Here is a 72089-nt window from a genome sequence, read left to right as displayed (position 1 = left end):
ATTGAGAATCCAGAAATAAACTCATACTTTTATAATTTATGTTTTCACAAGTGTGCCAAGATAATTCAATGGGGGAAAGAGGAATCTTTGAGCAAACAGTACTGGAACAACTGGATGGATATCCGCATGCAAAAAAATGAAGTTGTACTGCTATCTCACATCATCTACAAAAATTAACTCAAAGTTAATTTAGGTTTTTACTATAATAGCTAAACTTTAAAACTTTTATTAGATAGAACCCCAGATGTAAATATTTATGACCTTGAAATATGCGATGGCTTGTTAGATATGACACTGATAGCACAATCAACAACATCAACAACAACGACAAATAGGTAAATTCTATTTGGTCAAAATTGAAAATTTGTGCTTCAAAGAATACCATCAAGAAAGTGACAAAAGACAATGGACAGAATTAAAGAAAATATTAGTAAATAACATATCCATTAAGGGAATTGTATCAAGAATATATAAAGAACTGGGGCGCCTGTGTGGCTCAGTTGGTTAAGCGTCCAACTTCGGCTCAGGTCATGATCTCATGGTCCATGGGTTTGAGCCCACATCAGGCTCTGTTCTGACAGCTCAGAGCCTGGAACCTGCTTTGGATTTTGTGTCTCCCTCTTTCTCTGACCCTCCCCCATTCATGCTCTGTCTCAAAAATAAATAAACGTTAAAAGAATGTTCATTAAGAATATATAAAGAACTTTTACAATTCAAGAATAAAAATACAAATAATAGAAATGGGCCAAGGATTTGAGTAGACATTTTTGTGAAGAAGATATACAAATGGCCAGTAATCACATGAAAAGATGCTTAACATCACTGGTCATTAAGGAAGTACAAATCATAATCACAATGAGATACCACTTCACACCTACTAGAATGGCTATAATAAAAAGATGGAAAATCATGTGTGGGCAAGGGTGGAGACATTTGAATCCTACATATCTAGTGAGAACGTAAAATGTTGTGTTCACTTTTGAAAATAGTTTGACAGTTGTTCAACATTTTACATAGAGTTATCATATGACCCAGCAGTTTCACTTCTAGGTATATACTCAAGATAATTGAAAACATATGTCCATGCAAAAACCTGTATATGGATAGTCACAGCAGTGTTAATCATAATAGCACAGATTTGAGAAGATCCAAATGTTCATCAGCTGATGAATGAACCAGCACAATTTGGTATATTCACAAATGTTGTTTGGCCATTAAAAGGAATAAAGTACTGACACACCCTACAATATGGATCAATATTGGAAATATTATGCTATGGGAAGGAAGCCAGTCATAACTCCACATATTGTGTGATTTAATTTATATCAAATGTCTAGAATAGGCAAGTCTATAGAGACACAAAGTAGGTTAGTGGCAGGAGGGATCGGAAATTGGGGAGTGACTGCTTTGGGGGGTGATGGAAATGCTCTAAAATTAGATAGTGGTGATGGTTGCACAACCTTGTAAATATATTTAACACCACTGAATTATAGAGGTTAAATTAAAAAAATAAAACGAACACACTGGGTCATATCATAGAACTTTGGGACCTTTTGGCCCATTTGCTCAAATTTGGAGAATATCCAATATGTGGCCATCCATTGAGAAATGAGTGATCTTCATGATGTGATATCTATCTCAAAGCCATGTAGGCAACTACTAAAGCTTATGAGTTTGTTCTTAATTGATAACCTGGAAAATCTTTACCCTAGTTGGTAATCAGAAAGCACAGTTTTAATTTGTGTTGCTTGCTTATATCTTATCTAAAGCTGAGTTGTGAGGGGAAAAAAGGATGCATATGAAAACTTAAAGGAAATATGTTACATTCTCTTCTCTCTTCTCTAGGCTTGTATTTGGTAATCAAACCAAATCATCAGAGAGATATATATTTAGACCACATTATTTTGTCTTTTTGTAGAATTATTTTAATGAGATTGCCTTTTGACAATGCTATTAGCCTGTATTGAGGTATATCATCAAGAGTTCTATGAAACTAGATACTTACTGTACTTTACTTCCAGGATGCTTTTGAGGATATTATTCTCTATAATGTATTTTCCAATTTTATAAAAACCCCATAGTACAAATTTTTCTCTGGATTTGATACCAAGAAAAATGTTTCTCACAGTGATTTTTTATTTTTTATTTATTTAAAAAAATTTTAATGTCTATTTATTTTTGAAGGAGAGACGGAATGCGAGAGGGGGAGGGACAGAGAGAAAAGGAGACACAGAATCTGAAGCAGGGTCCAGGCTCTGAGCTGTCAGCACAGAGCCCGATGCAGGGCTCGAACTCACAAGCTATGAGACCATGACCTGAGCCAAAATCGTCTGCTTAACCAACTAAGCCACCCAGGCACCCCTCTCACAATGATTTTTTTAAAAAAAATTTTTTAACATTTATTTTTGAGGGGGTGCGGGGCAGAGAGAGATGGACACACAGAACCTGAAGCAGATTTCAGGCTCTGGGCTGTCAGCACAGACCCCGAGGTGGGGCTCCAACTCACGAGCCACAAGATCATGATCTGAGCCAAAGTCGGATGCTTAACCGGTTGAACCACTCAGACACCCCACAATGGTTTTGTTTTATAACATTCTTATAAATACTCTTGTCACTGAGTGTATTTCACCCTTTGCTTCTGGTACTGTGTTGGTCTGAGCCAAATGTGTGGGTCATTTCTTAGCACATTACAGAGATTATTACATACACTTTACACATTAACCTTATTCATGGCTTCATATGTATCTTGTATTTTGTTTAGTTTTGTAATCTGCCTCAAATCATTCTTTTCCAATGATAGAATAATAAATTGCTGGACAAGTTTAGATAGAGAAAGATAGACAAACAGTTCCTGGCCCTGACTACAGATTCATCATGTCAACCACAAACTTACTCTAAATCCATAAAAATCATTACACAACTGCATACCATTACCCAACAGGAATGAGAGTAAGGGATCATGACTTGCTCAGTGCAACACAGCTACATGATAGGAGTTACAATTCACATATATGTCCTATAACCATCAGTTTCATATCATATCTTATTAGGGAGGGGAAACCGGGTTCTCATGCTGAAAGTTAGTCTGTTATTGCTGGTCTGATTTCCATTACTATAATGAGCTTGAAATATGAAGGCAACTTAAATTGCCCAAAGGTGTATAGTGATGTGGAGTTTGGAGAACATTTATCAACCCATTTCAGCAACATTAGCATTTTTATTTGAGATATCCAGTTAAGTAGGAAACTTGAAAGGCAATTGTTTGCCTCAACTACTTTTATCATCATACTAAAAGTTGCTGTAAAAATTCTGGTCATCCCCAAAACAGATGAACATAAGGGAAGGGAAACAAAAATAATATAAAAACAGGGAGGGGGACAAAACATAAGAGACTCTTAAATATGGAGAACAAACAGAAGGTTACTGGAGGGGTTGTGGGAGGGGGGATGGGCTAAATGGGTAAGGGACATTAAGGAATCTACTCCTGAAATCATTGTTGCACTATATGCTAACTAATTTGGATGTAAATTTAAAAAAATAAAAGCATAAACTTTGATTCCAAAAAAAAAGTTCTGGTCATCCCTTCAAGATATTAAAAGAATAGGTCACATTATACCCAGCAAGTTGTTTGATCCTTCTGGAAATGGAAGGATTGACTGATTGATTGATTGAATTTTCTACTTTTTATTAAATTGTTTGGCGTCATGGCAACCTAGGCCTTGTCTCTTGCTTAAGAAGGAATCACACCATGACATTTTTATGACATGTCTTAAAGAATGACAGCCTTGACGAATCTTCTCTTGACATGGAAAAGTGTAAAAATATGCCCAGATGCTTGAGGTTGTGGCACTTGCAACATTGGTGAGGCAGGTGGTCAAATAATAGTGATCCTTTGCTATATGAGAATTCCAGAAAGAAACCTTTTTTCTGCTAAGTGGTCTTTAGAATGACCACATAATGCTTATCTTTTCTTGGCATGCTCAAAATATGGTCCATAAGATGAAATATCTGGATCAGAAAAGAAAAAATATCTCAAACATCTCTCTCTATATATCTGATTTACACATCTGTGTTTTTAAAAATAAAATTATGTATATTAAAGGTGATGTTTTAAGATTATAAATTCACACAGTGAAAATGATTACTAAAGTTAAGATAATTAGGGTATCTATCTCTTCACACTTACCATTTTGTGTGTGTGTGTGTCTGTGTGTGTGTGTGTGTCTGTGTGTGTTGTGAAGCCACCTGGAATCTACTCTCTCAGCAAATTTTTAGTATTGAATACAATATAATATAATACAGTATTATTAACTGTATCTGTCATGTTATACATTACATCTCTAGACTTAGTCACCTACATAACTGCAACTTTATATACTTTTATTTATTTTTTTTAATTTTATTTTTTATTTTTTTTAAATTTACATCCAAATTAGTTAGCATATAGTGCAACAATGATTTCAGGAGTAGATTCCTTAGTGGCCCTTACCCATTTAGCCCATCCCCCCTCCCACAACCCCTCCAGTAACCCTCAGTTGGTTCTCCATATTTATGAGTCTCTTTGTTTTGTCCCCCTTCCTGTTTTTATATTATTTTTGTTTCCCTTCCCTTATGTTCATCTGTTTTGTCTCTTAAAGTCCTCATATGAGTGAAGTCATATGGTTTTTGTCTTTCTCTGACTGACTGATTTCACTTAGCATAATACCCTCCAGTTCCATCCATGTAGTTGCAAATGGCAAGATTTCATTCTTTTTGATTGCCGAGTAATACTCCATCGTATATATATACCACATCTTCTTTATCCATTCATCCGTCGATGGACATTTGGGCTCTTTCCATATTTTGGCTATTGTTGATAGTGCTGCTATAAACATGGGGGTGCATGTGTCCCTTCAAAACAGCACACCAGTATCCCGTGGATAAATGCCTAGTAGTGCAATTGCTGGGTCGTAGGGTAGTTCTATTTTTAGTTTTTTGAGGAACCTCCATACTGTTTTCCAGAGTGGCTGCACCAGCTTGCATTCCCACAACTTAATATACTTTGACCAATAGCTCCCTATTTTCTCCACCTCTCCATGCCTAGTAACCATTCTACTCCCAGCATCTATGTACTTGACTGTTTTTTAGAATCCATGCTAAGCTGGTTTTAACCAGATGGGTTTTCCTGGTAGATATGATTTATGAGTGGAGGAATATGGTCAGGCTAGTTGCTTGATGAAACTCTTAGTTTTTCACCCCAAAACCTGTTTACAAGCATAGTCTTCTCTATTTCCAAAAATGAAACTTGCGTAAAGTTGGTTATTCAAGCCAGAAAACTGGGAGTCACATTTATACCATCCTTTCCTTTTGGCCCTTATTTGATAGTATGAGAAAAGAACATGGAGAGACAGGTCTGTATATAAGACAAATTTTGGGAATGGAATACACAGTATTTGCTGTGCAGCTCTAATTTTTCTCCTGCCTTATCTGTGAATCGATTTTCCACGCTGAACAAGAACGATCTTTTTTTTTAAATTTTTTTTAACGTTTATTTATTTTTGAGACAGAAAGAGACAGAGCATGAACAGGGGAGGGGCAGAGAGAGAGAGGGAGAAACAGAATCTGAAACAGGCTCCAGGCTCTGAGCAGTCAGCACAGAGCCCGATGCAGGGCTCGAACTCACAGACCGTGAGATCATGACCTGAGCCGAAGTTGGACGCTTAAGCGACCAAGCCACCCAGGCGCCCCAAGAACGATCTTTTAAAAAAACATCTAGATCAGGATATATCTCTGCTAGGCTTATAACCATGACAGTGGATTTTCATTGACCTGTGGTAATTGAGTACTTTTATAAGTTTAGATTCACACATATGCTACCATATTTCCAACAATTCTCAACGAAATGGTGTTTTAAAAAAATTTATTTGAGTATAGTTGACACACAATTTTGCATTAGTTTCAGTTGTACAACATAGTGATTCAACTTCTCTATGGTTTATGCTGTGCTCACCAAAAGTGTAGCTACCATCTGTCACCTTGCAACACTGTTATAATATCATTGATTATATTCCCTATGCTGTACCTTTCATCCCCATGAATTATTTTTTTTTTTTTAAATTTTTTTTTTTCAACGTTTATTTATTTTTGGGACAGAGAGAGACACAGCATGAACGGGGGAGGGGCAGAGAGAGGAGACACAGAATCGGAAACAGGCTCCAGGCTCTGAGCCATCAGCCCAGAGCCTGACGCGGGGCTCGAACTCACGGACCGCGAGATCGTGACCTGGCTGAAGTCGGACGCTTAACCGACTGCGCCACCCAGGCGCCCCCCCATGAATTATTCATTCTAGAACTGGAAGGCCTGGAACTCTCACTTCCCTTCACTCATTTTTCTCATTCCCTCTGCCCCTCCTCCCCTCTGGCAACAATCAGTTTGTTCTCTGTATTTACAGGTATGATTCTCCTTTTTGTTCATTAGTTTGTTCATTTATTTTGTGGAGTCATATTTTCTTGGTCTTCCACAAAGCATTCTTTTGGAATACATTCCATCTAGCATTCCTTTTTTAATTTTTATTTTTTATTGCAATATAGTCAACATATAATATTATATTAGTTTCAGATATATAACACAGTGATCCAACAATTATATACATTATGAAATGCTCACTGTGATAATAAGTGTAGTCACTATCTGTCACCATACAAAGTTAGGACAATATTATTAACAATATTCCCTATACTGTACTTTGGTTTTAATAGAATTGTGAGTGAATCTCATCAGTATGGATATAGGTAATTATTTTAATACCATCATCACTAATATGTAGTTTTTACATTGTGACTTAAGCACATACAGGTTGTTTTCTTTTTCTACTTGAGCTAGCATATTCTCTAGATGGTCTCCTTATCTTGCCATCTTTGAGATGGCTGTCTAAACAGTGGTACGGTTTTGTGGGTTACACAGACTTTCTCTTGTATGCGAGGATCATGCCCCAGTGAAATTATGGATACTCTAGGAAGATTTGCATTAAATTATCCTGGATTCAGATTTCAAATGCCTGCTCTTTGGTTTATGAAGGGTGAAGAGAGAAAAATGTTCTTGCCTATACACATTCAAAACTTTGAACTAATTTCATTCTGTAGACCTTTCCTTTCTTGTGATAAGAAAGAAAAAGCTGTAAAGCCGAGGTAATTGCCTGATGGTATAATTTCTTTAAATAAAGTTTGGCATCTTGTTAGAATTTCTACATTACTCTCAAAGGAATATTAAAAACAGTATATAACATAATGTTCAAAGAACTGCGATTACCTGAACTCACAAACTCTTCCGAAGAGATCTTTGTTATAAACATTACAAACTAATATTAAGCATTAGTATTAGGCAACATTTTTATCAAGTCATTAAAAGAGAATCATAGAATGTAGCAACCTTTGAAGACATCTGGTTTAATATCATTTGTTAATGAGGAATCTTGAGAACAAAGATACCCATGGAGACAGTGGCAGAGTTCAAACCATTGCTCCATGACAACAGGTAATTGGTCTTGTTTATATACTTACTAATTCAGCTCATGCTAGCAAGCCCTATTATGGAGCTTATGACTGAGCCTATTAAAATGTATCCTTAACCCCAGACTTCATTCCCTTTCCACGCTGTAATTTCATACTGCTAAGTAATGTGCTTTGGTACCTGGATGACTTCTCACTGAGGCGGAATTTTTTTAAAACATTGGTTGGGGGATTGATCTGAGAGATAGATGCGTCACTTGGCTATGTACTAATTGACACATAATAGGTTTTCAAAATGTAGCTAAATGAAAATTTCAATTTTCATCCAATAATTTTGCATGGCCCTTAGTTTTGAACCACAGGAATTTTATAAGGATGATTTTTCAAATCATAATTTAAATAAACATATACTTCTAGAAACCAAACCCTTTGGTTTATATTCAGTTCATGCTGCTCATCCTTGACTCTGTCCTGTATGGAAACTACTAGATCAGGGGTTGCCAACATTGTCCCTCAGAATCACTTGTGGAAACTTTAAAAAGCGATGTTATGGGTACTGTAGGAATTCACTTAGATGAAATTCTAGGACAGACAAACTAATATGTAGCCAGAGGAAAAAGATCAGTGATTGCATGCCAACAACAGGACAAATTGACTGGAATGAGGCAGGAAGGAACTCTCTGGAGTGAAGTAAATGTACTTTATTTTGAGGTGGTAATTACACTGGTATATGCATTTGTTTCCACTCTTTGAACTGTATACTTAAGTTGGGTGCATTTGGGGATGGCAATTGTACCCCAGTAAAATTCATGACCCTCCAAACAAAAACTGTGATGAGGACCCACATGCAAAGATTCTGACCAAGTATATCCAGTATGGGGTCTTGATATCAGCACATGAGATTCTTATGATCGGCCATGATGGAGAACTTCTCTTCTAGATACTAGAGTCTAAGGTACGCTTTCTCTGATTGGCCTGTGAGATTTCAAATCAAGAGTTCTTCTCCATTTAAAGTAACAACATAGAGGCATGTTTAAATTAGTTGACCTCTGTGATGGTATTGTTAGCAAAGAGTTCTTTGACCTCTGTGAAAGGCAAAGTGCACATACATATTTTTTTCCTCTTAGCACTGTGCTCCATCACCTCTCAGGAATATAGACTATTTCCCTGTCTTGGGCTATTGGTTCACCCCACTGTTTTGTGTATACACTGTTTCTGTCATACAAATGCAGTTAAGTAGCTTGAGGGGCACTTTCTTTGGGTGTGCCAGAACTGCCTAACATGCATGTTTGGCAAGTGCAAATTTTGCGCAGAAGCAAGTAGGGTACTGTGTATGAAAGCACAGTGTGACATGGTCTTCGAGGACACGGAGGATTTCAGTTCCATGGTTATACTGGATTAGCAGATCATTTGCCTCAGAATGGTACCAGTCCAAAACAATGAGAATCCTACTTTGAGCTCTTCAGGAGTCTTAAGCCTCTGTATCCCAAAGTCCCACACAGGAGCAATAGATGTAGTCACTACTTTCTTGGACTCAGTGCTCAGATGGTTCCCTACATCACTTTTTATCTTGTATTGTAACTGCCTCCACCTCTGTGAGCTTCTTTTGGGCAGGAAGTGTACATTTCATATCTGTTACCAGAATGTAAAGTCAATGAACTTCAGAAATCAAGCACTTGTAACTAACTGCATATAGGAGTATAAATATACAAGTGAGTTTGAAAATGTAGTGACCTTCAGAATTAATGACTTTGTACTAAACATTGTTTCCCTCTTTTGAATTATTTTGGGGTTACTTTCCCCAAAGAGTATGAAAGTTTCTCAAAGCATCTGCTGCATACACAGCATTAAGCTATGTTCTCTGTAGGAGATGTGAGAGGCTATGGAGCTAATATACTGGGACAATGGACTGATCTGCTTGCCATTGCATACTAACTTAATCAATGTTTTCTAGGTGAGATCTAAAGGTGATCTCTGCTTCGGGCTCCCAGAAATTGCATTGAATCTGTAAATTGCTTGGGTATCATGGAAAATTTAACAATACCATGTGTTTCAATCTGTGATTGAATATCTTTCCATTTATTTGTAACTTCAATTTCTTTCATTAATGTCTTGTAGTTCTCAGTGTCCAGGTCTTTCACCTCCTTGATTAAGTTTATTCCTAGTTATTTTACTCTTTTGATGCAATTGTAAATGGGATTGTTTTCTTTCTCTTTCTGATAGTTCATTATTGGTGTATAGGAGGTTAACAGATTTTTGTCTATTGATTTTGGGTCCTGCAACTTTACGGAATCAAGTTATTAGTTTGGACAGTTTTTTGATGGAGTTTTTAGGGTAGTCTATACATATTATGTCATCTGCAAACAGTGGCAGTTTTGCTTCTTTTTCCCCAACTTGGATGCCTCTTATTTCTTTTTTTCGCTTAATTCCTCTAGCTAGAACTTCCAATACTATGTTGAATAAAAGTGGCAGGAGTGGGGATCCTTGTCTTGTTCCTCATCTTAGAGGAAAAGCTTCCAGCTTTTCATTGTTGAATATGGTGTTAACTCCGGGTTTGTCATATATGGCCTTTATCATGTTGAGGTACATTCCTTCTCTATCCACTTTGTTGAGGTTTTTCTCATAAGCGGATTTTGTACTTTGTCGAATGCTCTTATACATCTATTGAGATGATCAGATGCTCTAATACATCTATTGAGATGATCATATGATTTTTATCCTTCATTTTGTTAATGTGGTATATTACATTGACTGATTTGCAGATGTTGAACCATCTCTAGAATAAATCCCACTTTATCATGGTGTATGATCTTTTTAATGTATTGTTCAATTCAGCTTGTTAATATTTTGTGGAGGATTTTTGTATTTTTCCGCTGATTCTTTATACCACTCTTCTCTTTCTTCCATGTCTATTTTTATTTTCAAATTATCTTTTTTACTTTTGAAAAGTTCTTTAAGTCCCTATCATCTTTGATGTAAACTTCCATAAGACTTGGAACAAAGTTCATGTTCTTTTGGACCCTCAGGGTCTAGACATGTAGGAAGGAAGAGAGGATATTCACATTTACTAAGTAAGCATGTATCATGTGCCACTTTATATCCAATATTTGATTTAATCCCTGAAAGAAATTGCAGAGATAGGTATTATTAACCTCATTTTTTAATTTTCTTAAGGTAGATAGATTGATTGATTGATTTAGAAAAAGCATGAGTCAGGGAGGAACAGAGAGAGAGGGGAGAGAGGGAGAGAGAGAGAATCCCAAGCAGGCTTCACACTGTCAGCACAGAGCCTGATGCAGGGCTCGAATACCTGACCATAAGATCATGACCTGATCTGAAGTCGGACACTTAACCAACTGAGACACCCAGGTGCCCCTAACCTCACTTTAGCATGAAGAAATTCGAGGACTAAATAAGTGAAGTGACTTAATCAAGATCACATAGATAACAATTGGAGGAACTAAGACTCAAAGCTAGGTCTGTTTGATTCTGTGACCACTAATGTACTCTCAAAGAAAAGCTCTCCACCATAATTTTCAGTAGGTATCTCTTTCTTTGCTGACTTAGAGTGTAAAGGCATCATTCATTTATCAGTGTATTTTATGAATGTGTTTTTTCTTTTGTTGAGTGGTCTGCATCAAGATAGTCTGTCCCAGACTACTATAAGCTACCAGTATTATAGGAAACATTTTCCCAATCTGGCATTGAAAACATCATGATCAGATATATATGTCATAAAAGTGGTGGGCTTTCTCATTTCTTCATACACAGTCCCATAAGTATGTCACATATGCCTTTTCCTTTTTGTCTTTAAATTTTGTTTTCATTTTATTTATTTTAGAGAGCATGCAAGTAGTGGAGAGGGGCAAAGGGGGAGAGAGAGAGAGAGAGAGAGAGAGAGAGAGAGAGAGAGAGAGTATCTTAAGTAGGCTTCACACTCAGCACGTAGCCAGACACGAAGCTCAATTCCATGACCCTGGGATCATGACCTGAGCCGAATCAAGAGTCAGAAGCTCAACTGACTGAGCCACCCAGGCACCATTCTTTTTTGTATTTTTGAAACGTCTCAAGTCATACTCCATAAGTCACTACCTATCTTATTTACAAATAAATTTGTTCTGGCCGTAGAATATGCCATCAGATCTGCTGAAGCTTCAGATGTTTCTGGGTAGTTTGATTGATTTATCTCAAAACCCAGACTCAGGTAAAATTCTGCCCCAAATCTTGGGCCTATATGCAAATGTTTGCTCATTTATTTCAGAGGTAGTTTTAGCTCTTGCTCTATGAAAGGCACCAAAGTGGAGAGTAGGGCCTCAGAGATGAATAAGATATAGTTCCTGCCTATAGAAGTCACATATTCCAAAGAGCTCCCTTTTCTCCAAAGTAGTAAAATCAGCAGCATACAGTCGGAGCCTTCTCTTAGATAGTCCCACTTGCAATTCAGGCATTACAAAAGCTTTTCTGTCATCTCATCAACAACTTAAGCTAAACATTATCTAATTTGGCTTCTTCTGGCCTCAAGGTGTGACCTGGGACCTGACATCTAATTTTGTTTGTATGTCAATGGTTCCATCCCATTACTTTCTGTTCTGTATACTATTTTTGCTTATCCCTCATCAACTTGGTGAGTGTGTTTTGGGGGTGGGGAGCAATTATATATATATTCATCTTGCAACAACAATCTTAGGTAGTTTAAAAAAGACAAAGGAGGAAAAAAATATTTCTCAGAGCATGGGCACCCTATAGTAAGCTGCTGGTATCCATTCTTGCTTCCAATTAGAGACCAAGTTTCTACAGATGAGCCAAAGATAAGGTGAGGAGCAGACTGAAAGGGCAGGCTCTCAGGTCCCCTGCCTCAGCTTTAACCATACCAGCTTTTATCTTTTGAAAACAATGACCTCTCTCTTAACTGATCTTGACATAAATAACTCAAGATTAGAGACACTCTGTGTTCTCTGCACAAATCATTCTGGATAATGTCCATACCCTGATAAATACCTGTAGCTAGTCAGCTACTCTCTATATGCCCACAGAGTTATAGTTTTGTCCCACCAATTCTGTGTTACCTTACCAAGAGTCAGCTTTGTTTTTCCAAAATCTATTTGTGTTAGTGGCACTTGTTTTTGCAAGTCTAATTTTTAGTAAAATTTAATAAAATCACATAAGCCAACACAATGTGAAGGCAAAAGAAAGTTGTTTCTATAAAAACTAAGTTACATGCATTAAGAAGACTAATTAAGGTAAGTCACTAAAAACATTGTTATTGATTATTTAGATATAAAAAATTGGAAACAAAATTAAAAACTATCCAGGGAAGATTATGCACTTAGTTTGCTTTGCAAGTGTCTTCAAGTTCTTGCTTTATTTATTTTTTAAACTATTTTTTGCTTCACTTTAAAGAAACTGAAGCTAGAAGTCAAAGAAGATGCATTAAGGATAAGGTTTATGCAAGAATGATTGCACAGAACTCAGTCAACCTGCAGTCAAAGAAAAGGTCTTGGCCTTAAATCAAAAGATTAACTAAGGAATATATAGTTCATGGAGTAAGTGAAAATAGAGTATCCTGAAAAATAAGGTCTTAAGGGTGTGTGTGTGTGTGTGTGTGTGTGTGTGTGTGTAATGACTCTGCTTTGACTGAATTTTAAATTAACCAATATCAGATTCTGATTGCATTGGCTAAAAAGTACTCATCATACAGAGCCCTGCTTAAGATTTTATGTTGAAGAAGACAAAGGAGAACAAGGAGGGGAAGGAAAATGAAGAGGAAGAGGAGGAGAATGAGAAGAAGAATCTAATGCTTCTAGTTTTTTTTTTAATTTCCAAATTTTTGTAGACTGATACTCTTGTAAAATAAAAAATTTCATGGCAATGTGAAATTGATCTACATTTTAAATATTCATCTCATTTTATAAATTTAGCTCAATCTCTCTGCTGACCAGTAGTAACAAAATAGTGTTGTGATTAGCACAAGTTTGCAAATTACTGACTAGACTATTGCAGTGCTTGTGTAGCCCACAAAATCACAAACCCAGCCCTGAAAGTGTCATTCAACCCAGATGGTGTAATGCAATGGGATACATTTTAGCAGTACTAGATGCATGAAAAGCCTGCAGTCTCCTCTGTGATCAAGTGTTAAGATAATGCACAGATACACCATAAAAGGGACCAGGTATCATGTTTTAGCTTCCATACCCACACAAAAATGCTTATTACCTCAAGCTCTCATATTCTTGTATACCTTTAATACTTGATTTTCTTTATATTTCTCTGGATTTATTTTGGACTCCTGGCACCTACCCAGTATGGCATTTTCAACAGCCTTCTGTCTCAGAATGATTTAATCTCAAACAGGTCCTGATATTATTAGTTGATTCCTCTAATATTACTCAACAAGTCAGCACGAGATAAACTAAAACTAAATTTTCTCTTTTGAAAGACTTTTTTTTTTTATAATTTTGCTTACTGAGTACCTACTCTGTTCCAGGAATTATACCAGGCTAGAGCTACAAATATTAATAAAAAATAGTTCCTACACACCACAAAGAGCTCAGATCATCTTGGATAGCATCAACAAATGTCCTGATCATTATAATTTATTGTGATAAATGATACAATGACAAAATAAAGTGCTGCAGGGGCCTAGAGGAGAAAAGGGAATAATTTTACCTAAAGAGATGGGAGAATTATGAAAGAATTCACACAGAATGTAAGACTTGAGGTGGAGTCTTTTAAAAAGTGTCAAATGTCTATAGGAAGAAAGTGGAACTGATAATCCAGAGAAGATGTAACATGTACAAAGACAAGAGTCATGCAAACCCATAGACTGCTCAAAGAATGATAAGGTGTTCAATGTAGCTGGAATGTAGGGTGTTCTGAAAGTGGTGGGGTAGGGGTTAATGAATGATGGTTCACACTCCTGAAAATATAAGTATATCCAGGTGGTAAAAGTTCTTAAATGCTTAAAAGATGTTTATCTTTGGCGGGGAGCATCTGTAGGGTTCAGAGCAGGACAAGTGACATGATTGTGTTCCTCTTAGCTTGCTTTTCTTCTGCTGGCACATCTTTTTTCTTGCCTAGTACATAAGAATGATATGGTATTTACTTCAAAGAGTTATTGTGAGAATCAAGTTATTTGGGAGTTGTGAACTTTAATATGGTATTGTCTATAAGATATTGGGCTATTACCAATTCTTCCCTCCCTTCCTTCCTTCCTCCCTTCCTTCCTTCCTTCCTTCCTTCCTTCCTTCCCTCCTTCCCTCCTTCCCTCCTTCATCCCTTCCTATCAATGATCTAACATATAGGGTTTGGTAGAGATGAGAGGGAAACACAAACCAAAAATTAGAGAATAAATAGTAAGTACTGACTATACAGCCATGAGCTTATTCAGGGAGAGCTCTATGTAACTGGTAAAAAATTGTGGAATAAAGGCACATTTTTGTTCTGTTTAATTATTGTTGTTTTTGATGGAGAGATGAACCTGATCTAGAATCTTGGACCTGGATTGGGGGCAGGAAATGAATGAGCAACTACCATAGTAACACAATAGCCTGAGGCTTTGGACCCTCTGTGTGCTAATCCAAGTCTAGAAAGTTGATCGAGGTGTCTCTTATGGCAGGGCTAACCACCTCCAGAAAAAGGTTTTCTTGCTGAATAGTCTCCTCAGTGCTCCTTTCATGTCCTTGTTCCTCAGACTATAAATGAAGGGGTTCATCATGGGAGTTACAATTGTATATATGATGGCAGCTACTTTATCCCTTTCTGCTGAGTAGGCAGAAGAGGGGAGAAAGTATACCCCAACAATGGATCCATAGAAGAGGGCCACAGCTGAGAGATGGGAGCCACAAGTGGAGAATGTTCTCCACTTCCCTTTGGCTGAAGTAACCCCAAGTACAGTGCAACAAATAATGGCATAGGAGACAATAATGAAGGTGAAGGGGATAAAGATAACTGCTCCCCCAACAACTAGGATTGTCAAGTCATTGATTTGAGTGTCTGAGCAAGCAAACCTTAAAATGGGTTCCAGGTCACAGAAAAAGTGTGGGATTTTTCTCTGATCACAGATAGTCAAGAGACTCAGCAGACTGAGATGCAGTATTGAGACAAGATTGGAGATGACCCATGGAGTCACTACCAACAGGGCACAACGCTTGGGGCTCAGTAATGCAGCATAGTGTAATGGGTGACAGATGGCAACGTACCGGTCATATGCCATGGCTGCCAAAAGGAAATTGTCCAGGTCCACCAGCAACATAAAAAAGTACATTTGTGTAAGGCATCCTGCAAAGGAGATGGTTGGCCTTTGGCTTGGGATGTCTGCCAACATTTTGGGGATTGTAGTGGTTGTGAAGCAGATGTCATTGAAGGATAGATTGGCAAGGAAGAAGTACATGGGGCTATGAAGGTGAGCATCATTGATAATAGCCAGGATGATAAGTAAGTTTCCTACCATGGTGACCAGATACATGCACAGAAACAGCATAAAGATGAGCTTCTGCTGTTCAGACCCCACAGTGAGTCCCAGGAGGAAGAATTTGGAGATACTTTGGTTTCCTTGGTGCATGGTTCTGCTGTGTCTAAAAAGGGAAAAATTCAGCCTCGTTGTAAAATAGTAACATCACACAAGAACTGGTCAGAGACATTACATTAGATTATAGAATGGAATCAAGTCCTTGGAACCAGACAGTCCTGGGTCATATTCTCTTCCTATTAAAATACAAGCTCAACAAGGGCATGAATTTTATCTACTATGTTCAGGGCTGTAGACCAGTACTAAAGACAATGCTTACTTGGCACATGATAGGTGCCCAACAAATATTGGTTGGATTTATATAAGAATGAGTGAATAAATGAAAAGATTAATATTCTGAATTTATTACTAAATATTTTCATGACTTTGTTATTTGTGCTTTTATAACCCAATTTCATCAATTTTAAAATGTGGAGAATACTTACTTTACAAGGTTTTTGTGAGAATTGCAAGGGTACAAATACAAGGATGCAAAATGCCCACACCTATATTTTAGCTATTGCTGCACAAATGGTAGCTGGTATCATTCACTAATTTGGACAAATAATAGGCAAAAAGAAATATTCAGAGAACATCTAACCCAGCTTCTGTATTTGGGCAGTTGAGTGTTCAAGACACATAGGATGCTTTAGGTGATCATGTTTTAGTGTTCCCAAGACAGAGATGCCGCAATCCCTTTCCAGATCCTGATCCAAAATTTTATCCTTTAAGCATTTAGCTCTTCCTCACATCTTCCTGAAATCTCAGTTTTTACATTTCAAAAAGGGGAAATTAATCATCTGAATTAAATGCTGCTGAAGTCATGTAGGGATGTCCACTGAGTTAAGCAACACGGGGTAATGTTTAATGTTCTTAACAAGACCATTTATAGTGGAGTTGACTGGGCATAAACCAAAATGAAGATTTAAGGATAACACTTTAAGATCTAGTGTTTATTTAGGGCTTAGTATGTTGCCCACATGCTGCTAAGTGCTTTTTGTGGAACATCTTATTAAATATTCACTACAACTCTATGAGTTAAGTAGGACTACTAAGATGTTCCATTTACAGATGAAAAAATCAAGGATTAAAAAGGTAAATAACTTGATGAAATGATACATAGCTAGTGTAGTGGTCAGGATGCTGAGCTCAGTTGGTCTGACTTCAGAGCCCTCTTGTTTAACCACTATGCTATATTGCCACTATACTGCTTATGTCTTCATGTTTGTGAAGAGCAAAACCTATGTTCTAGGCACAAAAGAGCTTGCTGAGCCAAAGTCAAAAGCTAGTAAGCAATGGAGCTGGACTTTGAGTCTTGATGTCAAAGTGTTTTTGCTATATCTGTGTAAGTTTAAATGAGAGCAAATGGGTTTACAAATGGGAAGGTTTGTCTTTGCATATTCCAATTTGCACCTTGTCTAAGCTGCCATGAGATCCATTTTACATATTTGGTACTTACTTAAAGATCTTCCATGTATTCATACCATCTTCCCAGTCCAACACAACTGGACTGCCATTATATAAATTCACATACTTCTGCTGGTTTGCTGTTTAACGTACTCTCTGAAAAAAAAAGGGGGGGGTTGGCAGCACTAATGAATAGTTGGAGGAGAACTGTGTGAGGAATGCTGCATTTACTTAACAACACAATTTTTTCCCAAGTACTATAGCAGTACTCATTTGCATACTAACAAATAAATATGCTAATTATAAGTCAGGCAGGATCAGGTCTGGTGGGACCTCTGCTAGGCAACATTTAGCCATTTCATATGTACAGAATGCACTGAAAATAATAAAGTGGCATATTATTATGTACATGTAATTTAGGCTTTTCACTAATGCAAATTCTATTAACAAAGTTTGACAGTCCACATTTCTGTTGACCTTCTAGGCACCACATAAGCTAGTTCCATTTAACTGCTTGTTCTCTATTCTCAAGCTGGCACCATATCTTACAACCAAACACATAAGTATCTTCAGTCTTTCAAACTTTCTTGCAAGTTGCTAATTTTTAAAACTGTTTTAAAAAGTTTACTTATTTTATTTTGAGAGAGAGAGTGAGAGAGAGGGCACAAGCAGGGAAGGGCAGAGAGAGAGGGAGGGAGGGAGAGAGAATCCCAAGCAGGCTCTGTGCTGCCAGTGCAGAGCCCAACGCCTCGAACTCATGAACCCATGAGATCATGACCTGAGCCAAAATGAAGAGTCACATGCTTAACTGACTGAGCCACCCATGTGCCCTGCAAGTCACTAATTTGGCACAATTTTCTTGCAGTAAATGTGGGGAGCAAACGTTTATGTATTTAGGTTGGGGTCCCCTTCCTATGGAACTTACCCAGATGTTTTATGGCTATTTCCAAAGCTATTCCAGAAAGAAACACTTCCAGTACTTCCACATAAAAAAAAAAAATCAGTGATTTTTGCAGACACGAATGTGAACCTTTCCTCCTAAAACAGAATAAAGAGAAGAGGGCTGGAGTAGAATTGAAACCTCAACTGGTAGTGGTGTTTCTGCTGCTGTATTTAGAAAAGCATCACCCTAAGGCTCGGGCAATCCTCTAGGCTCCTGATTAGAGACTACTCTCAAGTCTATCCTCTATGGACCAAGTCCTCCCTACTGTGATATATTGGTATTCACGGACTTCTTGGGATTTTTGTATATAATATATAAATTGTATATTGTTATATTTACATATAAATATCAAATATATAAAATAAATATATGTAATATATACATACATAAACATGTATGTAATGTGTATACATGTATGTATATATTATGTGTGTGTGTGTGTGTATATATATACACATATATATACATGCAAACCTTATGCCCCTATTGTATTTTTACTCTAGTTAGAAAATGAAAATATCAACTACTTTTGAAGAAAAACTTCACCTTCGCTCATACCTAAGAGTTGCCTTTTACTTCTCCATGTGATCTAATAACAAACTGACTCAGGTGATATTTGGAGCGGATTACTAATGAAAGCAACACTAGAGTGCTTATTATTTGTCAGGCACTGTTCTAAGCCCCTCATGTATATTTACTCAATTCTTATAATAAAATTGAGGGAGGTGAAAATATGACCCCTTTTTTCACAGATGAGGAACCTGAAAAAAAAATTAAGTGATTTGCACAAGGTCATACAACTAGTTGATGTTAGAGCCAAGGTTCTTACCAGAAATTCTTGTTCTTGCTCCCGTTTTCTTACCTACTGCATTACACTCTCCCCAGTAATTGTGGGGGAGCTCTAGAAAAAGAAAGGTTTCTGGGAAATTGGCTAAAAATTATCTTCTTAAAGTTGTCTCCTGTCATTCTCCCTCTCTGGAATCCCAGCAGAATTTGTCACTGCCTATTCAACTCTACTCCTATGTGCATTTCAGCTACCCTCTTTTTTCTTAATGTTATCATAGGAGGGATATCCTTCCTTTTATTAAAAACCAATCCCTTCATCTGTATTCTGGATCCCTTCCCCTTTTACCTTCCCAGGAGACTTATGCCATCAGTTGACTTCTTTCCTATATCTTCAACCAGTTCTTCTCTACTGGATTCTTCTCTCAGGTTTTAAACACATTATAGTCTCCTATGTTCAAACAAGTGAACACTCCACCCCACCCCGGATCCCTTAGCCTTCTCAGTTACTGAACCATCTTCTTCCTACCATTAAACACAAATTTCTTGAATTGTCTACATTTCTGTCTCCATTTCTTCACCTCAACCCACTCCAATCTGTCTTCTGCCCCACACAACTCCACTGAAATAGCTCTTGATAAAGTCACAATGACACCCATGCTGCTAAATTCACCCTTCTTGGCAACCCAACGCCATTCACCTCAGATAAATGCCTTCTTTCTTGATATACCCTCTTTCCTTGGATTTTGAGAACTTCACTCCCCTGGTTTTCCTTTTATCTCTCGGACCGTTCTTTCTCCGTCTCCTTTTGTGGCTTCTCTATATATCATTGAAATGTTTGTTGTAATGGGGGCTCCTGGGTGGCTCAGTCGGTTAAGCAGCTGACTTCAGCTTAGGCCATGATCTTGAGGGTTTGTGAGTTGGAGCCCCACGTGGAGCTGGCTGCTGTCAGAGTGGAACCTGCCTTGGGTCCTCCATCCCCTTCTCTCTCTGCCCCTCCCCCTCTCGCTCTCTCAAAACTAGTTAAAAAAAAATGTTTGCTGTGATATCACAGAGTTTTTTGTTGCTCATTCTACTATCCCTAAAATAAAATTATCCACTTTCATGACCTCCATTACTATTGTTATGCTGATGATTCTGTTTCTTATCTTTAATTTAACTCTCTCTTCTGAGTTCCACAACCATGCACCTATTTGTTATATTCATTTGTACATCTCATGAGCATCTTAAATTCAGGATTTTCAAAACCAAACTCATTGTCTACCCACCCCACTGCCTGAAACCAATTTTGACCTTCCTCTATTTTTCCTTACCTCAATAAAATATAGCATTATTAATTTTTGTCATTTTGAAGGCTCCCATCTTTTTTTCTTAAGATCCCGTTATTTAAGTCCTATAGATTCCCCATCTTAAATATCTTTCAAGTGTATCCACTTCTCTTCATCATCCTATTCTGGGCCATTAACATGTCTCTGTATCTAATTTCCTCCTTCCAAACAGTTCCAGGTTAATAATTTTTAGTGACTTCCTATTCCTCTTACTTTAAGGTCCAGAATTATTATTTTTTTCTTCTCAGAGACCCACTTTATTCAGTTCCATACATATGGGACATTGGCACAAGCCCAACCCATCTTAGCATGTATCACTCTGTGGAGAATAAAACATAAGGTCCAGAATTATTAATGTAGCCTACAATACCTGGCCTTCTCCTGAATTCCCATGTTGTGCTCTCCTTCTTTCTGTTCCTTGAAACTTCCACGTTCTTCCTTGCCTCATTGTTTCCTCATATGCTCATATTCTCTTTCTAGAAGACAATACCCTCTACGTGTAGCTTGCTCATATTCCTACTTCAGATCTCAATTTAAATGCTTTTTATTCAGGTTAGACCTTCTCTGACCTCTCAAGTCTATGTCAGCTCCTTGCAGTGACATCCTATAGCCATCTATACTTCTCCTATAAAAAGTCTTTATTGGAACTACTTATCTTTCCTATTATCCTATAAATTCCATGATGACCTCCCTGTCTTCTTCTATATTCCCGATGCTTAGCAAAGTGCCTGACAAGTCATTGGTACTCAAAAATTTGTGAATGATTGAATTAATAGGAGAATAGAAGTTATATGGAACAATTAATTTGGGTTTTCAGTAGGGGTCATGGAAGACTTTAAAGAGAAAATGACTTTTTAAATGAGTCTTGAAGAATAAAACAGGGGTGAAGGCATTCTAGCAATTTGAAACACTATTGTAAAGACATAGAGGAAAAAAGTGTGAGGTCTCAAAGTACATGATGTGTACACTAACTTAGACTTGTCTGGTGTGGCTGTAGTATGGGGGAGAGTGGTAGAAGGTAGTAGTTTGGGTATAATTATGAAGATCTTTGTGTGTACCACCTGATTAATGATATTTACAGGATCTAGGGGAAATAGCAAGCATAATTTTGTGTTGTGGAAAATCCAGAGTTCAGAGCAGACTAACAATTACCAGGGAAGAACTAACATCAGAAATACTAGGCAAAATGGAGATAAATAAATACTCCTTTCCTTTGTGGTTCCACTTCTCTGCTTGGAGGCTCCCTAGAGACCTGTATCCTTATTTCTAGTGACCAGAGAGTATGAGTGGAGCCTGCCTGACTTTCCAAGGCATTAGAGAAATGGCTGAGTATACTGAGGAATGAGGAGTCGTGTCATCCTCGTGCAGGTGGAATCCCCAGGCCAGTAGAAAAATGGTGTCTCTTCATGTCCCCTCTGTGATCCTTTTTAAGTTTGGTAAATCACATGGTAATTTTCATTGGGTTTAACATTCTTTCAAGAGCCTTCGACTTTCCTAGAGGAGACTCGTAAGTCTTTAGGCAATTGGCATTCAGTATTGTAATGTCTGATTTTTTTTAAGGGGCATATTTGGCAACAGAACAATAATACTGACACTGACCTTTTCTTTGAGTGGCTGCCTTGGCAAACTTCATAGCAAATGCATTTAGGAGTTGCTCATTCACGGGGGCTGTTCAGAGTCACGGGAAGAGAAGTGTCCTGGGAATTGACAACAGCAGCAAAACAGTACAGAAAAGAGCAGAGAGGTTCAGACATGATGAATGGGGTCATTTTTGCTTTGAAAAGATTGACGCTTCCTCATCTGGAGGATGAATCCATATGCTCTTAAATTCTTGGTTAAATATTTGTTTGTTTGTTTTGACACAGAGGATCATAAACATGACCATTGTTTTAGTCTCATCTTTATCAACTACTTGAGTGACCTTTGGCAACTCCTCTTTCTGGGTAGAAGTTTTATCCCCTGTAAAATGAGGCGGTTAGACTAAATTCCCACTGTAACATTTGACAATCCTATGATTTCTAATTGGATATATTTATACATATTGTGGTAGAAATGCAATTGTATATGACTAGAAGGTGGGTAGTACAAATAGTGTAATTTCTTCTCAACGAACACAGTGGGTTTTGTGTATGAGTTTTGATGTATAATTCATGAAGTTTCCAAGTTTCCCGCTTAGAGTTCATGACAATAAAATTGCATTCTGCCTAATCATTTCACCTATGTTGTGTGTGTGGGTAGGGGGTTTATTACTGAAGAGTGCGTTAGCTAAGAAGGGTCATCTGGAGGTAGTGGTAGAAGTAGGCTTCTTTTTGAGATGAGGAAACAGAAGAAAGGGAAGAAAATGTTTAAGCATAGCTTTATGTAGTCTGCTTAAAAGTTTTTAAAAAACAATAGGAACAGTTATCAACTTGTCAACTAAATTGAAGCCAATCTCTGCTTATACCCTCCTTGGAAACTTCTTCAAGATGAACAACCAGACTATCCATTTATTCATTGTTTCACCAATGGGAAAAGGAAGCAGTATGAAAGCTCTTCTTCAGGATTAACGAAAAGGAAATGAAGTGAGAACAGCAACCCATAGGTCACTTCTCTCTCATCCTGTTGGCAAAGAATGCCCAAGAATCCAGTAACCCCCCCCCCCCCGCCTTCTTCTCTTCCACCCCGACAAACGTCTCTAACAGCAAGGGGAAAAAAAAGAAAATAGGGTGTTCCTGCTCTATCCAATTATCAGCTTTATCAAGACTTTGTTGGCAATTACATAAGGTAGACTTTGGTACAAAGGAGGACTATGGAAGGCAGGTCAGGAGGGAGGTATGTGGGCATCAAAGTTGAACCACTTAGCTCCTTTTGTTGCAGAGAATCATAGCAGATGGTGTCACACTTTACTATTCAGCTTGCTATATTTGGTGCATGAGCCATATTTTGCCAATCCTTAGCTCTCATGATTCCTCATAATATTAGATTGTTGTGTCTGTGAAAAGAAATGTAAGAGAGTAACATTTAGAACACATAAAGCACAGGTATTCAAAACCACACTCAGAAACAGGTACAGGGAGCCCACAAGTCAGTTAGGGAGAGCACACTTGCACAATGACAACTCTGAATCCCAAAGTAGTGTTTTCAAAGCAACACCTTAAAGATGGCAAACAATAGAATGCAAAGTGGATTAATTGAGTACTCATCAAAGTAGTCAATTTTATCATCAAAGGGTTTTTATCATCAAAGGCTCCTTGGAGAACATAAGTTTTGGGAAGGTGACACCCTCAACTGCTTCATAATCAGTAGATCTGTGGGGCTGTTTTCTGGCCAATGCTTCAATCTCAGTAGTAGTCTTGATATATTCAACTGTGGTATGGAATTACTGGTCTATGTTAGGTAATATTTATTGGCATGTGGGTCTTAGAGAGCACACTGTCCTTGAATACAGCTGGCAGGGGAACAAGGTGCTCGGAAGCTTCTAATTGGCCTGGGAAAGAATGAAATTTGCCACCTGAAGCGCCAAGGGAACAAGTACATAGTGTACTTATTCCTTAATGAGATTCAAGGTTGAGGGAAGACGGGGACCTCCCTGATTTTCATTTAGTTGGATAGAATGTCCAAGAAGATGGAATTGAACAGTGAAGCACAGACTAAGGGTCACAGTGACCCAGCATTTTAGCAGTCCTTAAATATCTATTGAATTCTCCCAGAACCAACCTGAGGCATGGGTCTCTTAAAACAAAGCTAAGTCTGTAGAGGGAAAACAGTTTTGCTGGGACACAAGAGCTCTGTGTCTCAAATTCGGCTTGAAATCTTCTCTTTAGAGTGACTTTTAACATATCACTTCCCTAATATAGATATTGGATTTATTATCTATTAAAAACAAAGGAATTCCTTTTCTGGCAATGTAACTTGATCCCATCAGATGACTTTATAGTACAATAATCTTTATATTTGTCACATGGTGGTTTGGAAGGGTGTTAGGATGGAGAGCGGAGTGCTTTAGTGAGCTTCACAGGTAGATAAATCTGGAAGGGAATATGATTGTAGACTCTATTCACTCAACTGTATCATCTAGTGGGACTGCCTGATGCTTTGCCTCTTTTGTCTGCAAGTTTCATTACAGCTACGGACTGAATTGTGCCCCCCCCCCACACCTGCAAATTCTTGTGTTGGAGCCCTACCTCCCAATGTGATGGTATTTGGAGATGTGACCTTCGGGAGATAATTAAGTTTGGATAATTAGGGTGGGAACCTCATGATAGGATTAGTACCCTCATAAGAAGAGATGCCACAGGATGCTCTCTCTCTCTCTGCCATGTGAGAACACAACAAGAAAGTGGTTGTTTGCAAGTCAGGAAGAGTGGTCTCCCTAGAAATCAACCATGCTGGCACCTTGATCTTGCACTTCCAGTGTCTAGAACTATGAGAAAATAAATTTCTGTTATTTAATTTACCCAATGGCATTTTGTTATGGCAGCCTGAGCAGACTAAGAATATTACTATCTCCTAAGTAGGACTTGTCATGTGATCTGTAAAGAAAGAAAATCTAATATGACCAATTTGAGTTTATGTTCTTGAGAATCCATTAGAGCCCAGCTCTTCAGAGGTAGGGCAATACAAGTTATTTGTTGCATCATTATAATGAGAAACGGCTTGATTACCCTCCTTTGTATCAAAACAACCCTCCCTTTATTGCACATACACACTTCATTTCATGGCATTTGTATATTTCTTCCTCAATAGTGTGCTTTTTCTCCAAGTTTGCTGCTCCTCAAGTCATGGACTCAAAGAAGCTGGAGGACATTAGAGCAGAGTTCAAAACTATTGGTTTCTCAATAAACTTCATATAAAAAAAAAAAATAAATAAATAAATAAATAAATGAAAAAAAAAAAACTATTGGTTTCTCTTCAGGTGTGACCTTGATGAACCTGTTTATTATTTTTTCCCTCGTCCATGGATTACCTTTTGGATTCCCTAATACATGGCCACTATATGACCAAGTGTATCTACAAGTATATTCTGTTACTGTGTTAAGGACTATCAACTCTTGGTGGTTAATCCATTAATAAATTCAGGCAATATTTATTGAGCACCTATGACATGCATCTGCTTTAGATGCTGAAATAGAATGATAAATAAAAAAGAAGTATTTTTTGCCCATATAGAGCTTACATTCTAGTAGGGGAAGACAGATAATAAGTATATAAAAAAATGAATTTTAAAACCTAATTTTAACTGGTAATAGCTGCTATGAATAAAATGGAGTAGAAAACTGTTGGGTCAGTGGCCACTTTAGATAAGTTGACCAGGAAATTTTTCTCTGAGAAAGTGACAAATGAGTTGAGATCTAAGTGATGAGTGATGAGAAAGACCTAGAGAATTGCAGGTAGAGACTAGTGCAAAAGACTTAAGTTGGAAATGTACTGGGCATATATATAGGCCGTAAAAATAATCGGTGTGGATGAAAGTAGTGAGAGAGACAGATGATGATGTCAAAAGGTATTTATGGGCCATATTATGGGGAAGCTAGAATGCTATGGTGGAAAGTTTGAATTTAATTTTGGATGCAGTGAAAAGCCATTGAGGGGATTAAGGAGAGAATAGAGAGGGTCTGATTTATACTTTACAAAGATGCTTCTGGGTGCTATCCAGAGAATGGGCTATAGGGAGCCAGAGAAAAGGCAGAAATCCCAATTATAGAAAATTGTGGTACTCTAAGAGAAAGATAATAGTGGAGTGAGCTAAGATGGTACATTGGAGGTAGGGAGAAGATTTTGGATACTGGATATCCTTTTAAAGTAGAGCAGACAGTGTTTGATGGATTGGATATAGTGGTTTATGCAGTGCCATGATTATGCCCATCTCTGTGGCCCTCACTCCTCTTTGCTTTCCTACTCACCTCCCATCATTCAGGTGTAATCTCTTGATCTCTGATGTTCTTATGTTTCAGTGTGGAGTGCCTTAGTGTGGATCTACTTTCATCAATTTTGCTGGGAACTCAATTGTCCCTTTTAATCTGGAAATTATTTATTCAGTGTTGAGAATTTTTCTCAGATGATTTCTTTGATAATTTCTACATTTTCTCTGTTCTTTTTCAGGAAAATCTATAATTGCTATGTTGGACCTCCTGGTTTGATCTTCTAAATTGATTTTTTTCTTATTTTTCATCTCTGTTTCTTTGGTCTAGTTTTTGTGAGAATTCCTCAACTTCATTTTCCACTACTTCTATTGAAGTTTTATTTTTACCGTCTCTTAAAATATCCAAGAGCTCTTTTATTTAATATTTATTTTTCATAGTATACTATTCTTGTTTAATGACTACATATCTTCTTTTTTACTTCCGACAGTAATGATTTTGAAAGTTCTCATCTCCCTGAGATAAGTTTCACCCAAGTTGTTTGTTTTTTTTAACTTGTTTGTTTTGAACTCTTCCTTTTATGATAGACTTTTAAAAAAATTATATGTCTTGGAGTCCTTGACTGGTTATATTTGAGTGGGAAACAAAAAAAGGTGATTAAAAGTTTTTGTCATGGTGGGCCCTACTATATAGGATGATTTGGCTGGATCCCTCTGTTGGTGAACTCCTGATTATTTTTAGAAAATTTTTATAAGGCTGATCAGATTCTTTCAGAAAATAATCTTCTGAACTTCTACCTGGGGATACAAGCCTTAGCTGCAGGTTTGTAGGAACCAAATAGGAGAAGAGGGCTGGTAGTCTCAACATGCTATAGATAGCCAGATATTCACCTAATTGCACACTCAGTTCTATCTGAGACACTCAGTCCAAACACCTTGTATTTTAATTATCACATTAAGTCTCTAGTTTTCTGTTAGAGGGAAGTATGTAGGGGAATCACCCCACTGTGGAAAATAAAGGAGGGGATTTAGAGGTATAATTGCTTCATAAACCATCTTTCAACCAATTCCTATGTTTTCAGCTCCACTTTCACCCTAACTTATAGAAGTACCTGATGCTGACTGGATGCTGCCAATTTCTGAGCCTTTTGGGAGATCACTGGTACAAATTGTGTTGTTCATTTTCTCACTGTTGGTTTAGGATTCAGGTGTCTTGGTCTCCGAATGAGTTGACAGTTGCTCTTTTGCTTTCCTTTTCCTAAAATGCTGTTTTTATACTGTTTCCTGTTTGTTTTTCCTCATGAGTTTATGCCTATAAAATAGTTTCTTTTATGTCATTTAGAGATAAACGTGAATGTCTAATCCACTGCATTTAACCGGAAACTCTTTTTTACTTTTCATCACATTTAATGTGTTTATTTTGTAGCACTTTTATTATACTATATATTTATATATTTGGTTATTATATGTCTCTGTCCACAAGTATGCCTATTGTCTATCTTGTTCACTATGCATCCCTAGTGCCTAGGACGTAGTAGACACTCAGTAGGTATGTGTTGAATTATTTAATCTGATATATCTTATTAATTAAAAATGGTATTTGTAGTCATAACATCTGATAGTGGTTGTGGGAAAAAAGGAAAATAACTACATAGCAAATTAGTTGAATCAAAATGAGATAATTAGAGACTCAAGGAAAAATATAAGACAAGATACATAAGAGCACATACATTTTCACTTTCGCAGCACATATTCCAATTCTCATTTAAAAGATCAACTGGATATCCATAATAAATTTATTTTAGAGGAGTGATCAAAACCAAATGGAAATCAGTTAGCATATGGTTGCCATAGTCCAGGTGAGAAAACATTATGACCTAGTAGAGGGAGTAGAAAGAATTGAACAGAGACAGGAGTAATTTAGAAGGTCGTGGTTACCCTTGGGTAAAGGAAGAAGGAGAAAAGAGGAAGGATTAAGGTATTAAGGGTGACTCCTACATTTCTGGCTAGATGGACAGTAGCTCTCTTCACTCAGGTGGTCAGAGTAACTGGAGGAGAACAAGAACAGATACAGGGAGATAAGCAGTGACACTCACTTGCCTTGCTTCTACAACTGCCAGAATATTTTAATTTGGCTATTTTGTCTCAAAACTTAGGAGAAAAGGTTTAGCCTGAGTCACTCATTTTTCCACTATTTTATTTTGATCTCCTTGCATAGACTTAGCTAAGCAACACAGTGAATGAAACTCACTATTATTATTTTTGCCCTATACCACAAACTGTTAATAGTAGTACAGCCTAGTCTAAAGAATATCAGTTGAGCGCTTAAAATCTACTGACCTGGGGATGGCATGACCTGGGTTCTACATTCAGTTCTGTCATTAACTCACCGTGTGACTTTGGACTAGACATATAAATTTGGGTTCCTTATATGTAAAATCAGGCTGCTAATATAATAATTACACTCTTGCTAAGTATTCTTTAGGAAAATAGAGAAGACCCATGTTTATCTTGGGAGCTAGAAAGATTTATAAATAAGTAATGTACAAATATGTTCTGAAGAGAAAGTTACAGTGTGTTAGCCTATATAGCAGCTACCATTTATTGAGAGTCTATCATGTACCATGTGCTTTACCCATGTTTTCTTATTAAATCACCACAATAATATGAGATTAGTATTAGTATCTCCTTTTTAGAAACGAGAAAGGTGAATATCAGAAAGGGCAACAGGCCAAAGTAACACTGCTGGTTAGTGGTAAATCCAAGATTCAGACTCAAGTTTATTTTACTGCAAAGCCAATATATTTTCAACTTTATAATGCTACATTTTGTACATGGTGGGCTGCCTCTGAAACATGTCTGTGAACTTAAATTCATTGAATCTTAGAAATGGTAAAAAGAAAAATTCTAAATGATTCAGTTCAATATCTTATTTTACACATAAGGAAACTGAGGACCAGAAAGCGGGGAGTTATTGGCCAAATATCAGACAGTTAGTGGCAGAGCTGAGGCCAGGGCCCATCTCTTCAGACCATCTGCCCATTGCTGTTTCTAATTTGGAACCTGAAGATATGGCCTGATCCAAATAGCCCAGATGTGTAAGTGTGTACCTTCACTGGCCCACTAATCTCACAGGAGTGTTAGCACAGTAAAAGTATACAGGGTGCCTGGGTGGCTCAGTTGGTTGAGAGTCTGACTCTTGATTTCAGTTTAGGTCATGATCTCACAGGTTTGTGAGTTTGAGTGCCACATCAGGTTCTGCACTGACAGCGTGGAGCCTGCTTGGGATTCTCTCTCTCTCCTCTCTGTCTGCCCCTACCCTGCTTGCTCTCTCTCCCAAAATAAACAAATAAACTTAAAAAAAAATGTTTTTAAGTGCAGTAATAGATTTGAGTGGGATTTGGATGAAAAAAATTAGTGGCATGAATTTTTTTAGACACACAAACATAAGATGAGACAGTTTAGGAAAGAGAGATTATTTACACAGTGGTATTTCAATTAGCCTCAGATTCCCTCAGGGGAGAAAGATTCTGTATTATGCGATGTATATTGCTTGTGTTAAATACCACACAGTTGGCCCATGAGTGGCTATTCATATGGGTAGAAGTCCAAGAAGCTAACAGCCTCCGTCCTTCAAGCAAAAACCACTGGGGGAGACTATTGAAATGCCAAAGGCGACCTTGATAAAAATAACAAGACATAGCAGGTGAGTTTACTGGCATCTTGCATTTCATTAAAATCCCTCCATTTGGAGCTGAAGGGACCAAACAATGGGGCAGGCCCTTTCACAGAGAGTCACTGATTTTGGCTGTATGGTAAAAACCGATCTGTTTTCATGTATCAGCCTGAGGCCTAGAACTTGACAAACTTCAGCCAGAGAGACAAGATTTTCTTTGAGTAACTAAATTGCTTTTCACATTTCTATTTTATGTCTGCAGAGGGAACACACAATAAATTTGGGTAAGAATGTAGCAGGCAGAAATCAGAGCTGATGAATTCTAAGCTTACATAAACTAAGGTTCCCAATCCTAGGTGCTTTTGTTTTTTCCTTTCAGTAGACTTACTAAAACAAGACAGATGTTCTGAGTCCTCCTAACTCCTGTCCCATTACTCAGGGATTTTGGAGACTAGGCATTGCAATTGCTTTGTTGAAATAGAAGAGGATTTAGTGGGCTAGGATGACAGGAAGAGAGGGTGAAGAGTGGAGAGCAGCACATCAAGCTGCTTGTTCATAGATGATTTGTGTTCATTCATAGGAGATGTGAAAGTGGAGGAAGCACAGAATCCAGCCCTTTTCAGTAACCACAAGCAACTTTCACTCTTATTTTCCTGAAGACACTGCAGAAACCCAAGGTTCACAGCCCTCCTGACTCTGAGAGTTTAATCCCAGAGAAGGTTCATAGCAAATGCTTGTAGGTTTGCTTTAGTCCTCATATTTATATAGTGTTGTTGACTTTTCAAAATTATGAAACTTTAGCGACTTTACTGAATCAAACATGGATAGAGAGCACCTTGAAGGCCTGCCTGACTTTTTTTTCAGGTACAGTTATGGTTTGTATGTGGCTTGAGGTCATTTCACAAATATATTTCTTTTGGTTGATTCTAGTAACAATCATCCAACCTGTTAATATCCAAAAGTGTGTTTAGCCATCCTCCAGTTATTGACCATTTGGAATCTTCCATGGAATGTCTTTTAACCATGCCCATTTTGCACTAAACTCTACTCAGATTTCAAGGTTCTTTTTCAATGCTACCTCCTCCATTATACCTTTCTTTTCCCCACACCTGCCATCCTCCAGCCACATGGAATTAAATCAGTTCATCTTTTTTGCTACTGTAGTGCTTTGTCTTTATTTCCATGTTAGAACATGTTACACATACAGTTGCCTTCCCTGTTATATTGTAGGCTCCTTGAGGGCAGGGATTGGGTCTTACACATAATTGAATCCCCTAAGCACACGACATAGTGATTTACAGATATATACTAGATGAATACTTAAATAGCAATATAATGAATATTTTTGCATAAATTATTTTCATTTATTTTGGATTATATCCTTGGGGGTATATTTCTGTAACTGGAATTACTTGGGCAAAGAACAGTTATACATTGCTATATTCCAGAAATTTCACCAGCAATTTACATGGTGACCTGTTTCCTGACAGTGGCCTTTATGACATACATACTACCAAGCTGGGGGACATTGTTTTAATTTGTATTATGCTGAGGTCACATGTTTTGTCATGTGATTATATACTGAATATGTTCGCTATTGTGCATGTTGTCATTTTCTTTGGCCACTCATCTAGTGAGTTTTACAAAGTGATCTCATATGTTTCATTATTTATTTATATGTTCTGACTGGTGTATTTTAAAAGTTCTCAACCACATATATTTTCTCATTTGGCTTTTTCCTTTTTGATCTTCATTTTATTATAATACAGTGTGCCCAAGAGTTTTAGTCATATATTTGAACACATCCTCCTGGTTCTGATCATACCCTCTATTTTTTCAATGGCTACAATAGCTAGATAAACAATGCTATTCTGTTGTTTTTTTCTTTCTCTTTTTTTTAAGTCAAGAAGTGGGTTGGTCTGCTTTTTTAAAATGTTTATTTTTGGGGCACCTGGGTGGCTCAGTGGTTAAGCAGCTGACTTCCGCTCAGGTCATGATCTCGCGGTCCGTGAGTTCGAGCCCCGCATCAGGCTCTGTGCTGACAGCTCAGAGCCTGGAGCCTGTTTCAGATTCTGTGTCTCCCTCTCTCTGACCCTCCCCCGTTCATGCTCTGTCTCTCTCTGTCTCAAAAGTAAATAAACATTAAAAAATTTTTTTAAAAATGTTTATTTTTGAGAGAAAAAGAGAGAGAGACAGAGCATGAGTGGGGGAGAGGCATAGAGAGAGGGAGACACAGAATCCAAAACAGGCTCTAGGCTCTGAGCTGTCAGCACAGGGCCTGACACAGGGATCGAACTCATGAACCGCAAGATCATGACCTAAGTGGAAGTCGAATGCTTAACCGAGTCACCCAGGTGCCCCCTTTTTTTTTTCTAGTTTCATAGTTTAGATTTGTATATCTAACTTTTTGATTTATCTGGAGTTTATTGAAGCATATGATGTGAGGTACATAATCCAAATTCACTTCTCTTCTTATGGATATACAGGTTTCCCAACAATATTTATTTGTTAATTTGTTAGTGTTCCCTTTAGTGTGTGTGTGTGTGTATGTGTGTGTGTGTGTGTGTGTTCTTTCTAGCCAACTGGAGACATTTTTAAGGGTTTGGCTCTCTTTCTTTAAAACATGCTATTTCAGGGGCGCTTGGGTGGCACAGTCGGTTAAGCGTCCGACTTCAGCCAGGTCACGATCTCGCGGTCCGTGAGTTCGAGCCCCGCGTCAGGCTCTGGGCTGATGGCTCAGAGCCTGGAGCCTGTTTCCGATTCTGTGTCTCCCTCTCTCTCTGCCCCTCCCCCGTTCATGCTCTGTCTCTCTCTGTCCCAAAAATAAATAAATGTTGAAAAAAAAATTAAAAAAAAAATAAATAAATAAAATAAAACATGCTATTTCATTGATCAATCTTTGTTTTTAATTCAATGCCAAAAGATCTTTTTTATATGCATAGTTTTGTAATAAATATTAAAGCCTGAGAAGCTATATACCATCATTATTTAAAATGGTATTTTTTTGGCATTTTTGTCTTCTTATTCTTCCAGGTGAATTTCACTATAAATATGTCATGGTCTGTAAAACATCCTGTAGAATATTTAATTGATATTACATTAAATCTATACATTAACATAAAGAGTCTTATCTTATATTTTAGCCTTGCCAGTTGGGAGCAAAGTGTCTTTTCCCATTTATTCATGTCTTTCTTTATTTCTTCAATTATGATTTTATTATTTCCTTTGAATACATTTCTTTTGCCATTGTTAAATTTTTCAAAGTACTTTTAAATTGATGATCTCATTCAGTGACTGTGCTGTAGGTCAGTAGAAGTATTTAGATACAGCCAAGCATGACTGACTTGTAATGTATATTTTTCCCCCAGCATTCATCAGGATTCCTTTATTTTGCTAACAACTTTATTGGGATATAATTCACATACCATACAATTTACATGTATACATATAAATGTGTATACATTATACAGTATTTAGTATATTCAAAATGGTGCAATCTTCACCACAATCAATTTTAGAACATTTTTATCACTAAAATATGAAAGAGTAAGAAATCTAAACATATAGGAATATCAAATCATGGTGGACATTGAACTAAAGGAATGATAAGGTTTTTGGCAGCATGAGTGTTAAATGTTTTAGACATGTTAAAAGTATAAGTCCATAAATTTTAATTAGATCACATAGCTAACAAAAAACAAACAAACAAACAAAACAACCTGTACCAACCATTCCTGCATCACTTCTCAAGACCCTAGCAACCACTAGTCTACTTTTTATATACCAATTTCTCTATAGATTTGCCTAGTCTGGACATTTCATATGTATGAAATCATAAAATTAAAAACTGGACTTTTAAGGAGAAGCAAAAGTAACATTTATTAAGCACTTACATACCTGTTAAGCACTTTCTATATTTTTTCTTATTTAATCTCTAAACAGCCATTTAAGTTAGGTAATATTTCCATTTTAGATAAGGGAATTGATAGTAGAGAGGTTGAGCAATCTGTTTGAGATCATAGGGTTAAGATCCAGATGGTAATCTGGATGCTTTGACCAGATCTTTGTCCAAGCTCTTTCTGCCTTAAGGTAGTTAGGAATTTTGGAAAACATGTCTCCAATACTCGTGCCTCATTGATCCTCAGTGCCTTCCACAGAGACAAAACACCAATATGACATTTCTGACACTGTGAGGGCTGAAAGAGCAAAGTAGAATAGTGTTTTCTATAGCATAGACTCATGGATCTACAGATGCTCTTTCAACTTCCCTCCATCAGATATTGAGAATGACCAATGATCTGTGTGCAGTTTGACTCACAGAGCCATGGGAAATTAGAGCTCAAAGCTGAAAAGAGCCTCAGCGACCACTGGGTCTAACTGCTTTATTTTATTGATGAAGAAACTGGGACCCAGAAAGAGCAAGCTATTTGCTGAAGATGATATAGCTCAAATATAGTGACAGAGGATGACCTTTCATCTGTTATTGGAAAAATAAATGTACCAAAGGTGAAGGTCCCATCCAGAACAACTGCAGGAAACAAATTAAGGGGAAAGCAAGATAGTGATGTGGAAAGGTCACTGAGTTAGGTCAGAAGGTCTGGGTTCCAACACCAGCTGTGCCACTAATTCACTGTGAGACCTTAGACAAGTCACTTAACCTCTTTGGACATCTACTTGTTCATCTGGAAATGGCTGGGTTGGAATATATGATCTTTTGGAAGATTGCATTTATTAAACACTCCAGAAATTTTGTTGAATAAGTAAATAAGTGAACCTTTATATACATGCTAAATGTTAGGCTATTTTGGGAAGAGACTCAATGAACTACATAAGTGAAAAACTGAAAATAGGGGTAACCAAAATATTTTTTAAAAGAACCAGTACTGTAAATTTACATGCCTCTAGGGATGAATGCATTAATGCACATTCTTTAAACATAAAAGATTACTTTTTCAACAAGTGAAAGGAGTGCCTGATTATTTCCAGTAAGTAGATGTACAAGACACATTAGCCGAATTAATAACACACGCATTCTGGCTGCAATATTGACACTAGTTAATGCAGGGGCATGTGCAGATGGGGTATATAAAAATCATTTCCCTAATAAAGTCTTAATTTTGTGTGTTTATTTCCTTTGGGAAGAAAAAGCAATTCAATCTTATTTTAAGGAAGAAAGATTTCACCATGTTCTAAGACTAAGAGAGAGGCATTTATTCACTCAACTAGTATTTATTGAAAGCCTACAGTACATGCACACGTCAAGGAACAGAGGTATCCTAAAAAGGGAAAATTTAAAACTGATACAAGAATGTGAAACTAACATTGAAAACCTGTCTTTTTTATGACTCAAGTTACACGTACAGCCGAGAGCTGTTTGTTTAAACCTTCACAGGCTGAAACTTGCACAGTGGGGAGGCAGAGCGGATGATGTGTGTGTAGGGGGTGAGTGGGAGGGCAAAGAGTGCAGCTCTGTAAGCAGGAGCTGAAGCACTCAGCAGAAAATGATCATATTGATGCGTTCCTCCTCCCTCTCCCACCTTCCATGATGGAATAATAATAGGGATCCGTTCCATGTGTATTGTATCACCGTTCAGAGTTTACAGAGTGCTTTCACATTCATTATCTTATTTGATCCTCATGCCAGCCCTAAAAGGGAGGCATAGTGGGTATTGTTTTCTCTGTTTTCGAGATGAGAAAATAGGGGTCTCCAAAAGGTTGAAGTGACTTTTCCATGGAAAAACAGCACAGATTAGTGCCAGGACTAGAACTCAGGTCTTTGGTCTCTGAAAGCAGTGTTCTTTACATTATCTGCAATCAACCCAGTATTTTCTCCTCCGGTCTCCCTATTTGGAGGTATAAGTTGCCGAATGTTCCCCTGGGCAGGCTGCTGTGCTGAGCAGCAGCAGCAGTTAACTCCAACAGTTTCGGTAGAACCATAAAGAGTGAATTATTAGTACAAGTAAAAGATGCCTCTTACATCTGCTCTGGTCAAACTGTGTGTGTGAGTGTGTGCATGCATGCATGTGTGCATTGTCTGAGGGATGGTTAGAGAGTGGAGCATGAACATCATATTTCAGCCAGTCTCTCTAGAGCTCACTGCTATTGATCCAAAATGGTAATAACGTGCGCACACAATACCTCCACTTCCATTTGGTGAAATGGAGAGGAAAAAAAAAAAGTAATAAGTATATAAGTAGGAGTGGTCATGAAGGAATGAAGAAAGAATTCAGCAAGCACCTAATATACACCAAATGCTTTACTTGCAATATTTCATTTAATTTTTACATTGCCCCATGACATAAGTCCTATAGTGTCCTTCTTTTACAGATTAGTAAACTAAAGCTCAGTAGGTCAAGTCCTAAGTTGCAGAACCAGTGATCTCCTAAGCCAGGATTCAAATAAGTCCATATGGCTCCAGAATCAGACATCTTAAGTACACCAAATAAAGAACCTTTGATTTCTGGTGAATTGAATCACACATGTCTTTTTTTTTTTTTTTACACCTGTCTTTCTTTTTAATCAAAGTTGTGAGAGCCCTCCAAAGTCTTCTTGCCTAGCCTCTCACCAAATATAGGAATCCCTTCTAGAAACCCCTCACTGATGACCATCCAGTGAACCACAGGGACTCTGATTTAGTTTAGATTCTATAAATGGAGATAAATCTGCATGGATTTATCCTTTCTCTTGCCTGGTGCTTCATCCAGAACAAGACCCAGGCAATTTCATGAGGCAGCCAGCCTGTATTAGAGATATCCTAATAGAGAGACATAGAGACAATAGAGAGACATAGACTTCATTCACTCAGCCTCAGTGCCATCTGACTCCAACCATTTTGTGACCTGGTCCTTTGCTGAGATGGATCTGACCGACAAATCTTTGGGAATTCATAGTTAGTTTTTCACAGCTGCATTATTTTTGCCCCATGCATGCTTAAAGGAATCAGTAAAGTGATGATCAGCCAGGAGCTGCCTGAATCCTTTGGTTGCTCTTTCACAGGATCCAAATGGTACCTTCAGACTTGAATTAGGTTTCTGAGGGTCATTTAGAAACATTCCAATTCTGCAACAATCTATTGGTGAAGAATTGCTCAAGGTCCCAGAAAACCTTCTTCTGATCAAACAGAATTGTAAGTATTGATGACTTCCACTGTTTCAGAAATAATGTCACAAAAACTGAAGAGGGAGACTTGTCTGTCAAGATGAAGTCAGTTGACATGTTTATCCTCTTGTTACTTTATCTGCAATAATTCCTTGGGCTTGATTTGGAAAAGTGGAGGAGAGTGAGATGGAATTCCTTACCCCCAAATTTTCTTAGTTCGTAGCCCTGTATCAGTGAAGAACATCTCTTGATGACACCTGTTTTCTTTCTCCCTCCCTCATTCATTCCTTCAACAAATATTAAGTGCTTTTTGCATCCTAGACCTTTATTCTCTTCCTTATCTGTGTTCATTTTACTTTCTGATTTTTCTTTACTTATTTTTCTCCTTCCCCTTTTTTCCTCCCATCTTCACTGTCTCAATATTATGTTTGGAAAATGATGATTCTATTTGGGAAGGCATTTAATGTGAGAATATAGATGAGGAGAAGGGTTAGAGAGTGTTGTGGATTTATGGGTTTTGAATGGGACTGTGTTATCTATATCATCTAGTTTCCCATTATTTCCTCACTTAAAGCATGTCTAAAGAGCTCTTAACTAGTCAAGAATAATACCCAGCTTGGGTTGATGGAGAATTCATCCATGGTGACGGACTTCATTCTTCTTGGCTTGACAGACAACCCTCAGCTTGGAGTCCTGCTATTTGGAGTCTTACTTATTGTTTATACTGTCACTGTGTTGGGGAATCTAGGCCTGGTGATCCTGATCAGAGTCAGTCCCTGCCTTCATACTCCCATGTACTTTTTTCTCTCTAATCTGTCCCTTCTTGATGTCTGTTTCTCTTCCATCACGATCCCAAAGACTTTAGCAAATTTGCTATCTAAGTTGCAGGCTGTTTCTTTCCTTGGATGTGTGACTCAAATGGGCTTGTTCATTATCTTTGCCTCTGCTGAATGCAATCTTTTGGCTTCCATGGCCTATGACCGATACACTGCCATCTGTCACCCATTGCTCTACCATGTCACGATGTCTAGAGTCCGTTGTCTCCTCTTGGTAGCAGGATGCTACTTTGGGGGGTTAGTTAACATGGTTTCTGTGACAGCTTCCATCACACAACTGTCATTCTGCCAACCACGTGTCCTTCCCCACTTCTTCTGTGACATCCCTCCACTGTTGGCACTGGCTTGCTCAGACCCCTGGATCACGCAGATACTGGTTGTTGGCTGTGGGGGATTCACCCTGGTCACCTCCATTGTGGTGATCCTTGTCTCCTATATGTCTGTCCTAATGACTATCCTGGGAATTCCTTCAGCTTCCAGCAAACAAAAAGCTTTCTCTACCTGTGCTTCCCACATGACTGCTGTTGGCCTGTACTATGGAACAACTATGTACACTTACTTGCAGCCCTCACAACGTGGATCCCAAGCAGGAAATCAGATGGTTTCAGTGTTTTATACAATGGTGATCCCCATGTTAAATCCTCTCATCTACAGCTTGAGAAACCAGGAAGTAAAAGCTGCCTTATGGAAAATATTGAAGCAGAGTCCCTAATCTTCCATTCTGTGTCTCAAGAATGTAATATGTTCTGTGAAGATTTGCCTACAGTTCTATTCATAGTGTTTTCCTCGCATGCAAATAAAGCCTTTTTAAGAACAATTGAATTGCTCTGGCTAAGTGTTTAGAAGTAGTTGTTTAGATAAACAGCAACACAATAGGAAATTAGGTGGAGAAAATAATGTGTATTTTCCGAAGCAACTGTCTGATAAATATTTTAGGAGGGAAATATGTATGTAGGTATGAATATGTCAATCTGAGTTGTAAACTGGTATACAACACTACTCAAAAATTAAAATAATTCCATGATAATACAGTTAAAAAAACAGCGCAATTTGACTATAAGTTATAGAAGAGAGCATGAAAGGCAACTGAGATGCAAAAGTCTTTGCTTTACCATTCATGGGTTTATATGGAGGATTTACTTGGTATCCCTTAGGCTGAATTAAATTCAGTCCATATTTTTCATAAGGACTCAGAGGACTCCTAGATGTGTGTTCTTCAAATGCTGTGTACCATCAGTGCCACTGTGAGGCTATAAAATGTGAGCCTATATATGAATTCACATGTGCAATTATTGAGATTTATAAGGGTAAATCTTTTTAAAAATTTTTTTAATGTTTATTTATTTTGAGAGAGAGAGACAGAGACAGAGACAGAGCTAGAGTGGGGGAGGGCAGAGAGAGATGAGGGACACATAGATTTCGAAGCAGGCTCTAGGCTCTGAGCTGTCAGCACAGAGCTGGACCTGGGGCTCGAACCCAGGAACCATAGGAACCGTGAGATTTGACCTGAGCCGAAGTAGGAAGCTTAACTGCCTGAGCCACCCAGGCACCCCTATAAGGGTAAATGTTAAAGATAATAGTGCTCAGACCAACAAGAGACTAGGTTTGCTAATTAGAGTAGGATTTGAAAGATTCTTTGTAAGGGACAATGGACCATTGATTAGTGGGAATTCTAGGCCTGAATTACAGCAGTGATTTCTTTTGTATGTAAATACTAAGAGGACTATTTGTATGCAAATTATAAATGAGCCAAGCCTGAACATACTTCCAACAGACAACACAAGTGTGAATAGAACCTGAATTAATTTATTAGTCCATGGCTAGCCCTCAGAATTTGAAAAGATGCATGAAATTTGTAGATATTACTATCTTGTCTAAATATATTGAACAACAGGCTGTCTATAAAAGCATATCATCCTATACCCGAAGACTATGAAAACTTAGTATCTTACTTTTATAGTTGAGGAAACCAAGTCCTGGAGAAGAGAAAGTGACCAAGATCAAACAGCTAGTTAGGGGAAAACAATCAAATTGGTTCAAGCTGCAAGAAAAAATGGAAAGAAGTATTTATTTATATCTAGGTAAGACACAATTTGGGGGCCCTTAGATGGTTCTGTTTCTGCCTCTATTCCCCCAAACTTTCTAGCCTTAGTAACCATCTACCAAAGACTCCTAAGCCCCAGTTGTGATGAAGCATGGTTTACTTGGTAACCACGTGAAAACCAACCCCCTTAGAGTTCCAGATCCTTATATATCCAGCTACCGGCTGGAACCTCTGCTTGAAAGTTCCTTGGGCACTTCAGACTTAATGTTCAAAACTGAACTCTTCTAAACCTGCTCCTCCTTTTCCCCTGCCCCCTATGTAAGTTAATGGCACAACCCGGTTTCTTAAGGCCAAAAGCTAAAGTTAGTCATTGACATTTTCCTTCCCCTCAACTCCCTACATTCAATAAATTACCAAATCCTGCCAATTCTACTTCCCAAGAGCCTTTTGAAGTAGTTTCTTCCTCACTGCCACGGGCACTGTCCCAGATCGCGATATACACTCCTTTCTTGCCTAGATTAGCAAAATAATCTTTTATCCCTTCTCTCTGAATCCACCCTTGATCCTACTAAATCTACTTTTCACATAACAACCACAGTAGTTTAAATGTAAATCCAACCAGATCAGCCTTCTCCTACTCTCCACAATGCTTACAACTCTTCCAATGCTCTTTTTGTCTAGAAGATAAATGCCAAACTCTTATGTTTGACATGTAAAGCTTTCCATATCCTGTCTGTCCAAGTCCTATCCATTTTAGAAAGTCCAAACTTAAATCCCATCTTTTTTCTGGATAGCTTTTCCTGATTTTTCAGATGGAAGTCAGGATTCATACCCTGTTTTCTCATTGTACTTTGCACCTCTATTGTAACATTATGACACTTGGCCTTATGATGAAATCCTCTGCATTTTTTTCAGAATTTATGTTTTGTTCACATACACTGAAACCTTTCCAAAGGATGGAGACATATTTGGTTACTTTTTCATCTCCCACCCTGGGTCTAGCATAGAGCCTATTACCAAGAAAGACCCAAAAAAACATTGGCAGAGTTAAAATTCATTCATAACTAGCCTTTTTACCTGTTTATTTCATTTTTCCATCAGGTATTCTTATATCCTATTGTGTAATGGAAGAAAAGTAGAAAATTTACCTCCCGGGGCATGAGCTTCTAGCCAAATCTCCTGGTTTTGTAGATGTTTCTTGTTGACATTCACCCCATAGTAGCGATCCTGAATCTCTTCTACATTGTCCTTATGTTTCAGCTCTATACACCCAGGTGCTTGCCCTCCAAACCCTTGTCCTCCCTGGATTTCTGTCCTTCTCTGGCCATGGGTCCAACCAAACACATGGCAGATGCTTTCTGGAAGAAAGATAATCCTCTTTGTAGGGTTCAAGGTTAAAGAGTCTCAGAATCAGAAATCAGAGGTAGAAGGGCTCATAGAGATCATTGAGAATGATGGGTTTTAATTTTTCAAACACTGTAATTATTTCTTTAAGTTAATTCCAATAAAAGAACAAAAATATATAAAACATCAAAGTGGGTGGGACAGCTTTAGCTGGAACCACAGTGAGACTCCTATAGCCCCACTGTTGAGCACTGACCTCTCCCGCTATGAAGCACCTCTCTAGAAACTCAACCACAGTTTGGAAACACTAGGTTAATCAAAACTGCTCTTTTCACATATGAGGAAATAGTGTCCCCAAGGGAAATCAACATTCTGGAAATCACCCACCTAGTCAATGGCAGAGGTAGATTTAGAATTCAGGTCTCCTGATTCATACCCCAGAATATAATCTACTATCACATTTTCATAGGCCCCTCTCATGATATGAGATACTTAACACAGCTGAGAGGGTGGGATGAAATGGGCCTCATTAGACGAGACTGAACTGCACACATTGACTTAGTATCTATCTCCTTGGCACATAGCAAAGTCTCCTATCCTCTAAACAGCTCCAGCAAGACTAGAGACAGCTACAACCTCATCATCTTTCAAAATTTCCATGTGAGAAGTGGTGGATCTCAGGAGATACCAAAATACTTCAGCGATGGACAGTCCTTGCAGTCAGCACTGGCCAAATAATTTGTTGACCCAGTACAAAATGTAAATGTGAAGTCCCGTATTCAAAAAGCAGAAAAGATGCCATTAAACACCCTCAAATATAAAGGTTTTTCATTTCTACTGCAGTCTCTCTTTCAATCTGTCATGGTGCTTTAAATTTGCGATTTAGGGGCGCCTGGGTGGCTCAGTTGGTTAAGCTTCCAACTTCAGCTCAGGTCATGATCTCACAGGCTGTGAGTTCAAGACCCGTGTTGGGCTCTGTGCTGACAGCTTAGCCTGAAGCCTGCTTCAGATTCTGTGTCTACCTCTCTCTCTGCCCCTCCCCTGCTCACACTCTGTCTCTCTGTCTCTCTCAAAAATAAATAAACATTAAAAATACATTTATGATTTAGTATCACACACTCGAAGGCACAAGGATACCTGTAGGGCAAGGGCAACCACACACAGGTTCCTAGTGACTCGGCCTTATGACTCAATGCACGTGTGTATGGTCCCCTGGCCAGTTTCCTCCTCCCGAAAACTGCTGGATAGATGCATTTTACCCTGGTCAAGAGTAAGTCGAGCCAGGCATATCCCCTTCCCATTGGCCAGCTGCTCCAACCCATGGTGAACAGGTGGCGACCACAGGTAGTGCAACCTCTGCACCAGGATGCACTAGGTACCTGGATCAGGGTGGGCAATGAACCCTGCTGAGTCATCTGCCAAATGTACCTTGGCACTACTACCCTGGGGCCAGGATGGCTATTACCATAACCAACCCTGAGACGTTGCAGGACATATATGCCTAACCCTAATCCTTCCAAGGCTCTTGCCCAGGCCCCTGAGAGTGAAGGCTTGCAGCTGTCACTGGGTTTGACAGAAAAAGGCTGGGTTGGGTACTGGGTATAAAGGGGCAGGGAAGTGGGTAGCTGAGAACTGTCTCAGGGAGGTGGAGAGGCAGTGAAAGATGTGACTCTGTGCTAGCAGACTCTCCAAGCTCCCAGTGCATGCTCAATTGGCCCATCACACTTTGGATTTCACTTACAAAGCACAAATTCAAATTATTAAAAGTTTAACACAGTAACGTTAAACCCCAGGTGCAAGGACCTTCTGAACTCGGGCCCTGTATCACTGCAGAATTCCCATGTCCATGAAGCCAGTTCTGCTTAGAGAGAGGGATTTCTTTTACCTTTATCAAGCAGTATAGTGTAGTGGTTAAGGATACGACCTCTGAATGAGACTGCCAGACTTTGAGACCCATCTCCCTCACTTCTTAACTCTTTGACCTTAGACAAGTTACTTTTCTATGTCTCACTTTCTTCAACTGTACAATAGGAATGGTAAGATGATCTGTCTTACAAGGTTGCTGTGAAGTTTTTATGAGGTGATGCATGCACATTGGTTAGAATGGTGTTCAGACATACTATATACTCAATAGATCTTTTTATTATCATTTTTTTGCTTCTAGGATTCCACATTTTTCAGATATCCAATACAGGCATTAGGTTTTGTTTGCTCTGGATCTGCTGAAGGCCTTTGTTGCAAACGGTATTTACCCAGCTTACACTGCATATAATCAGATTGGATTCTCCAGTGTCCTCTCTGGCTTGAGGGGAACTCCACCAGATCTGTACCAACTGAGTGACCCCTGGTCAGTTGTCACTGGTACAATTTAGAGTTTTTACTTCCACAGAAGCAGGACCCATCAAAGTTGGTGTTAGGCCTTACTCAGCTTGGTCTCGGGACTATCAAATTCAACCTTGGGGACCTCGCATCCAGTTCTGCTGCCTCTCCAATAGGCTTTCAAGAAGAGGTTATCTTCATTATCTTATAAATAGTCATTCCTGGTTATTGGGCTAATGAAAAGTCTATCCAAGGCAAACTCTGGTGCCCCCATCCCAGTCCTGCTGCCCCAGCACCAACCATTAGGGTCATGGACATTCAAGGGGACTTGGAGTCAGAACAAGATCTGAAACCAGTGGAGCTTAGGGGGATGAGGGATGGTGAGTGGAGGAGAGCCTCTAGAAGTTAAGGCAGCAACCCTGTCCCCTCAGGGGTTACAAGAGAATGATCGTTGACCTCTTTCTGCATCTGCCATTGTTGCTAGAGAAGCTGAGCCGTGCTATCCAGGGAGCTCTCGGCACACCTCCACGCCCTCCATCCCACCCCGTACTCAGGGTGGTCTGAAGTCAGCTTCACGTGGGGGGTGGGCTTCTCCAGCTCTTCTGGGCTAGGTGTCCCTCCCGGGCACTGCTCTCGGTGGTGTGCTCAGAGCAGGATCTGGTCCTGGGCTGATTGACCGAAGGATCCTGCTGAGAGAGTCCTCTGCCTCATGAACTTGGCCAGAGCCAGTCGTCAGGCTGAATGTGGGGGCCTGAGCAAATGCACAGATGCTGGGGGACGGGTAGTTCTGGGGGGCCCAGTGACAAATCCTGTAGCCCTAAAGGCTGAGCAGCAGAGTCCACCTGGCTGTGTGGTTCCCAGCTTATTGTCTAGGGCAAGGACATCTTAGGGGGTCCTTTGTCCCAGAGCTGACACTTCTGTCAGCCACTTGGGCTTCTTGGAAGAATCTGGCCAGGGACATCCCATTCAAGGAGGAATGTCCCAGGCTGGCCACCTGGCTATTGAATGGCCTGCTGGTCAAACCTCTGTGGGAGACTGGCTAGAGTAAACCTGCAATCCCTACAAGGGGAGCATTCCTGGAAGTTGGAACTAGCTGAGGTCTATCTCACACTGTACTAGTGGAGTTCAGGGATCCGGAGCATTAAGCAGGGGCAGTAGAAGTGGCAGAATCCATTTTGTACAGTTCTGAGAACATGGATAGGCTAGGGTTAATGTAGAATAGAAATAAGCAAGGCCATGGGGGTGCCTGGGTGGCTCAGTCCCTTAGGCGTCCGACTTCGGCTCAGGTCATGATCTCGCGGTTTGTGAGTTCGAGCCCCGCATTGGGCTCTGTGCTGATAGCTCGCAGCCTGGAGCCTGCTTTGGATTCTGTGTCTCCTCCTCTCTCTGCCCCTCCCATGCTCATGTTCTGTTTCTCTCTCTGTCTCTCAATAATAAATAAATGTTAAGGAAAACAAATTTTTAATAAAAAAAGAAATAAGCAGGGTGCCTGGGTGGCGCAGTCGGTTAAGCGTCCGACTTCAGCCAGGTCACGATCTCGCGGTCCGTGAGTTCGAGCCCCGCGTCAGGCTCTGGGCTGATGGCTCAGAGCCTGGAGCCTGTTTCCGATTCTGTGTCTCCCTCTCTCTCTGCCCCTCCCCCGTTCATGCTCTGTCTCTCTCTGTCCCAAAAATAAATAAACATTGAAAAAAATTAAAAAAAAAAAGAAATAAGCAAAGCCATGAACAAATAATTTATGAGTGCACATGGCATGTGTCAACTGAGTCTAGGCAGTATGGTAGTACAGAGAAGGAATGGGGAGAGAGGTGGGAGATACCAAAGGATTAGAAGGCCCTTTCTCTTGAAGGGCATAAAATATGGAGAAGAAAACGTTTAAGCACTTAAAGAAAAAGTCAAATGAAATGGGTTTTACTATAAGGCTTTTTTTTCCCCTGAAAAGTGATATGTAAAATGATACTTTCAAACTCAGTTAGGTCCCACTGACTTCTGCTTTAATTTTAGAGATAAGTTCCTACTTAAAGAGATGTAACCTCAATTCAAAACAACAAAAGTGTTGATTTCTTTTCAGTAAGAACTGCCACCTTTTCCACACATGCTGGTTGACCCTGATAACTAAATGAATTATCTACAATTACTTTTTACTTGATTATGGAAGAATTACATGTTCATTATTGAGGAATTGAAAAGTATGAAGAAGCTAGAAGAATATAAAAAATCAGCACCTAGAGAAAACCACGAACACTTTGGTGTACATCCTTTTAGTCTTCTGCTTTTTAATACGTGCATGTGTGTTTATGTGTGCATAGCTGTATTTGTAGTAGAATAATAATGGTAATACTATTTTGTACCATGTTCTTTTCACTTAAAAATATATTAGAAAAAATATGCATGTCAGTAAGCATTCTTCCTCTTAAGTTTAATGGTTGGATAATACCCCAGTGTATGGATGAACTCTCATGACTAATTGTTTTTTTTTTAAAGTTTTCATTTAAATTCCAGTTAGTTAACATAAAGTGTAATATTAGTTTCAGGTATACAATGTAGTGATTCAACATTTCCATACAACACCCGATGCTCATCACAAGTGAATTCTTTAATTCTTATCACCTATTTTACCCATCTCCCAACACCCAACCCTCTGGTAACCATTAGATTGTTCTCTATACTTAAGAGTCTGTTTCTTGGTTTGCTTCTGTCTTCCCCCCTCCCCGGCCTTTGCTCATTTGTTTTGTTTCTTAAATTTCACATATGAATGAAATCATATGATATTTGTCTTTCTCTGGCTGACTTATTTCACCTAGTGTTATACTCTCTAGCTCCATCCATGTCATTGCAAATGGCAAGATTTAATTCTTCTTTATGGCTGAGTAATATTCTGAGTAATATATATATCTATATATTTATATATAAATTATTTATATATTTATATATATTTATCACTTCTTTATCCATTCATCAGTCGATGGACATTTGGGCTGTTCCCCATAATTTGGCTATTGTAGATAATGCTACTATAAACATCAGAGTGCACGAATCCCTTTGAATTAGTATTTTTGTATTCTTTGGGTAAATACCTAGTAGTGTGATTGCTGGATCATAGGGTAATTCTATTTTTAACTTTTTGAGGAGCATCCATACTATTTCCTACAGTGGATGTACCAGTTGCATTCCCACCAACAGTGCAAGAGAGTTTCCCTTTCCCCACATCCTTCCCAACCCCTGTTGTTTCTTGTGTTTTTTATTTTAGCTATTCTGACAGGTGTGAGGTGATATGTCATTGTAGTTTTGATTTGCATTTCCTTGATGCTAAGTGATGTTGAACATCTTTTCATGTGTCTTCTTTGGAAAAATGTCTATTCGTGTCTTCTGCCCATTTTTAATTGGATTGTTCATTTTTTGGGTGTTGAATTTGATAAAAAGTTCTTTATATATTTTGGATACTAACCCTTTATCAGATATGTCATTTGCAAATATCTTCTCCCATTCTGAAGGTTGCCTTTTAGTTTTATTGATTGTTTCCTTCACTGCGCAGAAGATTTTTAGCTTGATGAAGTCCCAATAGTTTATTTTTGCTTTTGTTTCCCTTGCCTCAGGAGACATATCTAGAAAGAAGTTGCGACGGCCGATGTCAAAGAGGCTACTGCCTGTGTTCTCCTCTAGGATTTTTACCATTCAGGTTAACAAAGAACTTTGAATAGACTGATATAAAGAACATATAGCTAACAATAGCTTCTATCAATGTGCTCAAAGCAAGAAATAAAATACGTAATTTGGAACCTGACTGCATTTTGTTAAATTAATAAATAGGAGCCTAGACTTAAAGGATTTACTAGGAAAATTATCTTCTATGATCAAATCTCATGTGAATACAAAGGCTTTAAATGAAACTTTTATTTGAACAGGTAGAAAAGAGAAAAGGCTGATATTCTGAAAGAATTCACCAGACATTTTGTTCTCAGATTATGGAGTTTAATGTGCACAATATCTCAGTGTAGAGCAATAATACCACCAGCCTATGCCAACTCAGTGAGTGTCCATCCCATGTGTGGAAAATGGTGAAGCATGAAAGAGTCTTTCTTCTATAACCTAAGCTGAGAGTAGTCAAGTGGGAAAGCCAGGGCAAGAAGGACTTATGCTTGCCCTGGAGCCAAGAGCCTTCTGAGGATGGTAAGGATGATGGATATTTATGGATGTAGTGCAGGGTGTAGGGTTAAAGGCTTCCAAATCACAGAGAAGGAGGAGAGCCTACCGGCTTGACCAAAGGAGGAATATCATAGAAGTGGTCAATAGTGGAAGTTGCAGAATGGAAGGTAGAACATGGGGGCTGGTAAAGACACTGGAGTTGATAGCCCCTCTGGTGCTTTGGAAACAGGTTGAACAAGACACTGGCCATGTGCACCGTGAATGGAGAAATCTAAGCAGGATAGAGAGATAAATGGGGACTGACCCCAGAGATGACCAGCCAGTTTCTCAACTATTGCAATAGCATAGAGGAGCATGAGCAGCCGAAAGTAAAGGATGAAAATAAAGGTAAATCTTAGGAGTATCAGTTATCTTTAGAAGGAACATTGCCGGCACCATGGAATTTCTTTCCATAGTTCCCAAAAGGCATCTGAGACCGACCTCCTAAGACACAAAGTCAGGGACATGATACATATTCTGGTTCAGTCCTCTAGCTTTACTTCCTAATAATACTCTGAATTGTCACAAAATCAGGATAGACAATTTACAGTTATCCCAAGGGGTAAAACCAATTCACATCATTTAAAATTCATTTAAAGTGATGTTTAATTAACATAATATTTAATTCTACTTTAATTACTTTTAAGAACCCACATATTGCTTTGGAGAATTAGTGAAATTAGGAAAAATTAGTGTGTCATAATGTGGAATATGTTGGAAATCATTAGTTTAAACCATCTGGATATGTGGCTGTCTCCATTCTGCTTGATAATTGCCAGCATTGAAAACCCTGCATCTACCCACTCTCCCTTCCACCCACCACCAATATATACTTTCTTTAACTTAACAATATATACTTTTCTTTAACTTAACAAGCCAAAGGCAATATGGCCTCTGTTTCCTCATATATAACCCAGAAGTACCCACAGTTTCTTTCTTTCTGGATTATTGTGGGAGCTCAATAAGATAATGTACACAAAAGGTATTTCATAAAAAAATTGCCACTACTAGTCAAACTCAAACCTAAGAAAATGCCAGGCAGTAGGTCTTCATTCACACAGTGGAAAAAACAAGAAGCAATAACAACGGCCACTAACAGAAGAAAACTATGGGAAACCTTGCAACTCAGTTCTATGAAAAAGATCCAATGGGTAGCAGAATTCAAATACTTCTTTAAATTTTTAATGTTTAGTTTTTAGAGAGAGAGAGTGTGTGAGTGAGTGCACACAGGCGGGGTAGGGGCAGAGAGAGAGAAGGAGACACAGAATCCACAGCAGGCTCCAGGCTCTGAGCTGTTAGCACAGAGCCTGACGTGGGGCTCGAATTCATGAACCATGAAACCATGACCTGAGCCGAAGTTAGATGCTTAATTGCCTGAGCCACCCAGGCACCCCAGAATTCAAATACTTCTTAACTAAAGAATATGATTTCCACTTCCTTACTCTCCAGACACCAACACCACCTGTAATATCTACCAACATTAAGCCTGTGATGTTCTGGTCTTAGGTTCCAGGAATACAAGCGGGGCATTTTCCAAACTATAGAGCCCTTGTGAGTGAGAAATCCCAAGTAGGGAGAAGCAGGATCTTGGATGAGATGTTACTACTCTTTTCTACCTGATTGCAGGTGATGGTGGCAAGATAGTGGCAGATGAGAGAACATAGCTTCAAAGGATGAATCACCCTTTCTTCAAGGGTTGCATATGATTTCCCAAATCCCGTGCATAAATGGGGCTTTGTTATTTTTGCTTCAATAAAGAAAGGATAATCTCATTAGGCACTTTCTTATCTTCTTTCTCTAATCTCACTTTTCCCTTATTTCTATCTTCTGTTTCTCATATAGAAATAATAGAGGAAAGAGTGGGGATTTTGAATCCAGACAGGCTTAATATCTAAACTTCTTGAAGTCTTCATTTTTTTGAAACCACCAGCCTTCATATCCTTTTTGTCTATTTCCTGATCCCTTCACCACTTCTCTTTCTCATGACTTTCCTTTGTGTCTAGGTCTTTGTTACTTCCTTTAATAACCAGTTTATTGGCAAGGATGTGGAGGAATTGGAAACTTCATCAACTGCTGGTGGGAATGTGCAATGGTGTAGCCACTGTGGAAAATAGACAGTTTCTCAAAAGGGTTAAACATAGAGTTACCATATGACCCAGCATTTCTACCTCTAAGTCATACCCAAGAAAAATGAAAGTATGTACAAAAACTTGTACATAAAGCTTCATAGAAACATTATCTATAATAGCCAAAAGACAAAACTGAGTGTCCATCAAAGGATAATGAACAAACAAAATGTAGCATATACAGATAATGCAATAGTATTCAGCTTTATGAAGTATGAAAGTACTGGGGCCCCTCGGTGGCTCAGGCGGTTGGGCGTCTGACTCTTGATCTTGGTTCAGGTCATGATCTCATGGTTCATGAGTTTGAGCCCCACGTGGGGCTCTGCACTGACAGCGCAGAGCCTTCTTGGTCCTCTCTCTCTCCCTCTCTGCTGCTCCCCTGCTCTCTCTCTCTCTTTCTTTCAAAATAAATAAACTTAAAAAAAAATGTAAGGATGGAAGCACTGATACATGCTATGGCATAGATGAACCTTGAAAGCAGCATGCTAAATGAAAGTAGCCAGATACAAAAGGCTGCATATTGTACAATTCCACTTATATGAAATGTCCACAATAGGTAAATCTATAGAGACCGAAAAGTAGATTAGTTGTTGCCAGAGTCTGGGGGTGTGAAGATGGAATGGAGATTGACAAAAATATACAGGGTTTCCTTTTGCGGTGGTGAGAATGTACTAAAATTAGATTGTGGTGATGGTTGCACAACTCTGTGAATATACTAAAAATCAATGAGTTTTACACTTTAAGTGAGTGAATTTTACGGCATGTGAATTATATCAATAAATCTGTTAAAATCATAAAAATTGTCACATTCTCACCCTTAGTAGTCAATGACACTATGTATCAAGTCACTCTGACTGGTTTAGAATAATAAAGATTTCCCTGAATACTATGGTTGGATGAACATTTCAGAAGGATAGATATGTAAACAAAATTACTTTCTAGATTTTGGGGAGGAAAGAGTCTGTTAACATCATGGACCAAATTCAGGTATGTAGGAGTTCAGAGTCTGCACTCCTAACCTCTTATACTCTTTACTCCAAATTTTAATAAGCACAATTATCAAATAAATCATTAAAATTAAGTTAAAAAGCAATCAGTATAATTACTACATTAACAGAAAAAAATTTTACTATGTTAACAGAAAGTGAAAAGCACTTGTTGTGATGAGTACCAGGTGTTGTCTGTAAGTGATGAATCACTAAATTCTACACCTGAAACTAATATTACATTTTATGTTGACTAACTGGAATTTAAATAAAAACTTGAAAAAAGGAGAAAAAAAAAACAAAAGGCAGGGCGCCTGGGTAGTTCAGTCATTTAAGCGTCTGACTCTGGCTCAGGTCATGATCTCACGGTCTCACGGTTCATGAGTTCCAGTCCCGTGTCAGGCTCCGTGCTGACAGCTCAGAGCCTGGAGCCTGCTTCGGATTCTGTGTCTCCCTCTCTCTGTGCTCCTCCCTAGCTTGCTCTCTCTCTGTCTCTCTCTCTCTCTCTCAAAAATAAATAAAACATTTTTAAAAATTTAAAAAAAGAAAAGAAAAGGCAATGCATAGAATGAGAGAAAAAAATTGCACATTGTATGTCTGATAAGGGTCTTATCCAAATATCCAGAATATACAAAGATGTATGAGATGTATCACTCTACACCCACCCATTAGGTTGTCGTAATTAAACAGATATATAATAACAAGTGATGGCAAGAATGTGGAGACATTGGAATTCTCATACATTGCTACTGGCAGGTAAAATGGTTGCATCACTTTGGAAAACAGTCTGGCAACTATTTTTTCCCTTTCCCTTCCCCCATGGTTTTATTTTAAGTTTCTCAAGATCCACATATGAGTGAAAACATATGGTACCTGTCCTTCTCTGACTGACTTATTTCACTCAGCGTAATACCTTCCAGTTCCATCCACGTTGCTACAAATGGCCTGATTTCATTCTTTCTCAATGCCAAGTAGTATTCCATTGTATATGTAAACCACATCTTCTTTATCCATTCATCAGTTGTTGGACATTTAGGCTCTTTCCAAATACAGAGAGCAAAGTGAGGGTGGATGGGGGATGGGGGAGAGGGGAAAATGGGTGACGGACATTGAGGAGGGTACTTGTTGGGATGAGCATTGGGTGTTGTATGTAAGCGATGAACCATGGGAATCTACCCCAAAAACCAAGAGCACACTATACACACTGTTAGCCAATTTGACAATTAATTACATTTTAAAAAAGAAGAAGAAGAACAGTTCTTTTACTTTTCGGAAAAGACATCAGCCATATTATTGAACATGGTTTTAGAATCTCAACTGGGTGTCTGGGTGGCTCAGTCAGTTAAAGGTCAGACTCTTGATTTTGGCTCAGGTTGTGATCTCGTGGGTTCGTGAGTTCGAGCCTCGTGTGGGGCTCTACGTACTGGAGGCATGGAGCCTTCTCGGGATTCTCCCCCGCCCCTCTCCCACTCGCATTTTCTCTAAGTAAATGAACTTAAAACTATTTTAATGAACAACAACAACAACAAAAGGAAAACACTCTGGCAGTCTCCAAAAGATTCAACAGAATTACCATCTAAACCAGGAATTCTAGGGGCGCCTGGGTGGCGCAGTCGGTTAAGCGTCCGACTTCAGCCAGGTCACGATCTCGCGGTCCGTGAGTTCGAGCCCCGCGTCGGGCTCTGGGCTCATGGCTCAGAGCCTGGAGCCTGTTTCCGATTCTGTGTCTCCCTCTCTCTCTGCCCCTCCCCCGTTCATGCTCTGTATCTCTCTGTCCCAAAAATAAATAAACGTTGAAAAAAAAAATTTTTTTTTAACCAGGAATTCTACTCCTAGGTATATGTCTAAGATAATTCAGAACATATGTCTATACGTAAACTTGTACATAAATGTTCATAGCGGCCCTATTCATGGGCATAATAGCCAAAAGGCAGAAATGGCCCAAATGTCCATCAAATGATGGATGGATAAACAAAATGTGGTATAGACATACAATACAATATTATTTGGCAATAAAGAAATGGAGTACTGACCCATGCTACAACATGGATGAATCTTCAAATCATCATACTAAGCAAAAGAAACCAGTCACAAAAGACCATATAGTCTATGATTCTATTTAAATGAAATGTCCAGAATGAGTAGATCTAGAGTCAAAAAGTATACTAGTGGTTGTGAGGGCCTAGGGGAGAGTAGACTCAGGAGTAACTGCTAATGGCTACAAGGATTTTTTGGAGGGATGATGAAAACATTCTAAAAACTGTGATGACAGTTGCGTAACTCTGATAGTATAGTAAAAATCATTGAATTGTACAATTTAAATACATGAGCTGTATCTAAGTATATGAATTTTGTCTATATAAGGTTGTTATTCTTAAAAAAGATCGGTCTATCTAGTTCTGACTAGGTGTTATTATAAATAGTGTCCTTTTTAGAAGGATTTTCTTTTTGGAAAGACTCCCTGAGGCTGACATTTCTAACCAGAAAGAAATAATGGAATGTTTGCTTCATAAAAGCAAGTTCTACTTCTAAATAAATTCTATCTCTGCTTCATAAATGATACAGGGTAAATTTAAAAATTATTTTTAAATACCACATGCACATGATAAAGCATTTTTAAATGGTAGTGTTAGACAGTGAAACATCCACCTGTCTTCAGTCCTCCATTTTTTTCCCAAAGAAGCAAGTAACTATTCTTATGCATTTTTATTCAGCTTTCTATGTTATAAATATGTAAAAACATGCCTTTGGAAAAAAGTAAAAGGTACTTCACTGTACACACTGTTCTGTACCTTAATTTTTTCACTTAAAATTGTCCTTTGGAGAGTGTTCTGTATCAGCTATTCCAGTTATTCTATTCAGGCATAAACCCCAAAAGAGAGACTTAAAACAATGACAATAATTTATTATGATCACGGATATGGGGCTGACTGGACTCCAGCAAGAGGTTTGCACTCAGGATCCCTCTTGTGGTTGCAATCAAATGGTGATTTGGGGTGGAATCGTTTTATATCTCAAAGGTTTTATCACCTAACACGTCTGGCACCTGGGGGCAAGTACCGATTCCCCTTCAGGCATATTTCCTTCCCTTTTGGTTTCTCTGTGTTTCTGCCTCTCTCTCTCTCTCTCTCTCTCTCTCTCTCTCTCTCTCTCTCCACTCTTCTGTTCCCTCTTTCCCCCTCCCCTGTTATGTTGGCTTCATGGTAGCCAGGCTTCATGCATGGTGACTAGATGCTCCTAGAGCAACTGTTTTAAGAGAAACCTGCAGAAGCTACATGATCTTTTCTAATTGAAGCCTAGCCTCAAATGTCATGCACCATCATTTCTGTTGCATTCTTTTTTTAAAAAAAAATTATTTATGTTGAGAGAGAGCACAAGCACATGAGCAGGGGAGGGGGAGAGAGAGAGAGGGAGACAGAGAATCCCAAACAGGCTCCGCACTATTAGTGCAAAGCTGGACAGGAGGCTGGAACTCCCAAACCCTGAGATCATGACCTGAGCCAGAATCAACCAACTGAGCCACCCAGGGGCCCCTGGAGTGACAAGAATTCTTGAACATGTATTCAGTCTACCACAACAAATGATGTAGAGAAATCTTAGTTTTTGATTATTGATTGTATGGTATTTTGTAGTATGAATGCACAGTAACAGAATCAGTCCCCTATTAATGGATATCTAGGTAGTTTTCCATCTTTTGCTTCTGCAACAATGTAAAATAAATATCTTTGTACATAAACCTTTGAAAATATGTGTAGGGTATCTACAAGATAAATTCATCAACCAGAGTTGCTGGGCAAAAAAAAAAAATGTTACTTCAAAGACTTGTTACACCTCCACTAACAATATATGAGGATGCTTGTCTCACATGTTTTTGTTCATGTAAAATGTTATCAAACCTCTTAATCTTGGCTTTACATTTGTATTTAAAGATATTTTCAGTTGTCTGTGAACTGTTGTTTATTTTCTTTTGCCCATTTTAAAAGTAGGTTGTTGGTCCTTTTCTCATGGACTAGTACTTTTTATATGTTAAGGATATTAGCCCTTGTGAAAGGTGTTGCAAAGATTTTCCCCAGTTTTATATTTTAAACTTTGATTATTATACCAGTATTTATTATGCTAACAATGATAAAATGCTTGGTATTATAATCTTATTATAAGTTATAGTAATTTTTCAAATAACAAGTTTTTGTTTCATTGATTTTCTGTGATGTTTTTCTCCTTTCAATTTCACTGGTTTTTGCTTATATATTTGTTATTTCCATCCTTATGCTTGCTTTGGGTTTATTTTACTCTTCAGTTTTGCGTTTCTTGTGGTGGGAGCTTAAATCATTGATTTGAGACTTTTCCACTTAGCAAAAATAAACATTTACTGCTATAAATTTCCTCTTGGAACTGCATTAGCTGCATTCCACACAAGTGTTTGAGGAATTTTCTGTTATTTTTATGAATTTTTTCTATATTGGTTACATTATGGTTAAAGAACATATCTGTATGATTTCAATTATTTTAAATTTGTTGAGAATTCTTTTATTACCAAAGATATGGTCTCTTTTGGTGAATGTCCCTCAGGTAAATTATTCTATAAATGTCAATTAGACAAAGTTAATAGTGCTATTCAGGTCATCTGTACCCTTACTGATTTTCTGCCTGCTTGCTCTATCAACTACTGACAGATATTGAAGTCTCCAGCTATACTTGTGGACTTGTCTATTTCTCCTTGTTATTCTACAGCTTTTGCTTTGCATATTTTGTACCTCTTTATTTGGTGTGTATATATGTAGGGGTACTATGTTTTGTGAATTGACATTTTTATCATTATGCAATGTCACTCTCTGTCACTGGTAAGTTTCTTTGCTCTGAAGTTATATTAATATGGCATCTTTGCTCTCTTTTGATTTATCTTAGCATAGTATAGCCTTTTCCATCTTTTTCCAATTTTTTTTACTTTCAACCTATTACTACCTATACTGTTAGATTTGAAGTAAGTTTCTTATAGATACCATATAGTTGGGTCATTTTTTTTTTTAGTTCATTTTGCAAATCTGTTTTAATTTGTGTATTATATCATTTACATTTAATGTAATTACACTATGTTAGGGATTAATCATACCATTTATTGTTTGTTTTCTCTTTGTTTATTTTTTTCCCTGACTTCCTTTGTGTTACTTGAACATTTTTCAGAACTTCATTTTGATATATTATAATGTTTATATAACTAAGACTTTATACACATCAAGCAGCAATTCCCCGTTTCTACTAACTCCCAGACCCTGGCAACCACCATTCTATTTTATGCCTCTATGACTTTAACTACTTTAGATACCTCATGTGGAATCCTGAAATATTTGTCCTTCCGTGACTGGCTTATTTTACTTAGCATAATGTACTCAAGTTTCATTCATGTTGTCATATGTGACAAGATTTTCTTTTTTAAGGCTGAATAGTTCATTATCCATTCATCTGTCTATAGACATTTAGGTTGCTTCTACATCTTGGCTACTGTAAATAATACTGCAATGAAGATGGGAATGCAAATATCTCTTCAAGATTCTGATTTCAATTCTTTTGATAAATACCCAGTAAGTAAGATTGCTGGATTATATGGTGGCTCTATTTTTAATTTTTTCAAGAATTCCATATTATTTTCCATAGTGGCTGCACCATTTTACATTCTCAGCAGTGCACGAGAATTCCAATTTCCTCACATCCTCAACAACACTTGTTGTTGTTGTTGTTGTTGTTGTTTTGATAATAGCCATTCTAATGACACCTTGCTCCTAAGGTATGAGGTGATGGCTTATGTGGTTTTGATTTGCATTTCCTTGATGATGAATGATGTTGAGCATCTTTTTATACATCTGTTGGCCATTTGTATGTATTCTTTGGAGAAATACCTCTTTGAGTACTTTTAAAAATTAGGTTTTGTTTTTTTGCTATCACATTATATGAGTTCCTTATGTATTATGGATATTTACCCCTAATCAGATACATGATTTGCAAATATTTCCTCCTATTCCTATTCCATAAGTTGCATTTTCACTCAATTGTTTCCTTTGCTATGAAGAAGTTTTTTAGTTTGATGTTCTCTCACTTTTCTACTTTTCCTTTTGTTGTCTGTGCTTTTAACATCATATCCAAAGGCATTTGCCAAGACTAGTGTTATGGTTCTTCCCCTATGTTTTCTTCTAAGAGTTTTATTAGTTCAAGCCTTATGTTTAAGATTTTAATCCATTTTGAGTTGTTTTTGTATATGGTGGAAGATAAGGGTTCAATGTCATTCTTTTTTGCATGTGAATATCAAGTTTTCCCAACGTAATTTGTTGAAGAGACTTATTCTCTCCCCACTGTGTACTCTTGGCACCTTTGTTGAAGATCAAGTGATTGGAGTTTATTCTGTTTATTCTAGGCTGTTTATTCTGTTCCATTGGTCTATATGTCTGTCTTTATGCCAGTACCGTAATGTTTTGATTATTGTAGTTTTGTGATGTGTTTTGAAATCAGGAAGTGTGTGGCCTCTAGCTCTTTCCTTCTTTTTAAATATTGCTTTGGATATTCAGGGTCCTTTGTACTTCCATATGGATTTTAGGATAGCTTTTTCTATTTCTGTAAAAAATGCCATTGGAATTTTGGTAAGAATTGCATTGAATCTGTAGATCACCTTAGGTGGTATGGATATTAATATTTTAACAACGAACATTAATATTTTAACAGTATTAAGCCTTCCAATCCAGGAACTTCCACTCCATCATGTCTTTCTATTTATTTATGTCTTCTTCAGTTTCTTTCAGCAAAGTTTTGTAGTTTTCAGTGCACAAGTCTTTTGCCTTATTGGTTAAGTTTTTCTGAAATATTTTATTTTTTGATGCTATTGTAAATGGGATTATTTTTCTTCTTTTTTGGATTGTTCATTGTTAGTGTATAGAAAGACAACTGATTTTTGTATCTTGATTTTATATTCTGCAACTTCATTGAATTCATTAATTAGTTCTAACGTGTGTGTGTGTGTGTGTGTGTGTGTAGTCTTATGATTTGTTTGTGTTTTCTTTTAAATATAAGATCATGTCATTTGCAAGCAGAGATAGTCTCACTTATTCCCTTTCAATTTGAATGACTTATTTCTTTGTCTTGTCAGATTATTCTGCTTGAACTTCTAGTACTATGTTGGCAAGAGTGGGCACCCACGGGATGCCTATGTGGCTCAGTTGGTTAAGTATCCTACTCTTGATTTCAGTTCAGATCATTGTCTCAGAGTTTGTGAGTTTGAGCCCCATATCAGGCTCTGCGCTGACAGCACGGGGCCTCTCTCCCTCTCTTTCTGCCCCTCCCCCACTCACGCTTGCTCTCTCTTAAAACAAATAAACTTCAAAAAATTAAAAAAAAAGAGTGGGCATCCTTGCCTTGTTTCTGATCTTAAAAGAAAAGCTTTTAGTTATTATTATGTTAGCTAAGGGTTTTTCATATATGACCTTAATTAAGTTGAAATAATTTTCTTCCATTCCTAGTTTGTTGAGTGTTTTTGTCATGATAGTGTTGAATTTATCAATTGTTTTTTCTACATCTCCTGAGATGATCATGTGATTTTTATCCTTCATTCTGTTGATGTGGTGTATCTTATTGGTTGAATTTCATATGTGGAACTATCCTTGCATCGCAGGGACAAAACCCACTTGTCCATGGTGTACCATGTGCTTTTAATGTGCTATTGGATTAGATTTGCTAGCATTTTGTTGAAGATATTTGCATCTGTATTCATTAGGGTCATTGGCCTGCAATTCTCTTTACTCAGAGTGCCTTTTTTCTGGCTTTGGTATAGAGATAGTGCTGGCCTCATAAAATAAGTTTGGAAGTGTTTTCTCTACCTCAATTTTTTGAAGAATTTGAGATGAATTGGAATTAATTTTTCTTTAAATATTTGGTAGAGTTGACCACTGAAGCTGTCTTGTCCTTGGCTTTTCTTTTTGGGATGTTTTTGATTACTGACCCAACCTTCTTACTAGTTATAAGTCTCCTCAGATTTTCTATTTCTTCATGATTCAGTTTTGGTACGTTGTATAGCCTTCTTACCAGTTATAAGTCTCCTCAGATATTCTATTTCTTCATGATTCAGTTTTGATAGGCTGTATGTTCTTAGGAATTTCTCCTTTTCTTCTAGATCATTCAATTTGTTGTCACATAATTGTTCACAGTAGTCTTTTATAATCCTTTTTGGTTTTGTGGCATCAGTTATAATGTCTTTTATTTCTGATTTTATTTGAGTCATCTCTCTTTTTTCTCTTAGTCTAGCTAAAGGTTTGTCAATTTTGTTAATATTTAAAAAACAACTTTAGTGTAATTGATTTTTGTATTGTTTTTCTATTGTTTATTTCATTTATTTTTGATCTTGTCTTATTTCCTTCCCTCTGCTAACTTTGGGCTTTCTCTTTTTTCTGGTTTCTTGAAGTGTAAAGTTAGGTTGTTTATTTGGGATATTTCTCTTTTATTAACATATGCATTTATGGCTATAAACTTACCTCTCAGTCCTGCTTTTGCTGGATCCCATAAGTTTGGGTATGTTATCTTGTGTTCTGTTTTCATTTGTCTCAAGATATTTTCTAATTTTCTTTTTTATTTCTTCTGTGACCTATTGGCTGTTCAAGAGTATGCTGTTTAGTTTCCATATGTTTGTGAATTTTTCAGTTCTCTTTCTGCTATTGATTTCTAGTTTCATTTCACTGTAGTCAGAAAAGATACTTGTCATGATTTCAATCTTCTTGAATTTGTTAAGACTTGTTTTGTGACCTAACATGTGATTTATTCCAGACAATGTTCCACGTGCTTAAGAAAAATGTATATTCTGCTGCTCTTGAATGAAATATTCTGTATATGTCTGTTAGGTCCATATATAATGTTTTTGAGTGTATCTTTGTATAGTTGTCTTACTGTTGGCAACAGGCATTACAGTATATATACATAACTTACATAAGTCTACTGGTGTCAACATTTTACCTATTCAAGTGACACTTAGAAGGATTACCTCCCTTTACCCCCATTTACCTTCCTTCATTTATTATATAATTGTCTTAAATATTTCCCCAACATATTTTAAATGTTTATTTATTTTGAGACAGAGAGAGAGAGTGAGTAGGGGAGGTGCACAAAGAGGGAAAGAGAGAGAATCCCAAGAAGGCTCAGCACGGGGCTCAAATCCACGAACCGTGAGATCATGACCTAAGCTGAAATCAAGAGTCAGATGCTTAACCGACTGAGCCACCCAGGCACCCCTCCTCTACATGTTTTGAGAACCACATTAGGCAGTGTTAAATTATATTTGCCCATATATTTTCTCTTTCCATTGTTCTTTCTTCCAAATATTCTAAAATTCCTTTGTTTAACATTTCCATTCTGTTTAAAGAACTTTCATTAGCCATTCTTTAGGGTAGATGTACTGGTGAAAAATTATCTTGGTTTTCCTTCATTTGAGAGCATCTTGACTTCTCCTTCTTTCCTGAAGGATATTTTTACTCAGTATGCAATTCTGAGTTGACAGTTCTTTTCTTTCAGCATTTGAAAAGTATTGTGCCACTTCCTTCTGCTCTCCATCATTTCTGATGAGGAATGCCACCTCATTCTAATTGCTTTTCCCTTATTAATAAAGGTGTTGTTTATCTCTAAAAGCTTACACAATTTTTCTGTCTTTAGTTTTCAGAAGTTTACTCATAAAATGTCTTGCCATGAATATTTTTGTGTTTCTCTTATTTAAAGTTTGTTCTCCATGAATCTGTCTTATGTCTTCTGCCAAATTTGGAAATTCTTAGCCATTATATCTTCAAGCTTTTTGCTTTTTACTTGAAACTTCACATTCTCAAAACCCCATCCTCTTTTTCCACTCTTCTGAGACTGCAATGACAAGAATGCTAGTTCTTTTCTTATAGTCCCACATATTCCTGACATTCTGTTCATTTTTTTAGCTCTATTTTCTCTCTGTTGTTCAAATTGAGTAATTTTTATTGCTGTATCTTCAAGATCACTGATTCTAACATCTTGTCCATTCTTCTCCTGAGCCCATCTATTTACCTTTTTATTACCGCTATTGTATTTTTTAGTCCTAATATTTCCATTTAGTTCTTCTTTATACCTTCAATTTATTTGCTGAGAGTTTCTATTTCTTTGTTGAGACTACCTAATTTTTTCATTGGTTTCAAGAGCATTTGTAATTTTCTCTTGAAGCATTATTATAATGATTGCTTTTAAATCTTTATAATTCCCAGATCTCTGTTATCTTAAGGTTGGCATCTGCTGATTGTGTTTTTTCATTCAAGTTGAGATGTTTTTGGTTCTTGGTATGATTTTTAATTGAAACCCAAATATTTTGGTTATTATGTTACAGTACTCTGGTATTTATTTATTTATTCATTTATTTTTAAGTAATCTCTGTACCCAACATGGGGCTCAAACTCACAACCCCAAGATCAAAAGTCACATACTCTATGGGGAGCCTGGGTGGCTCAGTCACTTAAGCATCCAACACTTGATCTCAGCTCAGGTCATGATCACACAGTTTGTGAGCTCAAGCCCCGCATCAGGCTCTGCACTGGCAGTTGAAAGCCTGCTTGGGATTCTTTCTCTCCCCCTTTCTCTGCCCCTTCCCTGGGAGGGGTGCTCTCTCTCTCTCTCTCTCTCTTTCTCTCTCAAAATAAATAAAAAAACATTAAAAAAAAAAGAGTCACATGCTCTACTGACTGAGCCAGCCAGGCTCTCCCTCTCTGGATTTTATTTAAATCTTGTGTTTTAACAGCCTTCCTCTGATATAGTTCTGATATGAGAAGGATCCTGTCTTATTACTGTTAGGTAGGGATGGAAGTTCATGTTTCCACTGGGCCTCTATTCACACAGAGAGGGTACAGATAAGTTCCTCATTATCACTCATCACTGGTTGGGTGTGGGAGTTTGAGTTCTCTACTAGGCCTCCAATGATACTACACTGACTGTATGGGAGAGGGACATCTCCTTACTGCTTCCCATGTGGTTTCCACAGACACTGTGAATGAAGAGGACATCTCATTACTGCCAAGTAGGGACGAAAGTCTTGGCTCCCCACTGGTCTTATCTGACACCACCCTGACAGGGTTGCCAGGGCACCTTTTTATAACCTGGGGAAGGTGTGTATCTACAGTTTTCATTTGGCCTTTGCAGGCAGGAATGGGAATGGAGCCAATGATTTTCTGTGTTGTGTGGCCAGAGTAGAGCACTTATTTTATACACATTTCTGTTGTGTTAGGCTACCCCTTTTCTGTTCCTTTAGCTAGGGATAGTAAGCTTTTCTTATTGCTTTCTTTTCTTTTTTTTTTTTATCAGTGTCCATTGGTATTTCCAGATTTCCAGGTTCTCCATTACGTAGGCTGAGAATATGAAGAATAAAGAATACCTAGGTAACTCTCTGCAATGCCACTCCTTCAGTCTTGAGGTCCCAAGCCTGTCATTTTCTCTCCATCTTTCAATATTTCTTTTCAATATCTTTATGGTACACTACACACACACACACACACACACACACACACACACACACACACACGTATTTTGTTTTCACTCTTTAACTTGCATCTTTGATCCACCTGAAATTTATTTTGGTGCATGGAGTGAAATTAGAAGTCAACTTTATTTTTTCTAGTGGGAAATCCATTTGTCTAGAATTATTTATTAATTAAAATCATTTTTTCTTTTTCCTACTTATTTGAAGTGCCATCTTTTCCATATACCAGATCCCAGTATGATTTGGGTCTGTTTTTGGCTCTTTATTTTGTTTCATTAATCTCATGAATGATTGCTACATGTTTTAATAGCTTTACCTTCACTTTACAATATATAAAATGTTGTATGCTGGCTCCATTTCATTTTTATTCTTTTTCAGAAAAGCCTAGGTTATTCTTCAATGATTTTTTTTCCAGAGAAAGTTTAAAATAAACTTGATTAACTTAAAATTCCTATAATGATGGATATTTGTCATTATACATTTGTCTGAATCTAGAGAATGTACAACACCAAGAGTGAACCCTAAGATAAACTATGGACTTTGGATGATTATGATGTGTGAGTGTGGGTTCATTCTTGGTAAGAAAAAACTGTACCATTCTGGTGAGTGATGTTGATAAAGGGGGAAGCCATGCATGTGTGGAAGCTGGGAGTATATGAGAAATCTCTGTAGCTCCCTCTCAATGTTGCTGTAAGCCTAAGACTGCTCTAAAAAAAGGTTGAAAAAATTCTTAGTGTTTCAACAGAATAATGTTAATATCATATATGAATTTAAGGAACAAAATACATCAGCCCATCCATTAAATGACTTTTATGACCCAAAACAATGTTTTCAATTTTCTTTATATAATCCCTGTACTTTCTAGTTAAGTCTATTCCTAGAGTCTGTTTTTGTTTCTTTTCTCTTACAGTTGCAATTGTAAAATGTTATGTCTTTTGTGACATTTAAAGTATGTGTTTATATATGAATCTTTTGTTTTTTAATTTTTATTTTTGTTTCATACATATCATTTATTTCTGCTATATTTTAAAGAATAAAATCTGCTTATTCTTAGGTAAATAAACTATAAGTTTAGATTAATTTTGAATGATATTATAAATCTTAATACAGAATACTTGATAGTACTTTTCTGTTATAGAAAAAGTGATTTCAAAATATTTATGGTTCTTATTCTTTTCTATCTTACAGTATATTTATTCTAATGATCTTCTTAGGTTTAAATTAGGAAGTTGTGTGGTAGGCTTATGTTTTGATAGTTTATTCTGAAAATTTCAACCTTACTAAAAAGTTGAAAGAACAAAGAACTCCTGTATCCCCTTTACCCATATTACCCAATTGTTAACATTTTAGCATATTTGCTCCACTTCTCTCTCTCTCTCTCTCTCTCTGTAGACACACACACACACACACACACACACACACACATACACACTCATTAATCTTTTTATGAGCCAATTTATTTGATAGCATGGTTCAGAAATTGTGACCAATCATCCCCAAATACTTCAGTTTGTACTTCCCCAAACCAAGGATGTTATCCTTCATAGTCAAAAATAGAACCATCCAAATCAGCAAATCAACACACACCACTACCATACAACTCACAGATTCTATTAAAAATTTTCCAAGTGTCCAACAATGTGTCTTTTTATTTTCTGGTCAAGGATCACATGTTACATTTAATCTTCATTTATTTTTATTCTCCCTCAGTCTAGACCATTTTATCAATCTTTTCCCATTTTTTATCACCTTGACAGTTTAAGAAGTGCATATCTTCCATTTTATATGATGTCTTTTAACCTTGGCATATTTGGTGATTACTCCTGTCCAAACTCAAGCCATGCTCTCCTGGGAGGAAGACCACCAAAATGACGTGTGCTTTAAGCAGAGCATCAGAAGACATATGATGGCAATCCTGTTCCACCAGTGGTGATGGTAATCTTCATTACTTGTGTGAGTGGAGTCTGACAGGTTTCTCCAATGTGGAGTCATCAGTTTTTCTTTTATAATCATTAAGTATTTTGTGAGGAGACACTCTGAAACTATTTCACTGCCCTGCCCTTCAGTTGAACACCTTGACTTAATTGAACTCACTTGACTTAATGAATCCTGCCTAAATCAAATGGTGATTTTCTCTTTACATCATTCCTTCTACATTCATTGGTTTATATTCTTCTCTAAAGAAGAGCTTCAGCTCCTTCTCCATTTCATTTTTTTGTGTCAGTATGGACTTATGGATGGATTCCTATATTCCTCAATTGGTTGTAATGCTTTACTATTCTTATTTTTTTGATACTCAAATTATCCTATATTTGTCCAGTGGGAGCCCTTTCAGGCTTTCTCCAGTGTCCTGTTGACACATCCCCTTTATTCCTTGATCACATTATTACTTGCCAAACACAATTAGATGTTCCAGGATAATCTTGTACTTTTCCCGCTTCAGTCTTAGAATTAGTCATTTTTCCAAGAAACCCCAATTCCTTTTAGAAGAGGATGATATTTGGAAACCAAGATCTGTGCACTCAGTGCCCTCTAGCAGACAGAACCAGGAAATATTTGTTTGTACGTGTGTGTGTGTGCGCGCACACAACACCCTCACGCCCCACATACATCTATATCTATTTTTCTTTCTGTGTATGCATGTGATGAATACAAGCATCTCCAATTTAAATCCAACTTTCCAGGATTCTTTCTAGCCTTCCCCCTTTCCATATTTGTAAATATTTTCTTGGGCAATAAACAAACAAACAAACAAAAAACTAGCTCCCATTACTTTCAATATATTTACTGATATGTTCAATATTCTTGCATATAATCAATCTCCCAACTATGCTGGCAACCTCCTTAGCCAATGGCCCCATTGCCATTTCCTCATCCCACTGAAACCTCAGAACTTAGAAGTCATCCCTTCCATCCTAACAATAAGAAATAGCTGAATAAATGAAAATCAATGAATTTTTGTGGACTCTTCATAAAACTGAGTTTTCTGGGCCAACTATCATCCCCAAATCTGTATAAACAGGTAAATTAAAAGAGTCAAAGCCAGATCTACTCACCTGAAACAGAAGCTGCTGGAGCCATAAACTGGTAGTAGCACTTAAATAGCATTTTTGACAAAGTGCTTGAGGCTGTGTATGGACTAGTGTGAGAGTAAAAAACTCCTGGGGGCACACTTTTATAGATTTTTACTTCCAGGAACCTTAATAAGTTCTTATGGTGAAGAACTAAGAAAGATCCCTTTGTGGATCTGACTGGGGAGAAGAACACTAATCCTTATGAAATATGTCCAGAGTATTCTCTATAACAAATGCTTACTATGCAGGGCATACACCTTTACCAGAGCCTTATATCAACTGGGTGAAGGGGATTCTTGTCATTCCAGTCCTCTTAGGCTTCCCGTCTCACCAAAAAGAGGGAAACTATACCACTGGAAGAAACATTTATGAAGGTCACAACCTAAAGAACACACCCACCGGAAGACTAAAATTTAATAGTAAGATTTTATAACACTATCCCTCCCCTACACCTTACCACCACACCAATAAGGTGCCGGTATAATAACAATGGATCACATCTAAAAGGGCTGCAAAACAGACTCTGTCTGAACAGGACCCAAAATCAAGAGAGGAGATGAAAACATGGACGCCAGAGGAAGCTGAGGCTTCTGGCACCTATGCCTACAGCAAACAAAAAATCCAGTCCAACTCCTAGTTGGATTAACATAAATCACTTCACTAAAGTCTCATACCTCTGTTCCTATTACCTGCTACAGCATGTCTGGCTTTCAACAAAAAATTGCACAGCATGCTGAAACACAAAGAAATACACAGTCCAAAGAGACAAATCAAGCATTAGAATCAGACTCAGATATGGTACAGTTGTTGGAATGTTGGAATTACCAGACAGGGAATTTATTTAAATTTTTTGTTTTTACTTTCAAGTTTTTATTTAAATTCCAGTCATTTAACATATAGTGTAATATTAGTTTCAGGTGTAGAATTTAGTGATTCATTGCTTACATACAACACCCAGTGCTCATAACAACCATCGCCCTACTTAATACCCATCACTCATTTAACCCATCCCTGCCCACCTTCTCTCCAACAAACTTCAGTTTGTTCTCTATAGTTAAGAGGCTTTTTTATGTTTTGTCTCTCTCTTTTTTCCCCTTTGTTCATTTGTTTTGTTTCTTAAATTCCATATATGAGTGAAATCATATGCTATTTGTCTTTCTCTGATTGACTTATTGTGTTTCAGCATAATAGTTTCTCTCTCTATATATCTATCTATCTATCTATCTATCTATATATCTATATATCTCTATATAGATATATCTATCTATATATATATATCTATATATCTATATATCTATATATCTATATATCTATATATCTCTATCTATATATCATCTATATATCTCTATATATAGATAGATATATAGATATATAGATAGATAGATATATATATAGATAGATAGATAGAGAGAGATATCTTCTTTATCCACTCATCAGTCAATGGACATTGGACACTTGGGCTCTTTCCATAATGTGGCTATTGTTGATAGTGCTGCTGTAAACATTGGGGTGCATGTGTCCCTTCGAATCAGCATTTTTGTATCCTTTGGGTAAATACCTAGTAGTGCAATTACTGGATTGTCAGGTGGTTTTATTTCTAACTTTTTGAGGAGCATCCACACTATTTTCTACAATGGATGCACCAGTTTGCATTCCCACTAATAGTGCAAGAGGGTTCCCCTTTCTCCACATCCTCACCAAATATCTTCTCTCATTCTGAAGGTTGCCTTTTAGTTTTGTTAATTGTTTCCTTCACTGTGCAGAAGCTTTTTATCTTGATGAAGTCCCAATAGTTCATACTTGCTTTTGTTTCCCTTGTACTGGGCAGGAAATTTAAAATAACTACAAATTAATATGCTAAGGATTCAAATGGAAAAAATAAACAACATGCAAAAACTGATGGTTAATATAATCAGAAAGATGGAAATTTTATAAAAAAATAAATGGGAAATGCTAGAAATGAAAAATATTGTAGCAGAAATAATAACTTTGATGGTTTCATTAGACTGGATGAGACAGAGGAAAAAATCAGTGAGCTTGAAGACAAGTCATTAGACACTTTCAAAACTAAAATGAAAGAAAAGAAAAGAATTTAATAAAACATAACAGAACATTCTTGAATGACAATTTCAAAGGGTATAACATTGGCACAATTGGGATACCAGAAGTAGAAGAAAGAGAATAGAAGACGTATTTGAAGTGATAAAAGCAGAGACCTTTCCAAAATATATGACAGACACAAACCACAGATCTATAAATCAGAGAATACCAAGCAGGTGAAATACCAAAAACCCCACAATTACACCCAGACATATCATATGAAAACTTTAGAAAACCCAGTGACAAAAAAACCCCTCAAGATTATTCCCAATTTCTATAAACTAGCAAACATCTACATGTCCTTCAATGAGTGAATGGATAAACAGTGGTACACTCATACAATGAGCTATTATTCAGTGATTTAAAAATCAAGCCACAAAAACACATGAATGAATATTAAATGCATGCTTCCTGAGTGAAAGAAGCCAATCTGGAAAGTCTACACATTATAGGATTCCAGTTCATTAATATTCTGGAAAAGGCAAAATTATAGATGTTTGAAAGATCAGTGTTTGGTGGGGCTTCTGGTGAGGGGAGGGCAGGAAGGTGGAGAGTGTTGAGTAAGTGAAGCACAGGGGATTTGCTAGGGTGGTGAAACTATTCTATGTGATACTGTAATGGTGGATACATGACACTATGCATTTGTCTAAACCTATACAACTTAATGGCACAGAATGAACCTTAATGTAAGCAGACTTAAAAATGTCATTTAGGAGGTCCAGGGATTGCATAAAAGAATGCAGACTGTGACAAGAGAATCTAACTGTATTATCAATATATGAAACAACTTCACTGAAGGGAGAGTGGGAAAAAGAGGCTGACATAAGTAACTTTGGCAATGAATGAAGTCTGGAACGATATGGCAAAATGAAATGTATATAAGCACTGTATTCTAGTTAGCCAAGTTTGTCCCATGGGTGTACAGGTTAACCATCCTGATACTGCTATATACGTATACTGGCATTGAACAATTAATTAATTCAATGGATGGTGCATAGTAGGGGCCATGTCTCTCACCACTGAAGTGGGAATTTATAGGTAAGCAAGGAAAAGAGACCAGAATGATCCATGTACAAATGAATTAGAGTCAGAGATATAGGTATAAACTCATATTTAATTTAGATACAGATGGCTACATACAGAAATATTTGTAGATATATGTGTATGCACAGGCTAGTATAAATACATATATTTACTTTCTATTTTACGTGAGAGGGTCTAGAGTCAATGACACCCCTGTAGTAACAAGCACACCTAGCACCCAGACATTGGTTTCTAATACTATTTTCTAATAAAAGGAATCAGGATCCCCAAGAAAATTTCTGATTCTAGGACCAGGGCAGGAATTATACAAAATGAATCTGACATGTCTTGTAGTGCCAGGAGGTAGGAAAGTACTAAAAACAATCCCTAAAATGATGGAGGCATTATGTCAAAGGGCCATAGGAGTCAACTAAAAGAGCTCCTGATGTCCAAAGCTGAGTAATTTAGCAACAAAATAAAATAGTATTAGCTTACAACCTGAAACATAAAATAAATATCCATGAGTCCATCCATACTCCTATAAATATAAGATTGAATGAGTCATTATATGAGAAAGACACGACAGATCTGTGCAGAATTCCAGATAATTACTTAGATGCTTCACTCCCAAGTTACTTCTCACTAAGCATGGGCTGCACATAATGACTTCCTTCCAAAGAGCACAGTAGGAGAAGATGGGAGTGGGGAGAATAACTTTGTGGCAGAGAAACCTGACAAATACGTCAGCTAGGTAATCAAGGTTAATATCTACAGTGATAAGTCATGGTGATAGCATGTACACTTCATGTGATAGGATGAGAACGGCACTTCCAAATCCCATAATCCCAGTCTAATAATGAGAAAAACTATAGAAATCCCAATTCAAAGATATTCTACAAAATATCTGACCTGTTCCCCGACAAACTGCCAAGACCATCAAAAACAAGGAGTTTGAGAAACCATTACAGCCAGGAGGAGCCTAAGGAGACATGATGATTATATGTAATGTGGTATCCCTGCTAGAATATCATGGAACAGAAAAAGGACATTAAGTTAAAACTAGACAATTTGAATAAAATATGGATGTTAGTTAATAATTGGTTCTTTAACAAATTGGGAAGACTGGTGTGGGCTATTTGAGAACTCTCTGTACTATCTTTGCAATTTTTGTAAATTTAAAAGTGTCCTGATATTTAATGGAAAAATATTTTTTAAAAATCTAATTGAATTTACCCATGACACAATTTGGGCCTGGTGCTTCTGGGGGAGAATTTCTCTTTGACAATTTTCCCAGTGTCTTATATGGTAATTGGTTTGGTTACATATTCTATCTATGTATTCTGGGAGTCAGTTTTAGTAATTTTTATTGCTGCAGAAAATAAAATTTAAGATTCCATGTTTTCAAGTTTGTTTGTATGGAGCACAAAAGGATTCTGAGGAATGCAGTCAGGGTCAGCCCCCTAAGCCTCCAACTCAATTCCTGGACTGTTTATAGCTCCTCCAGAGGAGGCAACTAAATCCCTCACCTGCAAGCTCTGTTTCACTCTTTTCTGAACTCTTAATGCTTCCAGCAGAAATCCTGGCAGCAATTTCAGTTCTTCCATTCCAGACTGGGTTTTCTCTCTAGTCTCCCTTGTTATAAGTCAGTCTTACAACCCGGTGTCTCAAGTTCCTATGTTGACTCTCTATCACTACCTCCACCTTCCCTGGCAATGCATCAGTACCTTGGACTCGGCTAGCTTTTTCGGGCCTCTGGTGGATTCATTTGCCTAGACTCCTGCTGAGCTGGAACTCTATGCAGACACCCACCTCAGTGCTCACTGATTTTCTTATTCTGAGCCACTGCCTGTCCTACTCTGGTTTCAACCTGTTTCCTAGACTTCCTCCGGGCCACCTGTTTTCTTTTGCTACCAGGGGACCATTCTTTGGAGTCTTCTCCATATCCCTCCAATTGTTAAGCGATGCCCCCAGAGTTATGAAACATGATGGTAACCATCCCTTTCCTCTCCCCAAGGAATCCTTTCTGGCTCTCAAGAGTTTTCAATTCAGTACCAATAAATGAATCATTATTTTATACCAGTTAAGACAAGGCCCTGACTAATGATTTTTGCAAGGTAAAAGGAGGATTCTTTCCATCCACACATTTCTCTTTTCTGTTTCCACCTTTAATGTGAATTTATGATGCAGGGGTCTGCACAAGACAGGTGTTTCTTGGGGTTTACATGCACAAATTTCCCTTTCAACAGAAGGTGCCTTACAGCAACTAGCAACAGAGAAGAGCAATTTAAGAAAATTCTGTCAAAGCACAGAGGCTAAAGCAGATTGATTTCAGTTTCCAAGCTGCCCTCTGCAGCTGACCACCAATATATCTGCCTGTCCAGGGATGCTGGAAGGAATTTAGCATTTTGTTTGGGCTTTTGTAGCAAGGATTCTGAGATCATTGCCTTAATAGAAGACACACACCCGGGGGAATGACTTCAAACCCCTATAGCAAGAGAATTTCTACAAAACGTTTTCTGTAACAGGCAGCATTGCTTTCAAAGTGAAGTACTTTTTAAACAGAAAGCTTTGCAAATGTTTTAAACAGTTTTTGTTTAAATGTTACCAATTCTCGGGGCGCCTGGGTGGCGCAGTCGGTTAAGCGTCCGACTTCAGCCAGGTCACGATCTCGCGGTCCGTGAGTTCGAGCCCTGCGTCAGGCTCTGGGCTGATGGCTCGGAGCCTGGAGCCAGTTTCCGGTTCTGTGTCTCTCTCTCTCTCTCTGCCCCTCCCCCGTTCATGCTCTGTCTCTCTCTGTCCCAAAAATAAATAAACGTTGAAAAAAAAATGTTACCAATTCTCTCAGTGGGTGCAGACTGTAACATGGGAAGATTTGAGATCAGTGGGATAAAGGAGATCTTTTGGCCACTAGGGTTATTAATGGAGGTGATGGGGACCGGAATAGCTGCCTGGTGAGATGGTGGGTCCCATGTTATCTGAGGAGTGAGGAGGGGTGGTAAGGCAGGTGTCTGTACTGAGCACGCACTGGGGTCCTGGGGAGGGTATTTCTGCACCAGGTAACCATTTACTGATTGGTTTCTGGAGTCTTTTAAAAGCCCACAATTCTTGATTTTTTTATTTCAAGAGTTCAAAAGGAGGAGAACATCAATGAAGGCTGATAAAACTGGGAAAATTTCTTAGGGGAGGTAGTACTGGAAGTGCTGGAGCATAATCCAGTCCAGGGTCTTGTCTGATTCACAGCAAACTGGAGGAGTTTTGTTAAGATACAGACTCGCAAGCCTCACTCCTCCACACTCGACCCCCCCACCCCGTAACCTAGGAGGAACTTAAAGTAAGATCCACTTTTAAATCTAATCTGTTGTGTTCACCAGAAGCTTGGGTTTTGGAGATTGAATGCCCAGGTCACAGCAGGAGGACCGCAGGTGCTCACTGGCTGTCCCAGCCATGGGTTCGAGGTGGAGTCTGGGCATGAGCAGAAG

The 72089-nt window shown here is 37.9% G+C and overlaps 2 protein-coding genes across 2 annotated transcripts; one reads left to right on the top strand and one right to left on the bottom strand.

Moving 5' to 3' along the window:
• Positions 1-15093: 15093 nt before the first annotated feature.
• LOC124513829 (olfactory receptor 1468-like) lies at positions 15094-16047 on the bottom strand. The gene has a single exon (XM_047081819.1). The coding sequence runs from the start codon at positions 16045-16047 to the stop codon at positions 15094-15096; it is 954 nt and encodes a 317-aa protein (XP_046937775.1).
• Positions 16048-37691: 21644 nt separating this feature from the next.
• Positions 37692-38615, top strand: LOC124513860 (olfactory receptor 1019-like). The gene has a single exon (XM_047081850.1). The coding sequence runs from the start codon at positions 37692-37694 to the stop codon at positions 38613-38615; it is 924 nt and encodes a 307-aa protein (XP_046937806.1).
• Positions 38616-72089: the final 33474 nt, after the last annotated feature.

Source organism: Lynx rufus, unplaced genomic scaffold, assembly GCF_022079265.1.
Source record: "Lynx rufus isolate CCGP_SWC_20201006 ecotype Redwood Valley unplaced genomic scaffold, mLynRuf1.p SCAF_19, whole genome shotgun sequence".
NCBI lineage: Eukaryota > Metazoa > Chordata > Mammalia > Carnivora > Felidae > Lynx > Lynx rufus.
This window is presented reverse-complemented; position numbering and strand designations above follow the sequence as displayed.

Excerpts from the sequence above, each read along its gene's own strand:
- LOC124513829 (XM_047081819.1), bottom strand. The coding sequence starts at position 16,047 with ATGCACCAAGGAAACCAAAGTATCTCCAAATTCTTCCTCCTGGGACTC.
- LOC124513860 (XM_047081850.1), top strand. The coding sequence starts at position 37,692 with ATGGAGAATTCATCCATGGTGACGGACTTCATTCTTCTTGGCTTGACA.